General features: G+C 38.3%; 2 protein-coding genes, 1 long non-coding RNA gene and 1 pseudogene across 4 annotated transcripts; 3 read left to right on the top strand and 1 right to left on the bottom strand.

The window, feature by feature from the left end:
* The first annotated feature begins 481 nt into the window (after positions 1-481).
* Positions 482-8,511, top strand: LOC311085891 (monocarboxylate transporter 12-B-like; annotated as a pseudogene). Its single transcript, XR_014609602.1, has 5 exons — positions 482-485; positions 975-1,636; positions 5,645-5,911; positions 6,643-6,903; positions 7,087-8,511. The product of XR_014609602.1 is annotated as a monocarboxylate transporter 12-B-like (transcript).
* Positions 8,512-8,634: 123 nt separating this feature from the next.
* Positions 8,635-10,417, bottom strand: LOC311085648 (interferon-induced protein with tetratricopeptide repeats 1-like). The gene has a single exon (XM_084118208.1). It carries the CDS (start codon positions 10,386-10,388, stop codon positions 9,183-9,185), a length of 1,206 nt encoding a protein of 401 aa, XP_083974334.1. The 5' UTR covers positions 10,389-10,417; the 3' UTR covers positions 8,635-9,182.
* Positions 10,418-18,880: 8,463 nt separating this feature from the next.
* LOC311085683 (uncharacterized protein) lies at positions 18,881-48,748 on the top strand. Its single transcript, XM_084118264.1, has 5 exons — positions 18,881-18,979; positions 20,695-21,018; positions 22,247-22,525; positions 30,519-30,673; positions 47,409-48,748. Exons 1-4 carry the CDS (start codon positions 18,934-18,936, stop codon positions 30,653-30,655), a joined length of 786 nt encoding a protein of 261 aa, XP_083974390.1. The 5' UTR covers positions 18,881-18,933; the 3' UTR covers positions 30,656-30,673; positions 47,409-48,748.
* Positions 48,749-67,757: 19,009 nt separating this feature from the next.
* On the top strand, positions 67,758-70,456 carry LOC311085700. Its single transcript, XR_014606903.1, has 7 exons — positions 67,758-67,866; positions 68,241-68,311; positions 68,410-68,489; positions 68,565-68,673; positions 68,884-68,958; positions 69,690-69,774; positions 69,882-70,456. It is a non-coding gene; the product is annotated as an uncharacterized lncRNA (long non-coding RNA).
* Positions 70,457-72,089: the final 1,633 nt, after the last annotated feature.

Here is a 72,089-nt window from a genome sequence, read left to right as displayed (position 1 = left end):
TTCACAAGATGTAAAATAAGTCTCTGATGTCCCCAGAGTGTGTATGTGAAGTTTTAGCTCAAAATACCCAACAGATCATTTTTTACAGCATTTTAAATTGCCATTTTTTGGGGCTCAGAAAAACGTGCTGTTTTAGTGTGTACCCTTTAAATGCAAATAAGCTGCTGCTGCACGGCACAGGGGGCGGAGCTTCATGAGTCCACGCTCAGTCTCTCAGGACAATTTCATCTCACGGAATGATGATAATATCAGAAACTCTCAGTAACGGTGTTCATTTCGACCTGGAGTCGGACAATAATGCCTACACTCTTAGAAGGAATGTGTAGAAAAATTACACAAATTATGTGTAACACTCTAATTTACACATTTTGTGTCAATATTAACTAAAACTGTGTATAAAAAAATAATCTATTTTACACATATCCATGTGTAGTTTAAAGTTTACACAACTTGGGTATTTACTCAAAGCATTTAACGCAATATGAGTAGACTGATGTGCTTACACACTTTAATGTGTTATTTTTTATAACGCGACCGTTATTTAAATTAGCTAGTCGAACTGAACCAACCAATAAGGTGACTTTTGAGTGAACATAATCCAGTTCCAGTCAGTTCAGTAACGTTAGTAGATAAAAGTCTGTTAACGACAGCAACTATTTTGTTTTTACTATATTGTTGAAAATAAAACATGTATAGGCCTACCTTAACGCGTCAAAACTGTTCGTGAAAACCACCTCTTTACCAGGGAGGAGATGATTCGCGCCGAATCACGCCGGTGATGCTCAAGGTTCTTGAGGTAAGCTCGCTGTAAGTTACTTGAATTATATATTTTTCACTCATGTTCATTTACAAAAACAATATTTCCTGCTACTGTTCATTTTGAACATAGTGTACATAGTGTACCTTTAATTTACAACAAACTAGCCATGCATATCTGTAGTCTTGAATACTAGCCTTCCTGATTTTCTGCACAGGTTTGGGATTTGCTCTCAGCTACACTCCTGCAATCGCCATGGTGGGTTCTTACTTCAGCGAGAGAAAAGCGCTGGCTTACGGGATCGCCATGTCCGGCAGCGGCATTGGAACCTTCATACTAGCACCGGCTGTGCAACTCCTCATTGAGTTCTCCTTCTGGAGGGGTGCGCTGCTCATTCTGGGGGGTTTGGTGTCTCACCTGTGTGTCTGTGGAGCCCTTATGAGGCCTTTGGAAGGCCAAAGAGGGAGGCAGAAGGAGATGGACTTGGAGGGTAACAAAAAGGTTGATCTGCTGAATGTGAAACTTGCTGATGGGAGTCCTCAATGTTGAATTGAGTGCACAGGAACAGAGATCAGTGGAGGTAAAACATATGGATACGGATAAAATGATGAAAGACAGAGGGTGGAAAGAACAAGCTGACAACATGGAAAAGAACAGATGGAGGCAGATAAGTCAGGGCCCTCTGATGCAAAGCATACACACTCCGATGAGGGGCTAAACCATAGACAGGATCTCTCTGAAGACTCAGAGACCGTGAACGGAAGCGCAGATGAACGGAACATCTCAGTCCCAGCTTTAATACAATCAGATGACTTGCCAGCTATCCCAGAATCAAAATCTGAAGCAAACACTAACCACACCACTCTGGCACAATCAAAGGTACTGAAGGATCCAAATTTAAGAATATGTTTAATTTATATTCATGTGAGGCATAGATGATGACAGTTTAATTTATGTTCATGTGAGTTGACAGTTCAAAGAAGATTAAGTCAAGCAACCCAGTCATCGGACATTAACCTTTGTATCTGTATACACCTCCTGAACAGTGACATGACTCCAAGGTAAACTATTATCATGTGAAGGTATGGGTGATGCTATCAGGCTGATTGGATCATTTGAATGATAGTGTTATGCTTATTCTTGATTGAATCAAGAATCATCCCTCTGCTTTGTTTGACTTGTCTCCACCTCCAAAAGTCCCACCTCCTTGTAAATGTATAAAGAAACCATGTAAAGTATGTTAGTCAGACTGATTTGGGAAGAACTGCAGCCGCGTCAACGCGAAGTCCTCAATAAAGAATAACTTTGTTTGAACGTGATCCCCAACGTCTCCTGGTCTCTTGCTTCGACGAAGAAAAAGTTTTCAACATTTGGTGCCGTGACCCGGATGGAGAAACTGAAACTCAACAAAGAATGAACTTTCCAGACGGAACCTTGAAAACTTCAAGCTCAAAGATCTCAACAAAGCTGACTGAGTTCCAGACTGAATCTTCTGAATCCAGATTGAAAACTTCAAGCTCCAAAAAGATCTCAAAGACTGAATTTTTCCAGACGGAATCTTTCTCTACAAATGAAAGACTCGGTGAGTTTCACTCCATTAAAAGAACCAATGCAGACCAGTGCAAATGTTTTCCTCTGCGCCGTTCAGAGAAGTAGTTAACAAACAGCTGTAGAGTTTGGTTAACTAAAGATAAGCCTCTAAAAAGTTTTCTTTTAGAGATGAAATTTACCCTCTGTGTTGACAGGGAAGATTAACAGTTACATGTTAATATTGTGTGTATGCTCTTGCTAGAGAAGACCTATCTGTAAGCTAGAGAATTAGCTTTAGAATTAGATTTAGCCTCTTGTGCTAATAAGATTGTACCCTCTGTTTGCAAGACAGTAGAGAGAAGGTTTTTTTTAGTGTTTGTTTGTGGTAACAGAAATTCACAAAATGTTCAGGAAAAGTACTAGACAGATTACACCTTTTTGGTCAGATAGTGAATTCAAGTCTTTGTTATCAGAGCACATGGACTCCATCGTGACTGAGCCAGTCAGATTGAATTTAACAAAGAAATTTGGCATTGATCCAGAGAAAGTGTGGTCAATTGAAGATTGCAAGAAAGTGTTGAGTGCATGTATCAGGAAGAAAAATCTGAAAGGCATCATCTGTTGTCACCGAGAATTTAGCTTATCCATTGCACAAGAACAAGCGCAGCGTATTGCTACTTTAAACGATCAGAACAAACAATTGCAGACTCACATGTCCTGTCTCAAAACAAAGGTGGGCCATAACAAAGCCTCAACCAAATGTGATTTAGAAGACCAACAGTCAGATGAAAGCTATCCTGATTTACAGTCTTTTGATAGTATAGAGGACAATGTCAATGCAGATGTAAATGCAGTTGAAGTGTGCGTAGCTAGACAAAAGCCTCAGGGAAAAGGTGTTGATACAGTTCCATTTGCAACCCCCATATTGCAGCCACAAGCAGTCAAAACATCTTTACGTCCGAAAGATATTGAGAGAATTGCTGAAAGTTTGCCATCAGTGCAAAGAAATTTTTCTGAGTTTAGGAGAGCATTGTTCAGTAAAATGCATCTTTACGACATGTCGTTGCCGGAAGTTACACAGCTGATGTCACAAATTCTAACTGAATCTGAATTCCACAATTTTGAGTCTGCTGTTACTTCCGAACTGCAACCTGTCAGTAAAGGCGATTTGAGAGAAGGTGTTTTGAAAATCCTAAAGAATATCTTAGGACCGAAAATCAATTGGTCAAGAGTTACTAGCTGTGTACAAGAGAAAGAAGAAACTGTGAGTGAATATACTGAGAGGTTCTGTCAGGTAGCTGCAGTGTACAGTGGAATAGTGGATGATTCCGATAGTGTGTTAGCTGACAAAGGAGCTCTAATCCGAATTTGGGCAGATGGTCTTGTAGCTGAGTACAGAACAGCCTTGCCATTCCTAGATATTACGTGGGCTAAAAGAACTCTCAGAAGTAACCTAGAAAGTTTAGCTATTTGGGAAAGAGACTCTGATGTCAAAGAGAGAGTAAAAATTGCAGCAGTTTCTGTTAAGGTCAACTCAGAGAAACCAAAGAAACGCAAAAGTCCTAGAGAAGCCAGTTGTTCTTACTGTGGCAAGCATGGACATTTTGGAAAAGAATGTAGAAAAAACAAAAATAACTTAAGACAAGTTAACAATGTTATGCAGATTTTACTACATTTGTTTGCTACTTTGAAGCAACCCCTCCCCTCGTCAATGGACTCGTGGGTAAGCTTTTTGAGGTGCTAACCATTTGGGCTGTGATTGCTTAATCTCCCCAGTAACTTACAACAACGATGAAAGACTTATTTTTGTTTAATAGAACAAAAGGAAAGTGACTGTCTCAGCTTTTGTTTGGGGGACATTAAATAAGACCCACAGCCTTAAATGTTATGCCATAAAATATTGCAGTCAGACAACCATCCTCTGTTAATGATGTTTATTAAGACTGATGTTTCACTGGAGAATGAAAATGTGCCAATTTTCTCACACACTGTACACAACACAGGGACAGAAAAGGACACGGTTCAGTGAGGGCCCTGGAAAGAACTGACGCAACAGGCGTTCGGGGGCCAAGCCAGGGTGAAGACAACCTCATAGGCCTTTCCCCATTTAGTCCATCCTTACCTCACTGGTCCATAGGTGTCAAATAAATTAAGAAATAGGGAAAGAATGAAACCACCGCAGCAGACGCTACAACCCTAGTGTTTAAACAAATACTGCTACAACCCTAGTGTTTAAACAAATACTGCTACAACCCTAGTGTTTAAACAAATACTGCTACAACCCTAGTGTTTGGACAAATACTGCTCTGTCGTCTTTTGTTTTCTTTCTTCCTCTGTGCAGATAAACACTTGATGGCTGTTCCAAAAATCCATATGCAACGACGTCTCACCTGCATATGAAGCCACAACCTCAAGAAGACAACTACACCCACTGCTGAACGAGCCAATCACAAAAGAAAAAAGAAGAAAAAAAAAAAATACACAACGCAGAAATACAAAACCTTCAGTCATCCATCGATATGATCAAGACTACAAGCCTGCACCATTATCTGAGTGCTGCACCTGGTTAATATGACTGAAGATAACTTTTCATGGTTCGGAAACCTGTTAGTATCAAGTGTGTCAACCAACAAATGACTCACGTCCAGCACACCCGTAAGATTTCACGGACCCTAAATGCATGTTTGTTTCTGTGTCAACATGCAATTACAGATGAACAACACAGAGCAAGTTATATGTGCCTGTAACTTACACAAGTTACAAGAATGAACATATGCGATGTGCCTGTAACTTACACCAGTTACAAGAATTAACTTTATGTGTTTAAATTTGTATTTTGTGAGAGTTTTTAAGAACTCTCAAACGGGGGACTGAAGGATCCAAATTTAAGAATATGTTTAATTTATATTCATGTGAGGCATAGATGATGACAGTTTAATTTATGTTCATGTGAGTTGACAGTTCAAAGAAGATTAAGTCAAGCAACCCAGTCATCGGACATTAACCTTTGTATCTGTATACACCTCCTGAACAGTGACATGACTCCAAGGTAAACTATTATCATGTGAAGGTATGGGTGATGCTATCAGGCTGATTGGATCATTTGAATGATAGTGTTATGCTTATTCTTGATTGAATCAAGAATCATCCCTCTGCTTTGTTTGACTTGTCTCCACCTCCAAAAGTCCCACCTCCTTGTAAATGTATAAAGAAACCATGTAAAGTATGTTAGTCAGACTGATTTGGGAAGAACTGCAGCCGCGTCAACGCGAAGTCCTCAATAAAGAATAACTTTGTTTGAACGTGATCCCCAACGTCTCCTGGTCTCTTGCTTCGACGAAGAAAAAGTTTTCAACAGTGGTAAACACAAACATACTGAAGGAGTCCAAGGAAAATGTATGGTCTATCATAAGGAAACTCGTACTGAGAGAATATTCCTTCCTGTTGATACCAGACTTCCTGTTGCTGTTGGTGTCCTTCCTGTTCCTTGCATACGGTTGCAGTGTGCCATTTGTGTATCTTGTACCATATTCACTGAGCGCAGGCGGCAGCATTACTTATGTCCATACTTGGAGTGTCATGGATTGTCGGAACTATCACTTTCGGATGGATTGCTGATAGAAAGTAAGTACGGTTGTTGTGAAAATTTTTTTTTTCTTATTTTCTCGTAAATTGCAATATTTGAGAGTTACATCTACGCATCTAAACCGACATCGGTTTACTTCATAGAACCTGTGGAGGTAGACATTTAATTCAATTTGTGGTACTGTAATCTATCTTTAAAATCACATTCATGTCTACTAATGTACTGTGCTGGGATAACACATTACAAGTAATCAATTACTTTTCCCAAGTAAGTTACTTTGTCAAATAATTAATGCAAGTTTTCCCATTTATTGACTGACACCTCTCTTGTCCCCATTTTGAGAGAAATTGCAAAATACATTTAAACATGCATTTACTCATCTCACTTGCACAAAAACAGATTCAGTATTCCTTAAAATGAATAAAAACGGTGAAATGCAAACTCAGTTTATTACTCAAACCTGCAATATTTAAATATGTTAATTAGCACAAATATACTTTATGTAGCCTACTTAATCTCACTTTATCAACCAATGTATCAACCAACGACAAATGAAAAAGGACAAAAGCACTGAAATGTCATTAGAAGCTTGAACAAACACGTATTCTAAAAATGTATTTACCGTATTGTTAAAAATATCTTCTCTTTTTTTATTAATTCCTTGAACGTACTAAAAATACTGTTAATGGAACTGTTTATTACTGTAATTCTTAACGATTCCCATCTAACTCTGCGGTTTGATCTGTATCTTGTGTGTGTTTATGTTTAGGTGTTTGAGGCCATATAGGGTGGTGAGTTACATGCTGGCTGTGGGATCAGAAGGGCTGAGCTGTCTCTTTCTGCCTCTGCAGCAGTGGTTTTTCCCTCCTCGTCCCCTTTTCTCTCATCTACGGCTACTTTGACGGAGCTTACGTGGCACTTATACCTGTGGTGACCTCGGACACTGTCAGCTCCACCCAACTGATCTCAGCTCTGGGAGTTGTTTACTTCCTCCACGCCATCCCCTACCTCATCAGCCCACCTATTGGAGGTCAAAGAAGATTTACCCACTCTCTCTTTCACGCTCACAAACTTTCCAATACATGCCAAGAATCAATCACACAAGTTACTGTAGTTACGGAGTTACTGTTTACACATACTGTTGCTTATTCACTTGTATGTGCCTGCAGTATATTTAACTAAATCAGAGTGTTTTGTGAAATTTCTCTCTCAGGTTGGCTATTGGATCAGACAGGCTCCTACACATCTACATTCTTCCTCAGTGGAGTCTCTCTGATCTGCAGTGCTGTGATTCTGGCTGATGTGAGAGTGATCATCCGCTGCACTAGAGGGAGCTCTTGCTTAAACTGACTCACAACCAGGTACTGGAGATTTCTAAAGCAGCAGAAAATTACAGCAATATTGCTGTCAAGAAACATGAAAGTGCCTCCTCTGGAATTAAACAGGGTTATATGAGAGTTTATTCTGTATTTCTGATCCAAAGCTCTCATCCGTCAGATGGACTGCCACAAACACATGCTCAAACTCACGGCTCTACTGCCAAAAGACAGGATTTTATTTAGAATTTGGTGATTTAAAAAGGTGACATTTTGTGCTTGAGAGTCACTTCTGTTATTGTTCCAAATATTTTAATGAGTTTGCTAAAAAAGAAAGTGTTTCATATTTGATACTCATTTGATATTGTAACGCGTCTCTCAAGCTGATATCTGATTGGCTGGTCAGATAAATGAACGATGTCCTTTGCCAAGTAGTTACATGTATACTGCTTTATTCACAGTTCAAAGTATTTATAATGTACACTACCATTCAAATGTTTGGGGTCTGTAATATTTTAAGGTTTTTAACAAAAAGCCTCTAATGCTCACCTATTTGTTGAAAACAGTTGTGCTGCTTTTTTTTTTTTGGAAACTGTGAAACAGTTTTTTTAGGATTCTTTAATGAATAGGAAGTTTAAAAGAACATCATTGGTTCAGAAATATAAATCATTTGTAACATTATAAATGCCTTCACTGTCACTTTTAATCAATTTAATGTTCCTGTGCTGAATAAAAGTGATCCCAACCTTTTGAATAGTAGTGTGTACAGCTACATGCACTACTGTTTTCAAATAGTTTTCAAATAGTCAAGCTCATTGGCCTTAAAACACTCAAATCAAATGTCACCCTATTCAGTGTCAAAAAAGTGTTATTGATTTTAGTGCTGCTATCAATATGATAGCTCGTGGACCAGATGAAATCAAATCTGCTTCTTTTATTTCCACATTTTCTATGTTGATTTTTTTTTTTGGGAATATTTTGAATTCTACTGAATGTTTTATGCAGAATTCTGCTGAATGTTGTAATGTTTTAAATATGCCAAATGTGTTAAATAGAGCTTTCCTTATTCTGCATCAATCAACAGAGCTTTCTTTGGACTTTAGACTCTTGAAAAATATGGCTAAATCATTACCAAGGAAACAAGAATAATATTACATACTATATGTAAGCAGTATCAGATAGCCTGTAGCTCATGAATACTGTGCCTTTGATAGGAATTATGGGTTTTTGACAAGAAGGGAAACAATTTTAATTTCTTTTTTACATTTTTAGAAAATACATTAAATACCTTGTGATTCTCAACAATACACATTTATTTGAAAGTGACTTGTAACTGTTCTGTTTACAGTAAATAACATTCAATTTGTCACAATGTATCATCAGCCTTTCCACTGGCAAGCTTCAAAGTTTCCTTAAGAAAATGGAAAACAGAAAAATCATGTTTAAAATGCACTCAACTTTTGAGACACTGTAAGAAAAAGGTTTTAATTTGTATGTTACTGCACACTGAAAACTAAGTTGCAAAATCAGCTGAGCAGGTCAAGTAAATCTTATCAACAAACTAAAAAACTAAACAGAAATGAAAGAGGGACATGTTTATTCTTGTATTTGAAACATGTAGCTACTTTAAGCAACACATCTGTATATCCACATTTCAGAAATGAAAGTCTCAAAGGAAAGCAGTTGCGAAAGGGTTTTCTGTCTCATATGAGCAATAGTTATAACTAGATGCAATAAGCATATGATCCCAGAATTTTTTTTTACATCAATGGAAACAATGAACAGGTATTGGAATCTACAGTCCATTAACACAACAAATATAACACTGAATACAGTATATTGGCTAGAGATTGGGAATTAAGATAGTTGTCCCATTTCTTCATTATGGTTTCTGCATTGAGTGAAATTTAAAGATCCTCCATAATGATTTTTGAGGATTGATGTATGACGTTGGGACATTGTTCATACCTTGCCTGATGTGTTAGAGCACATTTTAATCAGAAGCTTTAATTCCCTCCAGAAAATGCTGAATTTCCATACAGTGAGGGTCTCTGCCCCTCCTCATAATGCTTTTAAGGACTTTTATACTCTTTTGTTTGCATTCTGTCATTACTTGGATTTCTGCTGCTTTCATGTAAAAGGAGACTGAATCTCTGGATTGTGATTTATTATGATTTAGATGTTGGGCATAACTATAAAATAAGTGCTGCTGTCTATGAGGAGAAATATAATTTTCCTCTGACAGGAGATTCTTGTAAATCTCATCTGCCTTCTCAATTTCATGTGTGTAACAATGCAGCGATGCAAGGTCTATCTTTACTTTGTATGAGTGAGGGTAATATCTAAGATCCTCCTCAAAGAGCTTAATGGATTTCCTAGCCAAAATCTCCCTTTCCTCGCTGTCGTTCATGTTGTAAACCTTCCATTTGTAGCAGTCTGCCAATTGTTTCAACGCTTTAACTGAAGTGGGGAACTTTTCATGAGCCTTCTCTGCTATTCGAATAGCTTTATCTAAAGAACCTTGTTCACTATAATACCTGAGAATAACATGAAAACTCTCCAGGTTTTCAGTTTCAAGAGATCTTTCTAGTAAACCTTGCATCTCCCTTTCAATGCACACCTTTTTCTGTTTGCACAGTTTTAGTAAATAATGAGAATAAAGTAACAAACTATTTGGTTCATTTTCATGTGCAATTTTCAGTTGCTCTACAATCTCATCTAGAGTGAATTCAGACTGTGCAAATTCCATGTTCATGGCAATGGCAAGTCCTTTGTGCCATTCCTTCCTATCTGGTTCTGCATTTAGAGCCATCTTAAAGTAATCAATCGCCTGCCGCTTCTTGGACATGTCAAACTTCACCAGCGTCCAGGCCTTTTCTCCACTGACTTCAGGGTGTAAAGTGCATCCAGGTGGAGCAGGATGCATTCGCTGAAGCCTCTCCACCTCTTCTAGATATCCTTTGCTCTTATCCATCTCTGCCAAATGGAAGTAGACCCAAGCCAGGTTTGCTTTATTGACCAGAAGCTGGACTCCTGCCTCTTCTGTTCCCTGTTCCTGGATCACACTTTCTGCTTTGTGCAGGTGCTTCACTGCCTCTGTGTTGGAGCCAAGAGTCTGATGGATGTAGCCCAGCAGGTTGTAATAGTGAACCGGCCAAGTGCATGTCTCCTGGTCCACATTCTGCATTTTCCTCTTCATCCCTTGGAGCTGATTTCGATGTTGCCCCAGATCCCAAGTGAAGTGGCACTCCAGCCTCTCAAGACGTTGTTTTAGACTAGATTTACTGACACATTCAGAAATAAAGATCTATTAATGAAGAGTTACAAAAGCTGTGTTTTGGTTTACATACAAATATGTCATAATGTCATGACAGATAATCAACAATTTCAACTAAGCCACAACATTTTTACACAATCTTGAGTTTAGTCTGGTAAATCACTTTAAATTCCTACATTAAACTAGATTTTTTTCACATCTTTATTGGAAAAGTACTTACTCCATAATAATGGTGAGAGGTGGTCTGGTTTGAGATGTTCCTTCTAGCAATGCTGATTTGAGCTTTGTGTGAGTTGCTGAGAGATTGTTCTGTATTTATAATGATCACACTCATAAAACCATCTTCTAATCTACTGGAACAGTCATTAAACACGTCAGCTAAGGATTCTTCTCTAGTTTCTATTCTGTCTAAGGTTTCGTTGTATACTTCAATGAAGTGTAGTTTACGTAATGACAGTGATAAAGTCCAGAGCCTGCCTTCTTCCTCAAGCATAAACTCTTTAGATGCAGGTTTCAAGTGTTATGGATGATTATTAGATAATATATTCCAGAGATTTTTTTTTTATTATTTGACATTAATATTATTAACTGGGCGTGACCTACAGAGTCAGAGTGCTGTATAGAGATGGAACAGGTATAGTTTAGTAGTTTAATTATGGTTATAACGTATTTTGCATAAACGAATTTCGGTAGAGTCAGGGCCGGAGTGGGGCCACTTTTCAGCCCGGGAGTTTCAGGCCCAAGATCGGCCCACTTTTTCCATGGTGGAATTCCAAATTAGCACTTTTTCTAAATTGGATAAATGAAGCAACAGTTCAGCTCTTACTATTGTGTAGTTTGTATTAATACCATGGGTTAACAAATAATGTAGCCTAAAGGTTAAATAATAATTCACTTAGACTTTAAGCAATTGCGACTTTATTTCACACAATTCTGACTTTATATTTCGGAATTCTGGTTTTATAACACGCAATTGCGACTTTATATCACACAATTCTGACTTTATATCTCACAATTCTGACTCTATATCTTGCAGTTCTGACTATAATCAATTGTGACTTTATTTCACGCAGTTCTGACTTTATATCTTGCAATTCTGACTTTATAAGAAGCAATTGCGACTTTATTTCACACAATTCTGACTTTATATCTCGCAATTCTGACTTTATAACACACAATTGCGACTTTATATCACGCAATTCTGACTCTATATCTCACAATTCTGAGAAATATATCACGCAATTCTGACTCTATATCTCACAAGTCTGAGAAATAAAGTCAGAATTGCGAGATGTAAACTCGCAATTGTGAGATAAAAAGTCGCAATTATCTTTTAAAATGTTTTATTCTGTGGCGGAAACAAAGCTTCCATACCTCCTGGCCTCTTCCTCCCACCCATCCTCCCTGACGCGTACCGTTACTGTAGGGCCAGCCCAGCTATCGGTAGGCGCCAGCGGCGCCGCGGTAGCCTACCTGAGAAAACGTTTTGGAAAAGACGGGCTATGGACCCAACCAACTCTATAGGAGGGGAGGGGAGAACTCCCTCACATGGTACAACCCATGCAGAGGCTGCGCGCTGCGGTGTCAGAATGCGGAACGTGTGTAGCCTAATGTAAACGTGACCTTGAAATGTGAAGAACAAAAAAAAAATCCTCGACCGGCCCAAAAGTGAAGCGGCCCAACCTTGAATTCTCCCGATTCTCCCGATTACCCACTCCGGACCTGGGTAGAGTTGAGGGAGCATTTTCTTTAAAAACAAAATAATTCCACCTCGTCTTCAGCGTCTGCCTCAGATTTCGGGAGTAAATAGAGCTATGTGGATTAATACATCCAGCCACACAACACCTACAACGCTTGGGAGACATTCTCCTCAGTGCAGCAATGGCGGATGTGTACAACTCGCTGTGAACTCGATCAGGGCGGGTCTATGTTAAAACGGCAGTGTCTGTCAACACTCGTGGGCGGGGCCTGTGCTGTAGTGACGTCACTAAAACAGCATTCTGAAAACAGGTCGTTGGGAGACACTGCTGCTGATGATTTATGGGGATTAATAAAAAAGGAGTGAGTGGATTTTTATCACTATTGGGTGGTTGTGTACACACACTGCCAACACACATTTATGTCCAAACAGCATGCAAAAGTGATTTTTGCATAATAGGTCCCCTTTAAGAGACACATGAAAATCCACACTGGAGAGAAGCCGTACACATGTGATCAGTGCGGGAAGAGTTTCACACTAAAAGCAAACCTTATGCATCACATGAAAATCCACACTGAAGAGAAACCAGACACATGTAGACGGTGGGCCGAACGCGTTTTTCGTGTTGTTGATCGATCTCCATCGATAGAGTATAGGCCTACCCTTCGTTTATGTATGATATTAGTAGTCAAATAAAATTTGTTGGCAATTCTGGTTTTATCATATATTTTCACAAATGTATGTTTTGAGTATTACAGAGCCCGGGAAGTCACCTGTGGGAGAAAAAAAAACAATCCGTGACGACGGTTTTGCAATCCATCCGCTCAGTTTATAAACCGTGCCCACGGGTTAATAAACCGTACCCATGAGTTTCTAATCCGCGCTCTCAGATTTGTAAACCGTGCCTTCAGTTTTTGCAATCTACCCACAAATTCATAAACCGTGCCCACACTTTCGCAATCCGTTCCCACGGGTTTGTAAACTGTACTCACGGATTTGTGGCTCGCCCTCATTTTACACCAGGAGACCGTTGTTAACGAATCATATTTTATATTGTTTTATTGAATATTAAGTGGAACACATCAAATTGTCTTGCGTCTGCATGTTTAAAGTGATTCGCAATTGTAGCGGGTATATGAATGACGTGCATCAAAATATTTTGTTTATTTGTGATAATATTAGCACTTTATTATTATTGTCTAACCTGTATTATGACTGAAATTTGTCAAATTGCTTTGTTCCTTTTTTTGTAAGTTTCGGACAAAAGCGTCTTCTAAATATGTAGCCTAAATGTAATAATAATACTAATACTAATAATTATTATTAGCCTATTATTATTTGAGTTTATAACTATAAATAAGTTCACTTAAGACAGTAATAAGACCGTAAAAAGAATAAAATTATCATGAAATAATTTATGAATGCTTTATTTTTAAGCAAAAATTATGCAAAAAATAGCCTATAAATAAAGCATTGATAAATTATTTTATGAAAAATATATTACTGTATTACTAAGTTAATTAATTTATAGTTATAAACTCAAATAATAATAATAATAATTATTATTATTATTAATTATGCCTACAAATGGAACCCATTTAGGCTACCTATGAGCATTAATACATAGAGGCAGGAAGAAGTACTTTAGAAACCAACCTTTATTCATTATTATTGCAGAGATGGGGTCCGTGGGACTGTTTCTGGGGATTAACTTTTTATTTTGCCTACCTTTTGTCTTCTGCATTCTCCTTACCATTGTCTCCTGTTCTTTCCTCAGACTCGTCCCCCAGAAACAGTCCCATGGACCCAGCCCCAAACCCCATCTCTTAAAAATGAATAAAGGCTGGTTTCTAAAGTACTTCTTCCTGGCTCTACGTATTAATGTTCATAGGTAGCCTAAATGGGTTCCATTCAGACCTTAACATTAAGTATTTTACTGTTATGTGTCCACAAGATTCAACAAGACATTTTCACCCGGCTATACCCAATGTTTAGACCTGTTGTGGTATTTATGGAAATTAGCACATAAGTAATTAGATTATGCACTGTTTGTCCATGTTAACAAACCATTTCAAAAAATTTGTAATACATTTTTTGTTTGTCTTGATGCAAGTAATCAACTCAGTAATTTTCATGGTGATATCTAAAGGTAAAATTTGTACCCTATTCAAGTAAGAAAAAGAATGAATAGGCGTATGAATAGGCTATATTTGGGTCTTTTTCAAAACTTCCCCCTAATGGGATTCTTCGGGACTTTTTTTTCCTTACTCAGGACATATTGAGGATACAAAATCAGTTGAGTTTGCTTCTGTTGCAATTTGTTCAACCTTTTTTCATAAAATGACTGGACTAAAAATGCACACACAGATTAGTGATAATGCTGAAATTTGTAGCCTATTTCTCAACTCAAACTAGAAAAAACAACTGAATGCACAGTGTTTTCAAATTAAAATAATATTTTTTAAAAATTAAATATTGTTATTTGTCTCAATAATACAAGCGTTAAAAATAAATGTCATATTTACTGGTGCCTGTCTAGGTAGACCTAGGACATATACCGAAATTGAATAAAGTTATCAAACTGCACTGCATAAATTATAAATTAAATATAGACTAATCCTTATTATAGCAAAAAAAAAAAACTTTAGTCAACAGCAGTGAGTAATTTTCTCTGTTCTTTTTTTTTCTTTGATTAACTGTACTGACAGAAAGCTTAATTTGCTGCTGTCTCTTTAAGACGAGCCGCAGCTGACAGGGATCTGATCTCACACGCGCCTCATTCTCTTAACTCTTCACATTCATCTTAAGACAGCTCTTATGTTATCAAGATACTCGACAGAACGGACATTTTGGCATAATTGTGTGTGTTATTGTAAGTTCAAGCTCGAAAGATAACTGTATTCTGGCGTGCTGTCTGTGCGCACGATACTGGCGCGCGCGTGCGTTTTTCTGTATCGGTGTGTGTGTGTCACAGTCACACTTTTGTCTTGTCGCACATGAGTTGTTTAATAGCATTTGCATGAATAAGAGATCATATAATGTAATATACACTTTTTTTATTCTGATTGGATAATTATCAAGATCAAGGCCAAGCTTGTGTATACTATTTTTATGTAGCAGCGTACGTGGCGCACAAAAAAAAAAAACTCCGACCACGGAGGGCCCCTCTCTGCGCAAGGGCCCCTGGGCACGTGCCCAGATTGCCCGTATGGTAGATCCGGCCCTGGGCCAGACCATGGATGTATTAAGAGAAAGGCCAGACATAGCCCTGCTGTGTCTTAATTGGCATTTTAGTCAAGGTAAACTAATAAAAGGCTACTATAGACACAGCGACATCTAGTGGACATATTTGTCAACATTATAGCGACTGAAAATGTGCTCCACCAATCAGATGAGCACAACATTAAAAGGGTTTTATGATAACCCGTGAAAAACATAGGGCATTTTCATTGTTTCAGCAGTATCCTATAGATGTGTCAGGGCTTAGTCAGATCAGGTCAATAAGATATGTCTCACAGCAGGGCTGAAGATCTGGCATTACCTGGGGAAACAGATTAGCAGAGCTGTAAACAGTGTAGTGAAATTATTGATTCACACAAACTGTGTTACCCTTTGAATAAACAAAAGATTCAATTGCAAGTGAATGTACACATTTATTGCTGAACACAAGTGAGAGTAGTGAAACAGAGTCAGATGTATGAGACTTCTGGAATAGTCGGCCTTGGCAGCGCAGGGACTGAATGGGCAACCCAGATCCTCCTTGAAGATATGTGGAGCGAAAGGTGATCCAAACCTCAGCAGGATAATGAAGGAACACATGGACGATAAGCAGAGGGATCGCGAACACACCAGGGGCCTGTTTCAATAAGGAGGTTCAACCAACTCTGAGTTAAAAGTTGAACTCTGAGTTGACTTACCCTGAGATGGGAAACTCTGAGTTTTCGGTTACAGAACAGCTGAAATGAGTTAGTTCAATCAACTCTGAGTTGACCTACTCTGAGTTAAGCGCGTGCACCACAACTATAAAAAGCCATTATCAATGGAGCGCAGATATTACGGGTCACCATGGCAACAGCGCCAAACAAAAAGAGGAATTACTGTTATACAGTGTTGGGTGTAATTAATTACCAAGTAATCTAAATATTGTGATTTAATTAAAGGGATAACTCTTAATTCTTCTGTAATTTAAAATAAAATCTGATGTAATTACATTAAATAGGCTACTGCATAGACTATAGAGAACAATTCTGTATAAAACAATAGTGGATTTAACATACATTTTTAAAAGGTATATTTTTTATGTAACCTTCTCCCTCTACACACTTTGGTCAATTCAAGAATAGTTCATGCAATTGTATATTGTTTATTTGAAAGCATTAAAAGTGCAGTTTCTTGTCTCTCCTTGTATTGTTCAAGTGGTTGAGGTTGATATGGGATTTAGTAATTAGTAATAAGTAGACCAATACTTTCTAAAGATAGTAATTATTATTATGAAATTAGTATGAAATTATTACATTAATCTAATTACACTGTTGAAGATAACATTGATAACTATTTTAGAGTAACTTACCCAACTGTTATAATATCAGAGGTGTAACTGGAAGAACAGTAGGCCTATGCTATTCAACCTAATTTTAATTTTCATGTGGAGCAATCCTGCAGGCATTAAAAGACCATGGCAGCAGCTGAAAATTAAATATAAAAACACAATTCAATCAGGTAAGGCTTGAGCATAGCATGGGTGCAGGCTACCTGACTTTACAAACATTTGACATATTCAATAACTAAATAGCATCCAGTGTCTAGCAGTGTAGCAGCATTTTTGGCTGAGGGAATTCTAGGAGGGACTTCAGAGCCAGTCCCAAAGATCCAAGGGCCTTCATAAAATGTAAGAGGTTTACATATGTGTTATTTTTTAGATAGGCTATTTTTGATATTTCCATTTATTTTACTTTGAGGTTGTTTTTTTTGTTGGTCCTAACATATTCTGATGGTAATATCTGTCTTTTGGAGCCTCCTGTCCCAACAGAACCCCAGGCAGTCGTAAGTCGCCTACTCAATACACCAGAAATTAAATAGTGTTATAAAGTGTCCTCAACCAAATGCTCATCTTCACAGGACGATGAGGATAAATAGTTTCTGTTGCCACAGAGAGGCCTACAGAGGTAATGTTAATATTATGTGTCTACACATCAAACAATCTACCCATTCAGATTTTTTCAAATTTTTATGTGGATAATCTAAGTTTAAATCTAAGTATAAACAGGTATTCTTATCTCTCCCTCCGCCCTCAGAGTGTGGAAGAACAGCAGGAGGACGGTCCATCAACTTCTGTTGCACAGATGAACACATTTCAGTGATTTCCAGTAAATGCCACAGTTTAATTCTGTAGAATTTGTTTAGAACTACATTATGTAACTCTAATCTACTACTGTATTTTCAGTTGCCAGTTAAGGAGTTATATAGACTTCATCTTATTAAAAAAAAAAAATAGAAAAAAACTGCAGTAAAAATAGCAATATTTTATTTATTAATAAAATATTAATTTTATTAATAAAAATTTACTGAAAGAATGAATGAGGTGTTTAAACACCGCTTCCCCTTTAAAAAAGGGGAGGAGACCAATATAAACTGGGTTTACCAAAGAAAACCTGCTCCCGACCAGGTTAGGTTCACAGAGTAAGTTACCATGGTAACTGACTCTGAGTATAAGTTACCTCACTTTCTGAAACAGGCTTGACTTACTCTGCTTTCTCAGGTTTAACATACCTCCCATTCTGAAACAGAAAACTCAGGAGTTTCCCTCATTTCAGGGTTAACATACTCAGAGTTTTCACTTAACCTCCTTTCTGAAACAGGCCCCAGGAATCCACAGGACACTTAAGAACGGCCAGGGGAACAGACAAACTCACAGGAACAAACCCAACAATCTGAAAAACAGACGAAAGACAATGAGTAGGCCTAGGCTATAAATAGCCACAGATGATGAACGGTGTATCGCTGATAATCAGCTGAGTGATAATCAGCGGCCACACCCACACGCACACAGACACACACACACACACACACACACACACACACACACACAGACAGAGCGAGCCAGTGAAATCATGAACCGTGACAAACTGATCTTTAATGCTCTTAGAGTTATTTAAACGCTGCTTTATTCTGGTATTTAATTGCCAAATATTGGATTAATCACTTTGTTGTGACATTCTGCATTATTTTTTCTTCCATCCATCCATCCATCCATCCATCCATCAATTCTCCATACTGCCTATAGGGTCACATTAGGGTCTGTGCAGCATCTTGGGCCATAGGCAGAGGAAACAAGTGGCCAGTCCATAGCAGGACTATTTTTTCTTGTTTATGGTAATTAAGGTATTGAACTAAATATAAAAAATATTTTTAAGAAAACTGAGCATGGCTTGTAACTTAATTTATTGTGGGACACCACTTTTGTGTATTTTTGGTGTGTTGTTATTTCTTAGTTATTAGGTAAAAAATTTCAAATAATTTGCATTTAGACATACCAGCATCATCAGTGACAGACTGATGTTGACCTCACAACTGCAGTCACGCTCACAAAAGCAGAGGCGACCGCTTTATTTCTTTATCCGTTGGGCAGTTTGGACCGCTTTGAAATAGTGTGACTCATTCTTTCGCAGAAATCGCGTGACCTGGTCGGTTTGCTACGAGTCATCAATATCCTGATTCCTGTATCACTTTCTGTGTCCCTTTCTGGATACGGCCAGAACCAACATCATTATGATGAACCTTTCCTTCTTTTTTTGGGCTTTATTGCTCGTGGACGGTGAGTCACATTTATTTTCATTAATTCAACACTTTTAATTCAGTGTTTTAATTAATTCAGAAACAGAAAATGCGCATTTGCTCTTGTCATCTTATTTGCTTGTAGCCTATCACCTTTGTTTCTTAAAAAAAAAAAAAAAAAAAAACTGTTATAGGCCTAACTTTTCTACAAATAGCCGTTGTGATAAATCATAGTGTGAAAGTGACAACGCCATTATTATAAGGGTATTTTTATTTGTTGTTCGTGTGTGTGTCTTTGTTTGGTAGTGAACACAAGAGGGCGGCGACCTGTAATATTCTGCAAAACACTTTATTTTTTATGTCAACTTTTTTGTGTGTGTGAACTTGTTGTTGTTGTTGTTGTTGTTGTTATTATTATTATTCACAGTGTGAATAATAATAACAACAACAACAACAACAACAACAAGTTCATGGATATTGGCTACTGTTTTAGCGGAATACAAAATAAAAATCACAAGTAGCCTAAATCGGCATAAAAGTGCCTCATGTGTCTCTTTCCTGTCGGTCGGTTATGGGTGTGGTAAAAGGGTCAGTAGGCCTATATGACGCCCTACAATGAGAATGCGTTGGAATAGACCAACAACAGATGCACATTAATAACTTCTTATCATTTATCCAGTCAGATGTCTCTGAAACATATATATTAATATGGATTAGCCTACTTAAAAAAACGTTTTCGTCATTAATTTGAGATATTTAGTCTACACCAGAAATAGAAAACTTGCATATCTTCATCAAGCTTATTATTAGGCTATCACTATTTGCCGATCGAGCGCTGTTGTTTCTGCCTGATCCTGAAACCGGTTGGTTTTAATTATTGTGCTAAATTTTCCTTTCTAAATATTATGCAATACAAAATACACCTTTATTTCATATCAAATATTTTGAAAAATATTATATTATATTTTTTTAAAAAATCAACAAATGGTAAAATTTTGAATTCATAACACTACAATTTGTAACAAATATATAACAAATAGATTGTGATGGAAACAAATATGAGATGGGAGATAAAATTAGCCTTAATGTTATGCTATATTTTTTTCACTTGCAAAACATTTGCAGATCTATTTTTGAGCAATTCCTGAAATTTTACTTTTACCTCAAACCTGTTTTTTATTGCTATATATTTTTTTGTGACTCAAACTTCTTCTGTCATCTGAGGATGTTGCTGCTCATGTATGACTGTGATTAAACTCTGTTATTCATTTCTAAGTTAAACTAATGATGTTTGAACTCACCCCAATTTACAACACTCTCGGGTCTCCCCTCTCTGTGAAGAACTTTAAAACATTTTTTATGGATATATATTATCTGAATATGCTACTCCAGTATAAGAAACATTTAATATTTTAACAATAACAAGTTCATTGCACCTTTTTGAATCCAGTGCATTCAGGCTGTACTTTTAATTTGATTTACTTATTTATTTAGTGTGTTTTGTTTGAGTGTTGCATGTGATCTTCCACATTCAGCCACATACTTTTTACAATTTGTGTTTTATGTTGAAATCACAAGTCACATCATGTTTAATTTTCAGGAGACACAATGTAAGTGTGAAATGGATAGGCTACATTTAAAACAATATCCTCACATAAGGATATCCTCACATTCACTGTAACATTTGCTGCACTGCAGAAAAAAGCCAGGATTGATCAAGAATTAACATCTTTTATTTATCTTTTCCCCCACCAGGTGTGTTTGGTGTTGAGAAAGTTGATGTGACAGTGTCAGTGATGGAGGGAGATTCTGTCACTCTAAAACCTCATACTGTAATACCAGAAGATGATACAGTTGAGTGGTGGTTTGGTGGTGAATTTATAGCTAAGATGAATAAAGCAGATGGACGCTTCTCTACATCTGAGGGTGATGATGAGAGATTCAAAGGCCGTCTGAATCTGGACAAGCAGACTGGATCTCTGACCATTACAAACACCAGAACTAACCATGCTGGACTCTATAAACTACAGATCAAGAGCACAACTGAGACATCCAAAATATTCAGTGTTACTGTCCAAGGTGAGTAACTCAAGTCTTACAATGTGATAACTGGATTCAAATCTAGAATCATTTTCTGATAACAGTTTAGAAGATGTGGAATAATCAGAGGTTTACTCTTCAAAACAGCAGCAATGAGTGTAAGTTAAGAGAATAATGTGTAAAAAGTGAAATATATAAAAAAGAATCATGGTTCTTGTTATTTTCATTGAAAAATAAGGTGATAATCAAAAATAGTGTGCATATTTTATTAAGATAAATGTGGTTCAGTGTTGTATAGGGTTCAGGGTTTCACTAATAAAACCAAGACATAAATATCCTATTTTTTAAAGGAAAAAAATGCTACCTGTAAGTAGGTTTACTGTTTGCAAACTACACTGGCACAATAAGAGATGAACCAGTCAAAAGCTCTTTTTGATCGAACACAGTTTCTCAGGTGATGCTAAGCAAACATTTTCTGAAAGAACGCAAAAGCATTGAAAAATATTTTCAAAAAGTTGAATCTGGATCAGAATGACTTCCGAGAAACTTTGCGCCCGCTCGCAAAGAATTTTTGAATGATTCATTGACTGGTTAGTTTACAAAAAGTAAAACAATCACGTTAAATTATATATAATATTTTTGTTTGATATTTACAGCTGTTTGGGGATTATTTTATGGTGCCAAAATGTCTTGATCCTAAGAGCATCTTTAGCTTCAGGCACCATGTGTACAAAGAGTCAAATGATCAATGATGCTCATGTTACATTATTTATTTGAAATATAGTGCAGAATCTGAATCATAAAACACATTTTTGCAGTGTCACAATCAGGTGCCAATCCTTGGAATAAATACATTTAGCCTGAATGTTTAATCTATTACTGTGCAAATGTCCCCAGTGAATGTGTCTCAATATAATTCTGAGCCGTGAAGCGCCCCCTGGAGGAAGATAAACTTTTAAGCGGAATTTTTTTAAGTCAAATTTATCATTTTATAATGAAATATTATTATAATAAATGTTATGTGTATTATACATGTGGGCAAATATATTCGGACAATAATATCCTATAAATTTTTTCAAAACTTATATATAAATGCATGAATACATTATTTAAAATAAATTCATTTGATTACAGTTGCATTAATATAGTCAGATTTTCAGTGTGATCTCAGACTTCTAGACCTTATTGTATACTACTTACAGCATTATAAGAATAATCTCTGTTTTACACTGTTCCTGTTTGTTCTCTATGTTTGTTACTATGACAGGTAATGTGGTGTCAGTATCAGTGGTGGAGGGGAATAATATTACTCTACACACTGGTGTTACTGATATACAGGGAGATGATCTGATAGTGTGGAAGTTTGAAGATCAAGTCATCCCCATTCCACGCTTAAACGGCCCTGATGTCAAGGAATGGAGAAACATTTATCGGAATGGTAAAACTGGAGACCTCACCATCAGTAACATCCGAATCGATCAGTCTGGAAATTATGAAGTCACCACCAGAAGTATGATATTACACAAGAAATTCCATATTACTGTTGGTAAGTAGCTCAAACTTTCCATAAATTTGTAAAATTCTGTTTGATTCTATTATCATATTTAGACTGGGATCACCAGTGAATAATTTAGATGCTCAAATTAACACTGAAGTTTAGGCCTGCACTAAATAGCCTAAACATTATTTTAATGTTAAATATTTGCAAAACAAAGAATGTGTTTTACTTTTGATATGCTATGGCAAGGAGTAAAGTACAGGCAGCAGAGAATAATGTTAGGGAGCGCGGGGCACAACCTAACGTGGGGTTAAACTTACTACCGGCACATCCGGGAACTTAACTGTCGATTTCGTCACCGCCCCTTTTTAGGGGAAAATAAACTAGACTTCAATACAAAATAGCGTCACAAAACAACGTCCGCACACAGCCGGCAGTCGTGAATAACTTAAGAAATCACTAAGATTAAACATGTCAAGTAATTATATGTCTGCCCTGCCTGCCATAGATCAACAAACTTAATTTGGTCAATTTAAAAACATGTCCATTCATTCTCCCAGCGTCAAATTGGTGTAACAACCCCACCCACTGGGGTTAAATATATTATAATGTATATTATAATGTATATTATAAGACATCATATATACCTTTAAAGATGGTTACTTTCAAAAACGAAGTAAAATCATTCACTGGCTTACCGGTACGTCTACGAGTAAATGTCCGGGTAAGACACCTCTGGCCACTATGTAGCCCTTTCCTATATCTCTATGATATTGATCCATAATAGAAGGATGATTGGATGAGGGATGGATGTATGGATATATATCTATACAAATGCACAAACGATATAAAACTATACACATAAAATAGTACTGAATTATGTGTGTTACACACAAGTGTTCCAACTAACCCCTCTGTCTGTTACAATTAACCCCACATATGGGGTAAGTTGTAACATTTGCACTTCTGTCACTTTCAGTGCAACTGTACGAAAATGGTAGGTCCTAGAAAAAAAAACTTTAAGTGTTAATTTGTAGCAGAGATGTGTATGTTGCTTGTGTAAAAAAAAAGAAGATGAATCTAACTTAATATTTTTTTTTATAATTGAGCCAAAACCAAAATGTGTTAGGTTGTGCCCCACTTTCCCCTACAGGAAATCACAACAACTTCAGAATGCCGCAAGCAGGTTATGTGACAAGAACCAGCTTCACCCTTTCCGTAACAACATTGAAAGCTCAGTCAACATGAAGGATGGAGTGCACTCAAACACCTTTGGGTTTTTTCTCTTCTCTGTAAATACATATTGTAGCAGATTTCAGAGGTGTATAGTCCAGGGGTCAGAAAGTTAAATTCCTGCCATATGTTTATTCCACCCATGACCTCAGACAGCTGATTTCACTAATTAGTTCTACCTACTGGCTGAAAAACTGCTAATTAGGTGGTGTAATTAGGCTAATTCAGGTGATTGGAACAAAATCTGAGGAGGACTTTTACTTTCTGAACCTGGACTTTACTCCTCTGGTAGATTTACAGGTCTTACGGTGGTGGAAATCCATTAGTGAAAATTCCTCGTCGTGAGACTGGAGAGCGCAATTCATGGTTGTATAGCAACGACAGGATCAGGTTGAAATGCTGCAAGTTCCATTACTTGATTGATCGTGCAAGTATTAAGAACTTTAAGCTGGAAAGCCGGGTTCGGCCAAAGAGAGACCCCTGAATAGTCTGCTTTCCATTTCAGACAGTCTTCACTTACTGTTAAAGAATGTAACCCACCTACTCTTTTTGCTGAACAGATAGCAAGAAGGAAAACTGTTTTCCATGTTAGTGATTGAAGATCCGCTTGGGCCAATGGTTCAAACGGGGCTCTAGTAAATGATTGTAGAACCATGGGAAGATCCCAGGATGGTGATCTCAGCCTTTTTTCTGGATAGAGGTGACGTGCCCCTTTGAGAAATTGAGTAATAAACATGTGTTTACCAATGGATAAACCTTCCACAATACTGTGGAAATGAAAAATAGCCGCAACATAAACTCTTACTGTGGTGACTTTTCTTCCGGAGTCTAAAAGTGACTGAAGAAAGCATAAAATAAAATCAAGACTACAATTCGTGGGGTCCACGAATTTTTTTTCTGACACCAGTTAGAGAACACACACCACTTGCTTGTAGTTATCCCAAGTGGAAGGTGCTTTAGTATTGTTTACGGTTTTCCCTACTGCCTCCTCCAGCTGACAAGAGAGGGGCTGAGTAGGGGCCAAACCCAGAGTTGTAACGTGTCTGGGTTCGGGTGCCAGATCTGACCCTCCACTTGAGAGAGAAGGTCTGCTCTGATTGGTAGTGGCCACAGATGGCCCTGTACCAGACGTAGGAGAAGTGGGAACCAATGTCTCTTTGGCCATTTTGGGGCGATCAGTAAGATCCTGCAATGTCCCAGATTGAGCACATGAGGAATCAATGGTAGGGGAGGAAAAGCATATAATAAACCTCCCGGGCACTCGTGAGACAGTGCATCCAGTCCCAAAGGCCCACCTTGGCCATTCAGAGAGAACCACATCTTGCAATGGGTCATCTCCAAGCGGCAACATTCTGATCTGAAAAATGAAGCCTACCTGGAAGTGCGAAAAACTGCAATACATCGAAAATCCGCTAGGGGCAGGTCCCAAAAGGGAGCAAATGTCCATAGACCCCATGTTAAAATGTCCGTTTTCACAGCATAAATTCATGTTTTTACAGGTTGGTCCCATGGACTTTTATTGTATTTTTCGATAGGTTCCGAGTGCCTGACAACTGTGAGGGGGGTGAATTTTTTTCTAACTCGTTAGTTTAGATCGTATTTAGATATAAAATGTATGACAATAAGGGCGTGGTTAACTTTGATTGACAGCTTGATTGACAGCTGACAAGGCAGCACCACGGAGAATGACAACATAAGAAGCGCCATTTTTTAATACAGTTGACATATAATACTACTGTTTCTGTATCATGAAATGTAGTTTTAAGAGTTTTTCAGGCGAGAATGTAGTTGTTTAAAGCTCAAATCTGTGGTTTATTTATAAAGATTTATGAAAATTGTATCCAGTTGTGAGATCCAGCGATGACCGGGCGCTCGGCGTTCATGTACCCGGCCTGGAACAGCCTTTCCTCGGCTTGAGGAAGGTTTCCAACCTTCTGAGGTTTGCCACGGACTCTGGCGTCTCTGTAGTGGTTAAAAATGAGATATAATTCGTCTTGTGTATATCTAACGGGCGATTTTTGGTCTCGTAAATCTATAATTTGTTCCCTGGCCAATCGTTTTGGCTGAGGGGAAGTTTCATAACTTTATAAGCTATTTAACTTTACCGTTGTATGGTTAGACTAGAGCGCTGACTTTGTATGTTTGACTGAATTGTTTGCTTTATTTGTATAGCTTCTTGTAACTTTACCTTTTACTTATACATTTATAATAGCTAATATTGATAAAACTGAAATTTAACAAAAAGAGACTGGGTTGAGTTTTGTCATTTTAAATTTTAATACAACGAATATGATCTGTAATGTTGTTTACTGCAACATCTGTTGTTTAGTACAAATGCACATATTGCCTGGACCATATTAAAATGTTTAATATTTTTATATTATATTTAAAACGAAAAGAGGCAGGTTTGTGTTTTATATTTTGTTTTGTTTTATAAATAGGCAAACGTTATGTGCAGTGAATATAATCAATACGCATTGCCTGAACCACATTTGTGTGGCTATAATGTTTAAGATTTCTTTAAATGAAAACGAAAAGAGTTAGTATGGTGTTTTATAACATATTTCGTTGCCTAAAATATACACAGAGATAACCGGAGTAGCAGAGCGAGCTGAGTGACGCGCGCTGCATCAGAAGGTGGGCGGGGTTAGGATCTCCCAAGATTTTCCAAGATGGCGCCGCCCATACCCCCCATAAGCGGCTTCAAACCCGTTCTTCAGAAAGTCTATGGGTGACGTCACAGACGCTTTGTCCATATTTTTTACAGTCTATGGTCATCTCAGCTCATGCAAACAGGTCGGTGTGGGCTTTTCCAAACCGGGCCCATATCAGATTCACCACCTCTGGGTGTAATCGCCATTCTCCCGGGAGAGGTCCAGTTCGGAAAAGGAGATCGGCTGCCCGGTTCACTACTCCGGGTATGTAGACTGCCCTGAGAGAGGCGAGTCTCGGGTAGACCCAAAACAGAATTTGCCTGGTTTCCTGGAGGCAGCGCAATGACCTGGTGCGTCCTTGATGATTGATGTGATAAACTGCCGGCATATTGTCGGTCCTTACAAGGACATGCTTGTCCTGTAGGAACGTAATCAAGTGTCTCAAAGACAGATAGATTGCTCTCAACTATAGCACATTGATGTGTTCCATGGTCCAGGGGAACACCCATGAGCCTCTGACTGTTCTGCCTTGCCAGATAACCTCCCAATCTGTCAGAGAAGCATCGGTTGTCACCACCATTCACCTTGCTGGTATGTTCCCCAGAGGAACCCCTTTATCCAACCTGCTTCTTCTTATCCATGGACACAGCCTGAAGAGGGTAAAGGGCGGCTGACACCACTCTGGTAAATACACGGGGAGAGAGGGAAAGGCCAAAGGGGAGGACCTTGAATTGAAATGCTTGGCCTTGAAATACAAATGGAACTTCCTATGATCTGGATGAATAGGCACATTAAAGTATGCATCGTTGAGGTCTAGTGTTGTAAACCACTCGTTTGGTTCTATAACCTCCAAAATTTGGGCAGTGGTCAGCCTCTTGAATGGCAACACTTTTATGTATACATCCAGACGTCTTAGGTCTAAGATGGGTCGGAGACACCATCTTTTTTGGGCACGAGGAAATAGTTCCAATAAAACCCAGTGTGCCGTTCATTGGGTTGTAGCTGAGTAATTGCCTTCTTCCTCAGAAGGGTTGCTATTTCTTTGGATAAAATTTTTACCTGGACAGAGTCCTTGACCACAGTTAAGTGGATACCTGAAAATGAAGGAGGTCATTGCCGGAACTAGATTCTGTATTTGTTTTTTTATCGTAGTGATTACCCAATGATCTGAGATTTTCTTCCCCAGCTGTCCAGGCATAGCTGGGAACAGATTCTGGCAGCTCCTCCAGGATTGCTATGCAGTTCCCCCATAGGGGGCTGAGCACCCGGGGTTCCGCTTCTTTTGTGGTGCATTTCTTACTGAAGTAAGAGACTGAGCGATTTGTGAATGTCATGGTGCTTTTCTGGCACTTCGGCTTTAATCAAACCTCAGAGAACGAGTATTTTGTCTTCAGTCAAACTCCCATGGTCCTGGTCGACTAAAATGAGGAAGATGAGGATGCTGACAGCCTCGATATGACTGCCTAGTTGCCTTAGCAGGAATGTTACTTCTTCCCCTGATTTGGAAGGATATCGTCTTGAGAGACAAACTGCATGAACTGCATGCTGTTGTGTGTTTAACCCCATATTCTGGTGCCTAAAATGATCCATCTTGCCAGCCAAATCCCTTAAAGTTGCCAGAATTGGCATCTGGGGTATCAGCTTCAGGGTCTGAAGCCCTTGACCTTTTTCCATCAGAACAGCTTGGTCCATCATGGACTTCAACAGGAGAATATTTCCTGTCTCCGTTTAAGGGAGCGTGCATCAGCCATTGATCCTGATGCTTCTCTATCATGAGTTGCTCATTCAAAAAGGCTAGCTCTTTGCACCCTCTCTTGTATGGAGAACTCAGCTGCGGCCGGACATGGTTTTTCAATGTCCTCCAGCAAATGGGCCACACAGAGACATTATGGACACTCATGGTGTCCATCGGGATGCATGGTAGCATGACAATAACGGCACAGAGGTTGTTGCTTGGATAACACACAAACATATTAATACTCTATTCCTGCACACAGGAGTTTGCCAAATAATGTAAATGTGTGTATACACAATCAAAAACATACTTAATTTCACTGAGCCGTTGTGAACTGTGGAGTCAGCGTGATAATTAAAAAAAATTCTTAAAAAAATTCTTAAAAAATTTAAATAAAAACCTATCTATGCGCGAACACACGGATCAAATCAGGTGACAGAGTCCCCTCAGCTGCGAACAGCAGATCAGCGGGTAAACAAATAAACAAAACTAAATTGTTAATCAAATACTAAATTATTTTAGTAAAAAAAATATATATATATATAATAATGACAAAATTAACTGTTAGATAGTTAATTATGACTATGATATTTGCAAAGCCACTGAATTATTTCTTTAGAGTGTACACAGGTCAACAAAATATATAACACTGCACTAGTGGTTTTTAGATATTTTAATGCAAAAATCTTACATATTGTTTAAAGGGATAGTTCACTTTGAAATTAAATTTTGGTATGTTTTAGCTTACCTGAAGGGCATCCAAGATGTCGGTGTCTTTTTTTCCGCAGTAGTTTCAATTTTGATATTTTTAGGTCAAACCGTTCTTGTCTGACAGTCATATAATGCAGGTATATGGATACTGTCTCAAAACACAAGCACAGAGTCCAAATTAAAACAATTCCCCATCGTCCAAATTAAACAATTCCCCATCGTAAGTACACACTGATGGCCTAAGACACGACACTTTCTCCCATTCATAGTAATATGAGTGTATCTTCTTTCTTTGGCTCCGATCAGAGAGGTGCCCGAATTTCAATCGATTTTTGATTGGTTAAAATAAATGTAGAATATCTCATGTTTCCGTGTGTGCTCTACCGTTTCTGTGGGCACTCGGGGATCGGTATCTATAGCCATGCCATGGTAAAGAGTGCGGGAAAGTTAGTTTTATATTTTACTTTTGTTTGACATTCGTAAAACCTTTACTGCTTTAGAATAGAGAGAATAGAGACCCTTCCTCCATTCGTACACAGAGGTCCACATAATGAAGAACAGATGTTGCCAGTACCTTCCTACAGAACAAAGAAATCCTTCTCTGTTATACTGTACACTGCATGCTGAGACCGTCATACAAGAATTTCTAACATACACATTTAGTACTTTTTAACTATACAGATTCAGTTATCCCAATAAGTCTATTAAACTCAACCGTTTGACCTAAAGGCTTAATCCAACTAAAAAACTATTAATATTAAAATATTATTCGTGTTAAATGACCAAGACTGGCAAGTTTGGATGCACGGTTCGGATGTACAGTATGACTCTAAGGGACATTGGAATCGAATGAATTAACTAAGATAATCCAACATTGAGATAAATTATATAAATGAAACATAATATATTTGCTTTTCACCTTAATTAAATTCGATGTCTTTATAAATTGGATTCAGATAGTAATTTAATTGGAATGAACTTAATTTAAAGCAATTTAGAGTTCACAATTAAGCACAGAAAAGACAGAAAGACAGGAAACCTTCAGCCACTCTATTGGACACCATTGTTGTGCCAGTGGGTGGCACTTACAGTATAAAAATAGTTTTTTTATCGTTTCATTACAGCAGAGTGTGGCGCATAGCTAAATCTCAGTGTTAGTATTTGCAGGTTTATTGGTTTAAACTTCATTAATAGAGTCATGAACTCTGGGATACATGACCCCAGTTTTCTCTAAAGAAAGTTTCTTTGTAATATGAGTAAAAGTGTCTTCCGAAAGAATACCTTTTTTTTTTGTTAAAAGAGCAGTAAAATAGGTCTAATATATATCTCATTATAAAATTCTTGAAATGTCTGGCATAAAATGTTATTATTTGTTTTTCAAAATCAAGATGTGATTTTCAAATAGTATTGATATTTGATTTGTCTGCCAAATCAAAGTCAGTGGATTCAATCTAAATGGTATAAATCACGTCTACAGAAGCGTTCTGAAGGGAGAACAATCATGGCCGCCATGTTGTGGGGTTGTTCCAAACTGAAGCGCTTATAAATGGTTGCTTTGAAGGCCCTGAAACAAACATTATAGGGTTCACCTGAAGGCCAGCAATGAATCAAAAGGTCAATCAGGCTGTCAATCAATATATAATGTCTTCATTAATGTCAGAATAGCAAAACCAGCTTCAAAATTAATGTATCTCTTTAACTCTTACAGAGATCCCCGAGGGTTTTGCTTTTTCGTCGATCGGGACCGGGATCGGAATCGGGATTGGGATCCTGATCGGGACCGGGATCCTGATCGGGATCGTGATTGTGACTGTCGGGGTCAAGATTAAAGGTTGTTTAAAGTAGCCTTACCCTGCAGGAACAGTAAGTAACATGAGTTTAAAAGGAGTGCAATTCAAGCATGAAAGTTTATTTTAAAGCTATACTAATGGTTTCATGTAGTGTGACTATTTTAATAATACTTTTTTATTCTCAATGTAAAAATACTCCAGACTGATGGGAAAGTAATAGATACCACTGAAATACCTTTGGCTGAGGAAGATCCTGCTATTTTATTCCCATCTCTGATATCTAAGCTCAATATCAGTGTTTGGTTGTTAATGTGTGTAATATCAGTGTTTGGTTGTTAATGTGTGTAATGTGAATTATTCAGACATCAAACACCATTCCAAAGAAAGACCATTAGTTATACATAAGTATATGATTTGTGGCCATTTTTATTCATTTAGGTAACATTTCTGACCCTGCACAAGGCCATTTTACACCACCGCCAGATCGCTTGCTTGTTGTCAAGCTTAAGGGATGGTCTAAGTTATGGTTGGCTCTATGTGTCACGATCCACACTCGAAGGAACGGGAAAAGGGAAGATCCAAGTGCAATAATTATTTATTTGGGAATTCCTTAAGCATAAATCCAGTCCAGGCAATTAGTCGTCATCATAAATCCATCCAAAAAAAAAGGAAACACAGGGAACAGAAGTGGCATGATAATAGACAAGGAATCCGTAACAAACACTAGACAGGTAGGGCATATATAACAAAGAACTAACAATGAATAACAGGGAACAGCTGGTTGCAATGATGACGGGGAACAGCTGAGTGCAATGACCAGTGATTGGTACAGACAAGGATTGTGGGGAATGCAGTTCATAATGTGGATGACACCGTGGGGAAGAGGACCTCTAGTGGACACCCAGGGAACAAAAACCAGACACTGTGACACTGTAGATATTTTAACTTATTGTTTAATTTGACAACAGTGACAAACAACTCCGATGCTTATGGGTAAAAACGATCATTACCTGGCTGTCCCCAGTGAATGCAGATCAGTGAGACCTGAATGCTGCTCCGCTCCATTTGCCTGGTGCTTGTGACACACTAACATACCAGATTTAACAATCTACAGGCACATTTATACTGCAAATAAAGTGTGAAGTTGTCTATTGATTCTAGTGCACTTCAACAGAAAACAAGACACATGCTGAGTGTCATGACAATGACTTTATCATGGTCTCTGTGAATGTGATTCATGTTCATGTAGAACAGTCACATACATTCCATCAGAACTAACAAAATAAAAAATCATATTATTTTAAAATAAATTCATTTCATAAAATAATATGAATGCTTTATTTCAAAGGGAAAAAAAATATAATTTAGATTCAAATAAAATCTGAGTTTTGTTTAAAGCACATTGAAGACTAAATATACACATGCAACTGAAATTTCTACTTTATTGTTGTATACAATATTGTATAAAATTGCCTCTATATGGCACATAAAACAAAACAAAAAACTGTTATTGGTCACTTTTCATGTCAGTCAGGTGGTTCTTCTTGTTTAAGTGGGTTCTTGTCTGCCTGTGATAATAAAATAAAATCTGTGTTTGCTTCCACCACGGCGAAAAAACGTACTCGGTTACTAACGTAACCTCGGTTCTCTCTAGAAGAGGGAACGAGTACTGCGTTTATCAAAACGCTACGGGAAAAGTCTCTTTTCACGAAACACTGAAGCAAAAATTATCCTTTAATTTTTCATGTATGTAAAACGCGTTGCGGCAGCAGCAGACAGCTGAAGCAAGACGGCTTGTCTGCTCATTGGCTGCTCTGCGGCAACTGCATAAGCCTATCGAGCGCAGGCTGATGCAACATCAGACCAATGAGGGCGCTTCGCGCCCTCCTCGCCACTTCCCGCCGAGACGGGCGTGGCTTACCTCTATAAAAGGAGCTCGAGAAGGCTGACTCACTTGATTTTGATCGCCGAAGCGAACCAGAGTGAACCAAACGCACGGCAAGGGAACGCAGTACTCGTTCCCTCTTCTAGAGAGAACCGAGGTTACGTTAGTAACCGAGTACGTTCTCTTACGAGAGTTCTCTCGTACTGCGTTTATCAAAACGCTACGGGAACCCCTTGCAAAACGCCGTGCGTGCTGGGATAAAAACACTGATCACCGGAAGCTATTTCAGGCATACAGTGCATAATCACCAGATAGACTCACACAGAGTCAGGGAATAAGGGGGGGAAGCCTTAATTCCCTATACTGTAGCGTCCGCAGGCTTAACATGACCTCACAGGGAGAGTCTACAGGACAGGAGGGGTTTCCTCCGTCCTTATATAGACATGTCCACAGACGCGAATATGACATCACATAGCCAGGGTAGGGAGCCTGCACTAATGTGGGAAAACGTGGGTCTTACACAGTTCAGCCCAGTATAGTCGGTATAGTATTACACCGACAAAAGCTTAGCCTGTAAGGCGGGAACCTCAAGGTTATAAAACCTGATAAATGTAGACGGAGAGGCCCAGCCTGCCGCCGTACATATATCCTGTAAGGAAATCCCGCTGGACCAAGCCCACGAGGAGGCAACGCCTCTCGTAGAGTGCGCTCTGACTCCCAACGGGCATTGAATGCCCTTGGCAGTATAAGCCAGCGCTATGGCGTCAACTATCCATCTGGATAGACTTTGTTTCGAAACAGCCGTTCCTTTGGAACGTCCGCTGAACGAGACAAAGAGCTGCTCTGTCTGTCTAAAGGCAGCAGAGCGGGACATATAAGTTCTTAAAGCCCTAACAGGGCAAAGAAAACTCGAGTCCCCTTCCTCACTCGACGCCGGCAGGGCAGCCAGGGAAATGACCTGAGCCCGAAAAGGCGTGTTGAGGGATTTCGGCACATAGCCGTGCTTAGGTTTGAGTATGACTTTAGAGTCATTAGGACCAAACTCCAAGCACGTCGGGCTCACGGAGAGCGCGTGCAGATCGCCTATGCGCTTCACTGAAGCAAGAGCCATCAAAAACACTGTTTTGAAAGACAAATGTTTGAGGCTAATTGACTGGATAGGCTCGAAAGGGGCACCTTTCATGGCCGCCAGGACCGTAGAAAGGTCCCACATAGGGACTGACGGAGGTCTGGGTGGATTCAGTCTCCTAGCTCCCCTGAGGAAGCGGATGACTAAATCATTCCTTCCTAGTGACTGACCCAGCGTTGAACCGGAGAACGCTGAAATAGCCGCCACATACACTTTGAGCGTGGAAGGGGATCTGCCCTTATCCAACAGCTCTTGTAGGAAGGAGAGAACCTCCGTTACCTCACATTCGAGGGGTGAAAGGCTCCGAGCTGTACACCAGCCGGAGAAAACCGACCACTTTGAAGCGTAGAGTCGCCTGGTCGACGGCGCTCTAGCCTCCGTGATGGTATTCATGACTCCCTCTGCGAGACCAACGGGTATCCGTTGAGCGCCCACACATGAAGGGACCATAGTTCCGGGTGTGGGTGCCAGATCGAGCCCCTGGCCTGCGAGAGGAGATCTCTCCTCAACGGCACTGGCCATGGAGCGATGTCTGCTAACTGCATCAGAACTGGGAACCATGCCTGGTTCTTCCAGAACGGTGCTACAAGCAGCACTGGGCATTTCGTTTTCCTGACCCGTTCCAACACCTGAGGCAGGAGGGAGACGGGGGGAAAAGCGTATAGCGGGCAGCGCGGCCACCTTTGGGACAGCGCGCTGTCGGTCTTTGAAAAGAATGCGGGGCAGTGAGCGTTTTCGCGGGACGCGAATAGGTCCACCTCCGCTTTGCCGAATCTCTCCCACAACAGCCGGACTGTTTGTGGGTGTAGAGACCATTCGCCCGTAGGAACGTTGTTCCTGGACAGTCTGTCCGGGCCCACATTCAGCAGCCCGGGCACATGTACTGCTCTCAGCGAGCGTAGGTTGTGCTGAGCCCATAGCAGGAGGCGTTTCGCCAGCCTGTACAGGGGTTTGGAATTCAGACCGCCCTGGCGATTTATGTAGGACACCACCTGATTGGTACCAGTCGTTCGCCATCCAAGGTACCAGGGCTGTGACACAGTCCTGATCGACCTTGAGGCGTAAATGACCGGACACCCACGCTCTGCGCGGAACCCGCGCTTTCAACCAGAACTGCAGCGGGCGCATGCGGAGCAAGCCCAGCCGGAGAACTGACGATGCTGAGGCCATGAGACCCAGCATCCTTTGAAATTTTCTGAGCGGGGTGAAAGCGCCGCGGCGGAAAGACATCGCCGTGCGCTGAATGTCCAGCACGCGCTGTGGCGACAGCCGCGCTGTCATAGACTGTGAGTCCAGAACTATACCCAGAAACGGAATCGTTTGGCTGGGGTTCAGTGAACTCTTCGCCCAATTGACCGTGATACCAAGATTCTTGAGGTGATCGAGTAAAATGGCTCTGTGCTCTATGAGCTGAGATCGTGATTGGGCTAGGATCAACCAGTCGTCCAAATAGTTCAGCACTCGCATGCCTCTGAGTCTGAGAGGAGCGAGCGCTGCGTCCATGCATTTCGTAAAAGTACGAGGTGCCAGGGACAAGCTGAAAGGCAGGACTGTATACTGGTATGTCTGACCCTCGAAGGCGAATCTCAAGAATCGCCTGTGATGTGACGCTATCTGTATTTGAAAATATGCGTCCTTCAGATCTATCGACATGAACCAGTCTTCTCGGCGAACATGCGCGAGAATTTTGCTGGTTGTGAGCATTTTGAAACGGCGTTTCACTAATACTCTGTTCAGTCGTCTTAGATCCAGAATGGGTCTGATACCGCCGTCCTTTTTGGGGACTAGAAAGTATCTGCTGTATATCCCCTGTTCGCTTTGAACTTGGGGAACAAGCTCTATCGCCCCTTTGCTTATCAGTTTTGATATTTCGGCGCGAAGTAGGTGTGCTACATTCAGCGGTACCGAAGTTTCGACGCGCGCTGTGAAGCGCGGAGGGCGTCGATAAAACTGTAGCGAGAAGCCTCTCTTTATAATGCCTAAGACCCAGTCCGAAACCCCTGGAAGCGCTGCCCATGCATCTGCATGGTTGGCTAAGGGCCGGATACAGAGCGCGCTCTGTTCGCCGTGCGACAGAGGTGCTACGGGGCTCACAAACATAGGCGTTATGCCTGCGGCATATGAGGCGGGGGGCGCGCTTAATACAGCGGGCGGAGCGCTCGCCCTCGACCTTACAACAGTGTTTGACTGAGTGAGGGAGGGCTGCGCGAGCCCCGTGGGACTCATGTGTGCGAGTAGATGTGGGCTGGGAGCGGGCACATTTACTGCTTGGGGCGCGCTGCTTGTGTAAGCAGCGCGCGCGCTCACAGGTCTCGTTTTTACAGAGAGCCTGTGATCTGATAGACATAGTGTTCGTGGGCACTGAGTAGTGGGCACTTTTACTATGTGGGGGGCGCAATCGACCTGAGTCGATTTTATTTGCGCGAGCCCTGAGTGCAGGGCTGTGCTTATGTGTATGGATGGGCACAGAGGAGTGGGCATCGACACTACATTTATAGCACCATCGGCCGTGGCCGGGACACCAGAAATCACACTCTTTTCGAGACATATCTGGGTAGCCGTAAAAACGGCTTTTGAGTGCAGGCAAGCGGGCACTTGTACAGGCTTGTGCTTTGCAGAGAACGCTGGGACAGCCGCGAAGCTTGGGGCTGAGACAGCGAGGCGCTTGGGTGGGAGGCCGGCCGCAACGGGACTCACACACCTGCGCTTTCCTAGGCGGGCTAGGAGCTCTTCGGGGCCTCTGGTTTCACCACAATCCTCGGTCGCGGCGCGCGCGCGGGGCGCCGGGCGCTCGATCGAGAGCGGGGTCTCGAGCTGCGCTGTTGAGGCTGCTGCGAAGAGGAGGCCGAAGGCGGGGGCTGAGGCTGTGAGGTTCGCGGGGTCCGTTTGTCTTGACCCGCCGCGGAACCAGAGCGCTTCGGTAGGAAGTGCTTGAAGGCTTGAGACGCTTTCTGGGCTTCGGTAAATCTCTCCACGAACTCGGAGAGAGAAGAACCAAAGAGGCCAGCGGAAGACAGCGGGGCGTCGAGAAACGCGATGCGCTCGGAATTGGCCATCTCCGTGAGCGTCAGCCATAAGTGCCTCTCAGCGACAGTGGCGGAAGCCATACAGCGTCCCATGGCTTGTGCGGCAGCTTTGGTGGCTCGGAGCGTGAGGTCCGAAGCACTCCTCAAATCCGCAATACAGACAGCATCAGGTCCAACCTCGTCCCATTTACGGAGGAGATCACCCTGGAAAATCTGTAATGTAGACATGGTGTGTAGCGCTGACGCGGCTTGCCCAGCGGCGGAGAATATTCGCGCGAGCAGCGTCGACGTCATGCGGCAGGCTTTTGAAGGCAACACCGGTTTAGTCCACCGTCCAGCAGAGGGCGGGCACAGATGGGTCGCTATAGCCTGTTCCACCGGCGGCAGAGAGAGGTAGCCTCGTTCATTCGCCTTGTCCAGTGAGGAGAATGCAGGCGACACAGATGAGCGCGTACGCGCAGAGTAGGGCACGTTCCAGGCCTTCGCAACTTCTTCATGTAACTCAGGAAGAAAAGGAGCGTGCTTAGATTCCGGAGAATTGCGCTCACCTGGGAGGAAGCTACCATCGAGCCGGGTGCGAGAGGGGGGCTCCGGTGCAGACCACTCGAGGCCGAGGCTCGTCGCGGCCAACGCGAGTACTCGCATGAGCTCCGTCTCAATGTTGGCTCTCACTGAGGGCTTTCGGGCAGGAGGCGCGAGGTCCTCAGAGCTCGCCCAATCCTCGCTGCCTGTGTTGTGGCGAATTCATAGTTCTTTTTGGTTCAGGTCTCAAAGTAGTTTCTCAGAGTCGAGGTTCCAGGTCAGAAGAATTAACTTTATTGACAAGCAACAAAGTGAGAAGCCGGCCGGCCGGACATCTGAAGTTACAATGGCCAGTGTTCATGTCTTATATTTTTTCTTATCGCTAGGTGCCCAATGGGCACCCTCAAATCTATCTCTTCCCCTCTGTCACGCCTGGTGACCTTGGCACAGTTAGACATGTCTTCTCTATTGGTCAAACCTCACACAATGGTGCTCTGTTGGTTCAATATTTTGACACTTTACATTGCTGATGCAAGCTGGTTATTTTCCATTCTCTCATCCTTCTCAGACCTATTTTGTCATGCTTGTCATTTTCATTACAACATGGTTATTTTCCATTCTCTCATCCTTCTCAGACCTATTTTGTCTTGCTTGTCATTCATGTATCAAGGAAAATTCTCCAACATATCCCCCCTTTGGGACTAATCCTAGTCCCACCTTCATTTCTATCCCAGAATGTATCTTCATGAACAGGCTTCTCTCCATTATCTTTCAATCATGGCCAATATGGACCATCCATCTCTCTTATCAATAAGCCCACTCACGAAGGTACACCCTGGAGGAATAGTGAGACCAAACATCTCCGCCCCCACTTGACTAGGGTGGAGTAAAAGATCCCACCTTCCTTATCTATCTTCAGTCTTGAAGGGATAGATTATTTCAAACATTTGATTTTTCAACATAATCAACATATCTCAGTGTAAAGACTTAAAATTAAGATTGTTTTCAACTTAATCAACACATTTCAGTGTATAGACTTAGAGTTAGGATTATCCCACGGTGCCAGAGGAACTGCACAGGCGCTTCCGGTGGCCTGGAGTGCTATCTGGGTTGCTCCATCGTTGCCAGAGGTGCCTTGGGCACTATCTGGTGTTGGAGCAGACAGCGGGTTTTTAAACCACCAGTTGAGTCTGCCCTTGCTGGTCCGGCAATTGGCGACCGTGCTTGTAATTAATTTCTCTGTTTACCCCATCGAAACATCCAACAGTAGTCTTATGCACGTACTTCACTTTTGATTCATAAAAACTTTAAAATATTAAAAATACTTTGTTATAAAAGTAAAATGATTAGTAAGTGATAAAAATAGTAAAAAACATTTATTATCTTTTCCCTTTATATCTGGTTGCATTACCTCGTACCACGGGCAATGACCTGCTTCAAACCTTGTATCGTCCCCTCTCATTCACATATTCATGTTTTTGACTGTTAGTGTGATTATATGTAAAAATATTCTCAGTAAGATTATAAGTGTAAAAAGAAAAAAGAAAACACTCAGGAAGGGGTCCTTCATAAAAATCAGAGAAACAATTAAAAAACCCTCTAACTCCCTACTCTATTCATGTTCTAATGATCTGTCTAATTTTACCCCAAAATAAAATTCACAGTGTTACTACCTCCCTCTCTTATCCGAAACAGAATCAAACTGTCAGAAATAACAAGGTACCCCATTCTTTACTCCTTTACCAGAACTCCTTACAGGAAATCATCTAGCTCGTCCAGTCCTGGCCCAATTTGGTGCACTCTTGTGTTTGTGCACCCGATGTCAACTCCCGATGGTTTGACTGACACATTAATCATCTATTTGGCGGCCACGTTGGCTAGCATGGATCTTAGAAAAGGCACAACACAGCAGAAAAGAAAACACAAAACACCAAAGAAAAAATGACAACAGCCACAGATATTATTATTCCCACCTTAATGAACCATTCTTTCCAAGACCCAAATATAGAGTCAAACCAGTATCCAACGTCTCTGTATCTCCCCGCATTTTCAGCAACTTCTTGTCTCAGATCCTTCAGCTTCTTCATGGCCCTAGCAAAAACTCCATCAGAGGCTGTGTCATTCGGAATAAAGGTACAACAGTCAATTCCAAATATCACACATACCCCTCCTTTTTTTTTTGCCAGTAGCCAATTCAGAGCTTGTCTGTTTTGCCATGTCATTTTGCTGGTGTATTTTAGCTGATGGCCTAAGGCATCCATTGCTTGATCTTAGTCTTAATTGTTCTGTTGATTGTCAGAGCTAATCTGAGATGGTATGCCAAATCTTGGGATGACTTCTTTGGTTAAATTTTTATCAGTCTCTGCTCCTTGGTCTGCTGAGGGTTCTACTTCGACCCATATGCTAAATCTATCTATGAAAACTGTATCTGTATCTTTTTCCTCTTACTGATTTTATCATGTCCACATAATCCATCACTAGATGTTTGAAGGGTCCTTCTGGAACTTGGATAGAGCCTATTGGAGTTGCTGTTCCTTTTCTGACATTATTTTGTGAATCTTTGTCTTTTTTTATTTTTATTTTTTTTATTTTTCTAATTCTACTATTCTAATAATCTCCCCCCTTGCGCAATGGTCAAAACCATTCGCATCTTAAATTAAAATAGTAAAAAGGGTTGCTAGTGTAATTATTTGTCTTTTAATACCTTATTTGTCCAATAGTCTGAAGTTTAGGGTTTTGCTTATGCCTTCTTGACTAATGATAGAGACTTAATTTTATATTCAATTATCTATTCTAAATTTCAAGGTGCGCATTCTAAATTGGTAACACAACTCTGATGACAAAAGCTACTGAATGTAGTCAATGTGGCATTCCCCATGTGACAGTGTCTAAATGTTTAGAATAACACAGCTGGTCGATATCAGTTGCCATTTGATTGTGTTAAAACACTGCTGTCATAAACCCCAAATTTTTCAATATCTAATAGATAAAAATTTCTGGTAGGTCTGGACATGCTGTCGTTTGAAAGAACCATTATCAATTTCTCTTATCTGATTTGTCATTCATCTGTTAATTTAATTTCTCTTCAAAATATTTTCCTCTGTTGCTTATGAGATGTTCTTTTAAATGACTGGAGATGTTAGCATAATCTCGAATTCATGACCAACAATATCAACACCGTGCAATCCCCGGTAATGACAGCATTTGTGATATCACGTGTTTGTAAATTGTGTAGTTACTATCCTTATTTCTAAACCTTATTTCTAAATTAACTATTGACCAAGATGGAGTGACCAGCACCATAGCTTCATCAACCATATATTTTTTTTTTTTGTTGTTGTTGTTGTTGAACATATTATGTCCTCTTTTTTCCTGATAGAGAGCTCAGTATCACTCAAGTTTATATCAGCTCTGTCTTGAAAGCAGAGCCCAAAAGCTCTCTGTTCAATGGACAACATCATCAATTATCTAATTATGCATTTACCCCTAGTTGGTTAATGCAGTAGTCCCTCACTATGCTACGTCCAGCGTCAGTTGTAGTTAATTATTGAGTCATGCAAACACTTCACCTCCCATTTTTTAATGCTTACAGCTGGACTAATGTCTATTGAAAGAAAGCAAATAGAGAGTGTCAGCTTCACAGAATATAGAGAACTGCTGTTGGACCAGTGAATAATCAAAATACAATTAATATTGCCAATCAATGAAATTTGAAGCGGTCTCTGTTGTGATCAATGAAAACGCATCACCTGTGCCCACTTAGTAAAGGATGAAGGCCTTCTGCTTGGACCAGCGATCAGTTGAACTGGTTGGGCTGCTGTCTGAGTGTTTCCCTCCTCATCCGATGCATTTGATCTGTCAGTCTTTGTTGGCATTCAAGGGTCTGGTGTCATGTTTGGACATAGTGGTTTGACTCTGGATGCTGTTGTCTCTCTGCCTCTCCTCAGTCTGGCTTTTGGCCAAGCCATGGAGAAGGCAATTTTGCATGATGGCCGGATGGTTTTCTTGGTTGTTTCTGCATCAACACAGTCTTTGTACATACCAGCCCCTCAGAAGTTTCAGCTTCCTCTTTCAGGGTGGATGAAGGCCCACCAACCAAACGCCTCTTCTTTTCTCTGCAGCCGTGTCCTTATGTTTCTTGCTCTCACTTGTTGCACAGTCCAGTTGCTGTTGTTTATGTTGAGGCAGCCGTCCCAAAAGCTGTCTGGTGTCATCTGGAAATTGAACACTCAGAGATCCGCATGAATCAAATCCATCCTTTAAAAATTCTACAACCATCTCTTTCAATTGTCCCTAAATTTCAGAAGTATCATCTGGTTGATAACAGCAGTTTCCCCATGCAATATTAATAAAGCAAGTTCTTCTTTGCAGAATGCAGAAAATAGCAGCCATTCAGTCTGTCTGAGTTGCCTTATTTTCAGTCACATATATAGTATTTTCATCATCAATCCCTACTCTCTCAAGCATTTTAGGATTAAATCAATGAGTCTCATTACTGTGAAATGTGTATAATACAGTATGGCTGTTAAAAATGTCTGTTTAGCTTGGTCACCCAATCCTGCTCATTTAACACAGTGCACAAGTTATTTTAAGTAACACAATCCAAAGATCTCATTTTCTGCAATGGATCAAATTTAAAACTGTCTCAGGGACAACAAGATGCAAACATCACAGGCCATGTCTTTATATAACAGCTCAGTCATACCCACAGCTAGCATGTCTCTCTCTATATAAATATTTTATCTCTAAATGTCATATATTTCTATAACCCTTTTTATCAATTATTTGATTTTCCTCTGGGAACTACACAAACCACTTATACTAAAGAGAAAACTCCAGTGTTTTTGATGGCCACCAGTTTGTCCAATCCTCCATATCAATCCCTGTTAGGCCTGCTTATTAATTTAATTCCCCCATAGACCGGTCAACTAACATTTAAGCAATTTTCATATTTTCTTTCAGGTTAATTTATTATCAATTATTTTTATTGGTGTTTTCCTGGTATTTGTGAAATTAGTCTACTTTTAATTCTGACTGGATTAGCAGATTTCACCAATCTTACTTGATCTCTTAGTAAACTGTTTTGGATACCTTTTTATTTATTTATTTTTTACGAATGTTTCACTGTCTCTGCACATAGCCACATCTAATGTTCCCTCAGCTGGTCGTTTTTTTTTTTTTTTTTTTTTTTTTTTTTTTTTTTTTTTTTTTTTTTTTTTGGCTTCTATCTCCATTTTTGGAGGGTTGTCCTATAGTATAAATTTAATATTTTGATCTTGGTATCTCTACAGGTGTTGATGCCATTATAATCTTAATTATTATCAGTGTGTTTCACTCCTTTTTAGTATACCTTACTAACCCCAGCTTGCATCTATTCTTAACTAGTTTTCAGCAAGATGGTCAGACATTTATTAAGATATCTGATTAGTCTTTCTCAGGTATTTTAAAAATGCAGTTCCTCTATTACAGGTCCACTGGTGGGGATAACAGTTATAAATAAAATCTCTCAAAGTGTTGTTCAAAGTGTATGTTGGAAATGGTTGCTCACTCTCTGGTTTATAAGCTAGTCAGAACTAGGAAAGGTGAACTCTTTCTCTCTGTCTCCCTCCTTTCCTTCCTCTCACACACACATACACACACACACGCAGTCTCACTTTCTTCTTGCAGCCCCTCCTTTCTGCCTCTCTTTCTCATATCACAGTCACCATTTACTTTTGCTATATGAGAGAGAAACAAGTGTTCTTTCATAATTCTAGTTTCTCTTTATAAATGAATATCATTCTTTTTCAAATAGTCCTAATCTGTGCATTTTACGCGCGCGCACACACTTTTATTTTACTTTTTCTTGTAACAATGAAGAGGCAAAGCCAAATTATTTCTAATTAAATTTTTTTTTTTTTTTTTTTTGGTTTAAGATTTGTCTCCCCGTTACCTCTCCTGCCCCTCCTATTTGTCCATCGTTGCAACATTCTCAGTTGTTACTGACTGCTCTTTTTTGACAGCTGACTGCACTTCTGTCTTTTTCATGAATTTCTACCAACATATGACTGGTATGGTTGGTGTTGCTCCTCAAAACTACCACTACCACCAGTTTTTCCAGTGTCCAATTATCTATCTGTGCTGGTCTGATTTCTCCTCCCTGTCCGATTTTAACAATTGTGTCATTTTCCCATTTTTCTGGCCTTGAGCTCACTACCATATACATGTTCCTCAAAATCATGGCTCCTCCCAAACCCTCAGGCCAAGTGTACCAGGCATTTCTTTTCAGGTATGGGATGTACAATGGATTTAGCTTTATTTCTGATTTTGTCAGCAAGGAATCCAAAAGGGTAGTTTTGGGAAGGTCAAATCTGTTCAAGTGTGGTCTCTGAGCTTCAAGAGTTATCTGTTTTTATCACATCACGTCAATCCCCTAAGAGCCACTCTCGTTCAACCTGGTTCAAGTTTGTTATTCTTGTCAATTTTTTTTTAAAAGCTCATCCTTCCCTTGGTCTGTTAACTCCTGTCTCTGCCCTTCATTATCTATTCTAACCAGAAGTGATTCTTAATACCTTTGGTATCTTTAATGCATCTTGAAAATCATTCTTCTTTCCGCAATCTAGCCTCGTAATTATCTCTCACTCTAGACCACATGTGTACTTTTCTTCAGGTGTCAAAAGGTGAAAAAACTCTCACTTTTCTCTCTCCTTATTTCTTTATCTCAATGCAAACGCTTTCAGTCTGCTATAATGTAGGCCTACACTCATACAGCCGCGCACAGAGCCACTCACACACACGCAGTGCCACTCTGACACACGTACACTCATACACCCGGGATTTCATACACACTGTCACACAGCCGTGCATAGAGTCACTCACACCCACACAGAGTCGCTCTGAAACACACACACACAGAGCTGCTCTTACACGCAAAACCACTCTCACACCCACTTCAAAGCCTCACACACACACACAAAGTCTCTCTCCCACACTCACACAGCGCTGCTCTCACACACTTATTTCCCTATTTTTCTTATAACAAAATGAAAAGACAAAGTCAATCAATCAAACTTTTGACAATATGGGCTGTGTTTCCCTATTTGGATCACATCGATTACAGTTCGGAGAATGGCCAAACAGCCGACAAAGCCAATTTCGGTGAATATTCTTTGTTCCTTGATACCTTGTTTTTGTTTAGTTTTTTCCTCTCATCAATTTTTGTTTTATTACCCATTAAACTTTTAATAACACTGATTCAATAATTATTTCTTGTAAGAGTTTTATTTTATGTGCCTTTGTCTGTCTCAGCTTTCTCACTCCCTTTTCTCTCACTGAGCGGTGCCAAGGTTTTTAACTTTGTAACAATTTCGGGACAGTGGCTCAAATGTAATTTCATGCAGAGCACAGAGCTCAGTTAAAAAACACTTTGTCTATGCGTCTCCGTCCTTTCTATTAATTCTGCTCAAACACGGCTATATCATTTCTAACTTTTAATTTCTATCACTTTGGTTTTTTAGAAAAAACATTATAAGTAAAAGGTTTTATTATTATTGTCACTTTTGCAAATTTTCTCCGAAATGACCTTCCTCCTTATTTTTTAAGATGAAAAATCACTTAGACATACAAACACAAACACTTTTCTCCTCACATAAAACAGAAAAATCACTTAGACATACAAACACAAACACTTTTCTCCTCACATAAAACAGATCACGTGCGCACACAATAAAACAGATAAGACTAACAATGAAGTGCTTCTCTCGTTACAACGCACCTCCTGCGTTGTGGACAATACAACATATAATTTTGCAAACGCACTTTTCGCATAAAATACTGTGACGCACACATGTACAATGCACCCTCATGCGAATGGAATACGCACCTCCTGCGTATATAACGTGCTTCTCACGTTCTTCAACGCGTCTTCTGCGTTGGGGACGCGCTTCTCGCGTCGGTACGCACCTTTCTCGCGTACTCAATTAACGTGCTTCTCACGTCAAAACGCACCTTCTGCGTTTAGGGACAATACAACATATAATTTTGCAAACGCACTTTTCGCATAAAATACTGTGACGCACACATGTACAATGCACCCTCATGCGAATGGAATACACATCTCCTGCGTATGGACAGACAAACAGATACTGCATGCACTTTTTTCTCAAAACCTGGAACCTACCCTCCTTTTTCCTCCCTTCTTTTATTAGTTTTAGGTTCTTTTTGGTGGGGTCTTTTGTTTAAGGCAGTCACCAACCAGGCGCTAGCTTACCAGGGGCAGCACAAAACAAATATAAGCAAAATTTGCTTACCTTATTTTTTGGTGCACCTTTGTTTTGTGAGGCCTCTGCCAGCACGCCCACCGTGGTCACTCCTCGACCCCTTGTCCCTCCTGGCTGGCTCGCCAATTATGTTGTGGCGAATTCATAGTTCTTTTTGGTTCAGGTCTCAAAGTAGTTTCTCAGAGTCGAGGTTCCAGGTCAGAAGAATTAACTTTATTGACAAGCAACAAAGTGAGAAGCCGGCCGGCCGGACATCTGAAGTTACAATGGCCAGTGTTCATGTCTTATATTTTTTCTTATCGCTAGGTGCCCAATGGGCACCCTCAAATCTATCTCTTCCCCTCTGTCACGCCTGGTGACCTTGGCACAGTTAGACATGTCTTCTCTATTGGTCAAACCTCACACAATGGTGCTCTGTTGGTTCAATATTTTGACACTTTACATTGCTGATGCAAGCTGGTTATTTTCCATTCTCTCATCCTTCTCAGACCTATTTTGTCATGCTTGTCATTTTCATTACAACATGGTTATTTTCCATTCTCTCATCCTTCTCAGACCTATTTTGTCTTGCTTGTCATTCATGTATCAAGGAAAATTCTCCAACACCTGAAGCGAGGAGAGAACAGGAATCCTTTTCCCCCGACGCGGCCTCCGAAACAACTTCCTCTGATGAAGCGGCGGCAGGCTGCGGGCGCTGAGCATCAGGAAGTGATTCGGGGGAGGTCGGTGAAGCTGGCGGGCGAACCGGCGAGCTTGGTCGGGGTGGAGAGGGTTCCGGGACCCGCTGCGAGCGGCGCTTCTTACGGCGCGGCATCGCGGCGGAGAATGCAGGCTTCGAGAAGGATGCCAGGCGGGTCCTCAGAGCCACCATAGGCAAAAGCTCGCAGTGAGGGCAGCCGCCGTCAGCGAGCGCGAGCGCTGCATGGTCCTCACCGAGGCAGGAAACACAGATGACGTGGTCGTCTCCCCCGGCGAGTGGGGCTCTGCACGAGCCGCAGGATTTAGGCATCTTTAGAAAGACGCCGCTCTTTTAGGGGGTGAGTGCTACGAGAACACTCACACACAAAACAGAGCACAATAAAGGATATGGGCGTCGGAAAGCGCAGCAGGTACGGCTGTAGAAGGCGGCGTAGGCCAGCGGCTTCGAGGGCTCGTCCCGCTGAAGTGCTTGCTTCGAACGACGCTGCTTCCGTGATCCAGCGATGCGTGCGCTTCGCTGAAGAGATTAAAATCAAGTGAGTCAGCCTTCTCGAGCTCCTTTTATAGAGGTAAGCCACGCCCGTCTCGGCGGGAAGTGGCGAGGAGGGCGCGAAGCTTATGCAGTTGCCGCAGAGCAGCCAATGAGCAGACAAGCCGTCTTGCTTCAGCTGTCTGCTGCTGCCACAACGCGTTTTACATATATGAAAAATTAAAGGATAATTTTTGCTTCAGTGTTTCGTGAAAAGAGACTTTTCCCGTAGCGTTTTGATAAACGCAGTACGAGAGAACTCTCGTAAGAGAACTGCTGGACAAAACTGTAAGATGTGTGAGATATGGATTCATTCCTCTATAGTTCATTCGGACAACATTACATTATTAACCCAATCTCAAAAACAGCATGAATACAAATAGAAAGAATCTCTAATATACATGTCTGTTTTTTCAGTCTTCACTGTCCTCTGTGACACACTAGCCTTCATTCAGATATTAACCTTATAGTATTATTTTCTAATGCTTATGGTTATGTTACATTATAGAGTCATTCCTGTCAAATAAGACGGTACATTTAGTCAAATAAATTAAAGTAAATTAAGTTTACAAAAACTTTGTAATTGTTACAGCAGGAACCTGGCTATGTCGGTTGCTGATAACAGTATTCAATGTTTATGTTACAAAGGCTTTATAAAAGTATTAAACACCATTAATCCAGTAATTTAAAGAACAATGCTGCATCAATGTTATATGCAGATTTAAGTTTCTTTTTCTCATTTTAACTTTTTTTCTCACAGATACACATGATCCTGTGCAACAGGAGACAAGTGATCCTGCTGGTGAATGGAAGACAAATTGAATTTGGAATCTGACACCAGAAATACACATTAACCGTGTTTGAAGTCGACCCATTGGTGCTTTTGAGATGGAAAACTAATAAGTGAAGACGTTTGTTTGATGTGACATAAACAGAAACATGCCTGTGTTCAATGTAAAGTTGATGATGTAAGACTGGAAAAACTGGAAAAACTGGAAGAGAGGGCAAATTAACATTTTAATTTCTCTCTTGTGCACCATTCAAGACACAAGTTCCACCTAAGCAATCCTAATCTATATCTTTTTCTCTTGAACCCTCATTCCCCGTTTACTCCTTCTCTCATGCTGAGATCACTGGAAATTCACCCAAGAATCTATATAGTTAATTTTTTTTCTTTTCTTTGTTTTTAAGTCATTAAGAACAAGTTATTATTTACAATGGCGGCCTGACAAAGTGGAATAACCACTTGGGGAAAAGGAAACAGGGCTAAAATAAATACAGTACATTATAAATACATACCGGTTAGCAATTACATAAAATACTATTTAAAACACAACACAGTAGACAACACAAAATGATTATGTAGAGAAGCAACTGCATGTGTCCGTGAACAAGGATGATATAATAGTTTTAAAAGATGAAATTGAAATTAGTGTATCCAGTTCGAGAATATTTTGCAAAGCGTTCCAGTCGCGAGCGGCAGCAGATTAAAAAGAAGCAAGAGTTGGTTTTGGGAATACATAATTTAAGACGAAGCGAGGACCGGATGTTGTATATGACAGGCTTTGGCTGCAGCAGGTGACCCAAGTAAGGAGGTGAGCGGCCGAGAAGGGTCTTGTAAATGAAGGTGAACCAATGAATTTTGCAACGATTGTGAAGGGAGGGCCAGTTGACAGATGAATATAAAGTGCAGTGGTGTGTATTGAAAGCAAACCTGATAGCAGAATGGTAAAGAATGTCAAGATTTGATTGCAAGCAACCCTGTAGTGTCTCTATAGTCTAACATGGTCATTTGAATAAGAGCAAGTTTGGCAGAAGTGGTGAAGGAAGAGCGGTTGCTGTAAAGGAAATCAAGCTTGGCCTTGACCTTATTGCAGCTTTGATATGTGGATGGAGAAAGAAAGTGAAGTGTCCAACCAGATGCCCAAGTATTTATATGCAGTATATATGCAATAATATAACTCGGGTTAGCCTGTGATGCGAAGTGTACACATCTTCTCTCTTTATTCTAAAGCATTTAATGTTTGTATCTAATATCTTTGAAATGATTATGCAACTGGCGTGATACATTTACCTGACATAATAAAGTGTAAACATTTGATTTTATTCTAATCGACTCTAATTGACATTATTTTCAGTAAAGAATTAAAAAGAATAGTCAAACATTCGCACACACTTAATGATGTAGAGATATCATTAAAACCTTTTTTATTTATGGAGTCAGAAGAAATAACGAGTTAATACGTATTTCATTTAATCAAATTACTTTGTCATGTGGAAAGACGGTAACGCGCAGAGGCCTTCACCCGCTGATCGGATGCCTCCTTTGGGCCGATCCAGCCGGGCATTACAGTTGGTGACAACCCTCTGTGATCCCTCCGAGCAACACAGGCGAGCAACCTCTTTCCAGCAAAGTATTGGGATTTTAAAACCAACGAGAGGTTTGATCATCTTCTCTTCCTTCCACCGTTGTGGTAAGTCAATTATTTTACCTTTTCAGAAGTGTTCGCACTGTCAGAGAGTTTATTCACACATAACATACGTATACACATAAAACATGATATCAGAGTTTTAAAATCAAACATTTAAAAAGAGAACAATACATCACGGTTGTTTAAACCAATGAACATTAAGCTGTGTCGTCAGCAAGTCGTTTCCCATCATGCTTTTGATCAGCGCAGTCGGTGGAGAGCAACTGCACGCGACTGCAGAATCTGACATGCGCCTTGCGCTCGCGATTTTTTTTTTGACATACGTCAGCATGACATCAGAGCGAGGCTGGCCGCACTCGGACACATTTTTAACCGGCATGCATCTCGCGGTGATCACCGGTGATCGGTTCTGCGCAGATTTTGCTCATCTCAAACCATAGATACACTAGATCACATTCTTCCACTTGAGTAAACTTAGAATGAACTATCGCTACTATATATATATATATATATATATATATATATATATATATATATATATATATATATATATATATATATATATATATATATATTCTTTATTATTTATTCTTTATTTCAAAGATAGCCCCTTGAGATGTACCATCTCATTTTCGAGGGGGTCCTTACAATAATGACGAACATTACAAGATAATAAAAAGTAAATATTGAAGCTAATTCCAAACACAGAGACACACACACACTCGCACCAACACACACTCCAACAATGCTCCCCGAAACTAGCCCCCCCCCCCCCCCCCATCACCACTTACACAAACTATGCACAGACAGAGTATGATCAAAAAATAAATAAATAATCAAATAAAAATAAAATTAAAAATAATATAAAAAATAAATCCCTCTGCAAAAAATAGAGGTAGACATTTATACACATAAGCATACTATACACCCCCTTATAAATACATCTTGCATGCACAATTAAAGAAAACAATACATATTTGTACACAAATACACACATATATACAGTACACTGGACAGTGAGTAGTGTGAGCCCTAGAACAGTTCAGAAACAAGAGCAGGATGTTTGAAAATTCGTAAATAAAAATGATGTGAAGATATGAAAAGAAGTGATCGACCTAAGTGAGGAAGGAAGGTTATTCCAGTCTGATGGAGCTTTGAATTTGAATGCACGACGACCAATTTCTTCACTGATTCTAGGTGTAACTAGAAACAGTTGGTCCATGTGCCTTATGCTGTATTGAGAGCTGAAAGGGATTAAAAGGTCTTTCAGATATGAAGGGAGATTAAAATGAATATATTTGAAAATAAGTGTTAACCAGTGGTGTTGCCTTCTGGACTTCGGAGCAGGCCAGTTCAAGGACTCATACATTAGACAGTGATGGGGGCACCTAAGCACAAATCTACAAAGACTATTATAATACATTAAGAGGATGGAGATTAGTTTCGAAGGTGTTACCATAGATCACATCAGCATAGTCCAGTATTGGGAATATCAATTGTCGCTCACAATGAGAATCCAACTGACTGACGATCTCTATCGTACTGCGTACTAACTTTGACAACCGACCGACTATCTTTCATACACATACAATACACAAACCAGAGCGCACGTCCGCTATCCTATTACAAGCACTGAATAAATGGCAGTAAACATAAAACATAACTCACTGTATGGTCAATTGTACTAAATAATAGCAACACTAATATAACTTTGGGGCCTTTTCTACACTAACCACAAATAAACCATAATTATCAATATACAACATGCCATCTAATACTCACAGGTTGCTTTTTTGCTGCAAATAACTATATCAGTGACTTTTTGATTTAACTCTGCTCACTGTAAGTGGTGTTGGGCTTCTTCTAATCTTATGTTCATAGAGTGCTATAGTGATTGAGGTAGGCCTATATTTTCTTTCTTTGTGATTTATTTGTGTTACCCGACTGTGTTTGTAACAAGCCAATTAAGATATTATTTTACATGGCATAAATGTATGCTTTATTTCTTAGTTTTCTATGTGATTTCGTTTAGTATTGTCTGCAAGTATGTCAAGAATTTAAGGTTAATTAACATTTTCTGTGTTTATTTATACCAGTTCTGACAGCAATATGGAAATGTAGCAAAAAAGGAACATGTAAAGACCTGTTTGAAGACTCTGTCAATAAATAAATGCCCGTTAAAACCCAGGAACGACTTGAGCCTTTATTAAAACTCGAGGGGAGTAACACTTTGAAAGGTAAACTGAGAAGTTAACGAAATTCTAATGCATATCTATGCTAATTATAATACATATAGGCCTATATTTAAACATGGATAAAAAATATTGATCATTGATTAATTTTATATAAATTCTTCTTCACAGATCCTGTGATAAAGCAGTCTTCAAACACTGTCTGAATCACACTAAGTTGCAGAAAATGAGTCGTACTGAAAGAAGTGATCGTCCACTTGAAGATGTGACATTCAAACTCTTCTGTTTCTTTGGTTCAGCCATTTATGCCTAAGTTTGTAAATAATGCATTATTCACTTCTGCACATTGTTTTTCCATAACCTTTTTTTTTTCCAGAAAATTGCATCGTGATGCTTATTTATTTAGTGATGTAATATGCATAGTGTACATTTCAGTAATACAGGTATAACTGAAATGTTTCTCAAAGAATTGTATAAATATAGCTCTGCCATAGCATTTCACTGATCTTTATAATGTATTATGTTCAAGAGATTATATGTGACCCTGGATCACAAAACCAGTCTTAAGTTGCACGGGTATATTTGTGGCAATAGCCAACAAAACATTGTATGAGTCAAACTTATAGATTTTTCTTTTATGCCAAAAATCATTAGGATATTAAGTTAAGATCATGATCTATGAAGATATTTTGTAAATTTCCCACCTTAAATATATAAAACGTTTATTTTTGTGAATGGATGCAGCACTATCGCCAATAGAAATGGACAACTTTAAAGGCGATTTTCACAATTTTTCGATTTTTCTGCACCCTCAGATTCCAGATTTTCAAATAGTTGTATCTCGACCAAATATTGTTCTATCCTAACAAACCATACATCAATGGAAAGATTATGTATTCAGCAGCTTTCAGATGATGTATAAATCTCAACTTAAAAAAAAATACCCATAAGACTGGTTTTGTGGTCCAGGGTCACATATATGCTGCTGTACTGTTTTATTTACTAATGTATTTATTTTTGCAATGTACACAATAAGTTTTCTTGATTTCAGAGTGTGTATGTCTTAACATTTATATTTAATTATTTTTGCACTTTTAATACACAATTTTGAATACTGAATAAAACAGCTTTATAATAAACTATTAGTGTAATGCTAATATATTTCTAATGAGCTGAAATGCTATTGAAATGTTCTTGAAGTACATTAAAATGAAGCTAAAAATATATTCTAACTGTAGTTTAAGAAATATGAAAGTATATTTTAAATGAACTGTACAGAAATACACTTAAATGTACTTGAAGTGGTTAAATTTTTAGCACAATTTAATATAAAATGTAATACGCACTTTATACTGTGAGTTAAATACTACTATGCTATATACAAAAACGCACAATTTAAATATATTTCCTTTTCACCTAGGGTCATGACGAACTGAGTTGACCTCCAAACTATACAGAGACGACCAATCAGAACACCGAAAAACATTTTATACGCACGTTTTTATTATTATTATTATTATTATATTATTATTATTTTTACCGTTTTGAAATAGTATGGCGTAACCATGGGCGGAATGCTTTCGCAGAAATCACGTGACTGGCTACGAGCCCATCCTTATTTACAGCATCACTTATTTTATTCAGTTTGTATGCGGACAGAAGCAACATCAGGATGAGGAACCTTTCCGTCTTTTTTGGGCTTTATTACTCGTGGACGGTGAGTCACAATCATTTTCATTAATTCAACACTTGGGTTTCAAATATTTAAACCGGAAAAAGAAACTGCACATTTGCTGTTGTCATCTAATTTGCTTGTATGTGTGTTGTTTCTAAAACAAACTGATATTTTTCTACAAATTATGTTTTATTAACAAGGTTCGGGAGAAACACGTTCTTGATCAAACAATCAAGTAATTCCAACCAGCTCTCAGCAATCAGTAATCAACAGGTCCACTCAATCAGCATGATTAAAGGCCTATAAATACACACAGTCGATTCACTCATATTCCTCGACAGTTTTCAGCATCCCTCCTCCACCCCATCTCCTCACACTTGCCTGGTTATCTTCCTAACCAAGAGATACGGGGGGAGTAGGCTACTCTGGGTTCGGGTTTGGTAGTGAACACTAGAGGGCGCCGACGACCTGTAATATTCTGCACAACACTTTATTTTTTTATTTTTTTGGTCGGTCGGTCGGTCGGTAGGGTGGGGTCGCGTGTGAATTGTAACATTTCACTCCTCGTGTTTGAAACTAAACCACACATTTTCTATTTGTACTGCAAAGATAACAACTGTCATTTAATAGCTGATACTTGTAACTAGTTTGAATCACATTTTGAATGCACTGGCTTAGAAGAACTCCAAAACAGACAGAAAAAAAAATAATAATAATGTTGTAACCATCCCCAGTCTCCCCTACTTTAACTAAAAAAATGTTTGGTTCTTAAGTTAAGGATGTGTGATAAACCTATTTATTGCTTCAGCACATTCTGTGTCAAAAGGTCTACACCAGAAATAGAAAATACTTCTTCATCAAGCTTGTAATTATCGCTATTGCTATTGTTACAACCGTGGGGTTGAGGTTTTACTTTCAGAAATATTAGGCAATTATACAAACTCCACCTTTATATACTTTGGTTAAAAAATGTGAACAAATGGCAAACATTTCAATTAAAAATACTAAAATTTGTTACAAACATCGAACAAATAGGCTGCAAAGCCCCTAAAGGGACACAGTTATATGAGGGAAAAATATGAGATGGGAGAAATTTAAATACAATTGTTTCGCATTCTTCCTAACAAATGTATTCATTATGAGCCGTTTTTTTTATTTAACTTTTACCTCAAACCTGTTTTATTTATAAATCTTTATATATAATTTTAGTGACTTTTTTTGTAATTCTACTGTCTTCTGAGGATGCTGGTGCTCACGCATGACAGTGATTAAACTCCTGTACTGAACTGAAGTGGTTAAAATGATGGTGAAAGAACTCATTCCATTTTACAACACTGTCTGCTCTCCCCTATATCTGAAGAATTATACAACTTTTCGTTGTGGATTTGTATTATCTGACATTTAACCTTGAAAGGATAACTATTTATTTTGGTTCATTGCATTGATTTCTTAAATACACCAGACTGCTGCAAAAATGATGATGTGTTAGGAGACTGAGATCAAGCTCAGTTGTAAATGGGTGTAAATGTGGTTAACATTAAAAATTTACTTTAACAAGTATGCTCAGATACAGACTCAGTGATTCAGACACATTTCTGGATTCTGGATTTCAGCCACACAGAGAGCACTTCAGTACAATAATGAAAAAACACTGTGTAACAGGGTAAATTCACTTTAACATTTGCTGCACTTAAAAAAAATGGCAGGATTGATCATCTTTTATTTATTTTTTCCCCCATCAGGTGTGTTTGGTGAGTTTATGTGACATTGTCAGTGATGGAGGGAGATTCTGTCACTCTAAATCCTCGTACTGAAATACCAGAAGATGCTTCAGCTCAGTGGTGGTTTGGTGATTTAATCATAGCTCAAATGAATAAAGTAGCTGGAATCTTCTCTACATCTGAGGGTGATAATGTAAGATTCAATGGCAGACTGAAGCTGGATCATCAGACTGGATCTCTGACCATCACAAACACCAGAACTGACCATACTGGACTCTATAAACTAAAGATCAAGAGCTCAACTGAGACATCCGAAATATTCAGTGTTACTGTCAGCGGTGAGTAACTCAAGTCTTACAATCTGATAACTGGATTAAAATCTAGATTCATTTTCTGAGAACAGTTTAGATGATGTGGAATAATATTCTTCAAAACCTGTTGTTTTTGTAAATTAAAAAAGCAGTGATTGTAAGTTAAGAGAATAATGTGTAAAAAATGAAATATGTGTAAAGGAAATATTATCTATTGACAGAACTATAACACTGATGCTTCAGAGAGTAACTGTTCAGAACCACCCGTTTTAATGTTGCGTGAATAAGTGTGAACGGTATAAATAAAACATAAAGCATATAGCCTAACATTAAATAAAACATTTGCAGTGGGTTTGTAAAATGTGTTTTTTATGCATGTTTGGCCTGAGTGTTTGTTACATTTCCACTGTTTTGATCGGTAGGGGTCACCAGCCTGTGGCGTTTCGAACGATTCAAAAGTTAATCATTTTGTGAAGCAATTGGTTCAATTTATTCAAAGATTTGAGTTTCTCCCATCACCAGTGACAATAAAACCATAAGGCAGGAAATGGCATTACAGATAAAAAAGCTGTAGACAATTATAAATGTCAAGGTTATTTTTTATTAAAGCTCCAATATGTAATATTTTTTCACCACAGTTTCCAACAATAACAAAGGCGAAGCTTGATGACGCTATGAAGGAGGTGACGATGGGAGATGTCGTTTTTAATGCGTTTTCACCATCTAGCGATGTATCTAAATGGAATTAATGAATCATGATCACGGATGAGGTAATTTATTCGTTTTTGTATTACCTGTATGTCTGATCGTATTATTTTATGTCATCATAATTAATGAACTGCAAGGAACGTGAAATGTTATGCTATATTATTACAGACATGTGGTGTAATTCATATCTATTAAAATCATCTTTACTGTAACTATTACGTTACTTGTACAATAAAAATTTTTTATTTGCTTACCTGTCTATCAATACACTCGCGAGAGCAGAGTCTCTGTCAAGTCCAAGATTGTCGCGCAGCTCTCTCCATCTCGAAAACGCCTGGCCGATATTTATCCGGGTTTTATTCCTCCGTTTGTCACACAGTCTGCGTGTATCTGAATATGGACGCTTTCGTTTTATTGGCACTTCAATACTCGCCAAAGAGTAATCGTGATCCATAACAGCTATAACCATACAGTCTATGGCTATAACACTATAACCACCACTTCCGCATTTGACCATGTGATGTTCCGGTGTGGTGGAATATCACGTGGTCCACACCGGAAAAAAAGGATAGTGCGGACACTGAGAGTCAACATTTCGTTTCCGGGACGGACAGATATTTAAAATCGGAATTTCTCTGAAATAAAAAATCTTTGGAGACTTTTGAGATATTGTAAGTACACAACTGGAGGAAATATATCACACTGTGCAAGTTATTTTCGGAAATTTTATTACAAAATTGTTACATATTGGAGCTTTAAAACAATAATACAAACCTTTATCTGGTCAAACAAGTGAAAGTGACATGACATGTAGCCAAGTACGGTATCCCATACTCTGAATGGCCCTCATTTATCATTCTTGCGTAGAAACAGGCGTATATGTTGGCGTACGATTATGCTACACTCCTCTCACCGCCTGATTTATGAAGCTGTGCGTACCTTTGAAATCCAGGTAAATGCCGCGGCTGAAAACGATCGTCATTAGAATAACACGCCCCTATATATTCAAGTCTCCGCTTCCCCCACACCCTCATTTTACGCCATGGACACACGGAAGACAGCAAAGAAGAAAAACTTGGATGAGCAAATGACCTATCACAATGCATTATTTTACAGCACGTGTTTTGAAACAATTAGCATTTAATTTCGTATCACGTCACATGTATTGGGGTGTAGAATAGTGATGATGATGTGATGTGGAGTACCATTCATTCACATTAATAATTGCATGACAATTTGTAATATTCTTCTTATTATTATGATTTTTATTATTAATGACGCTTATTATTATTTAGAAGAAGAATGTCGTTATTATTATTATTTGTATTATTATTATTATTATTATTATTATTATTTAAAAGAAGAAGAATCTAATTTTTATTATTTTGTCAGTCTGAATTATTTTTTGGTCATTGAAAGCCTTTCATTACTGAACCCAGTCCGTGCGCACCTGCCGGGCCTAACCCTGAAACGTCAGGTAAAGCGCACAGGCTCGCAACTGAAGGAATACATATGCCTACAAATCAAATGCTTTGGTAAAGTCACACAAATTAAACATTGAAGTCCATGTTGCACAAAAATAACACTGAAGTTTATAATTACTATGTTGTTGTTTTTTTACAGTGGGTCATAATATATCATATCTTTTAGTTTGTCAGTGCGTTTTGTGGTGTTAGGAATTGTTTTTCTGCGCATTTCCGCACTAACTCAAAACGTGCGTACACCACCTCCTGAGCTGGCGTAGGATTTGAGCGTGCCGTACGCCAACGTCCATATTAATAAATCTCAAAGTCACCGTGGTTTTGGGTGTACGCTGGAAATTTGGTGTATGCACTTTTGATAAATGAGGGCCATTGTGTGGCCTTGAATTTCACCCATCCAATTACAGACACACACATACACACACACACACACACACATACATATAGCGACTAATAAGGTACTCGGTTGCATGTGTTCACTGAAATTACTTACAGTGTTATAAAATGTTAATCACATTTTCTTTATTTTCTCTAGAAATGAAGATTATGTCAGTGATGGAAGGAGATACAGTCACTCTTCAGACTGATACTAAAACACAGAGAGATGATCAGATACTGTGGATGTATGAACCTGAAAGCACCCGTATAGATGAAATCAACAGAGTGGTCAGTGAGTTCTCATTATATGAAGATGTTCTTGATGGGAGATTCAGAGACAGACTGCAGATGGATGATCAGACTGGATGTCTGAACATCACAAATATCACAAACGCTGACTCTGGCGTCTATATACAGACCAGCCGCCGCAGAGCCACCAAAGGTTTAATTAATGTTCTTGTCAGGGGTGAGTAGAGTTTGTTTTATTTTTTGTCATGCTATAAAATGTGATTGCATTAAATCAGTCATTAATATTTGCTAACAATTCTCAAGTCTGTGCAGAAAAAAGTGTTTCAGCGTAAAGGATATTAACATTATTTTACAGGAAAATTGTTAGACTCGTTTATTTAAAAGAAGATCTACAGATTTCATCTTAAAGATGCATTTAGCATTAGCATTCTAACCATGTTTGTGGTGACACTGGTGAGCTTAAAATTCAGGTACTTCAGGTACTTACTTTTTTCTAATAATCATCATATGAATTAATACGAAATCACCACCTCATAAAATAGTCACATTTCCCCGTGAGATCAGGTTGAGCATATTCTGCTACCCCCATAACAACGTCAACGCCTCTGCTTTAATGGTGTTATTAAAAGGATGCTCCACCCAGAGTAATCATACCATACCAGATGTACACTACTGGTCAAAAGTTGGGAATAATTAAGATTGTATTTTATGTTTATGAAACAAGTCTGTTTTGCTCACTAAGACAACTGTTTTCTATTTGAATACATTTTAAAATGTAAGGAATTCCTGTGTTCATCCCTGTGATGGCAAAGCTGAATTTTCAGCGTCATTACTTCAGTCTTCAGTGTCACATTATATATGTTCCATTACTTCGAGGTTGCAGTCCAAAACATTGACTCTAATCACTTCAAGAATGACCACACTTCTGACGTGATCTTATTTTTAGCACACATGGGAGTTATTGTAGACACATAATCAACATTTTATCTCTTTGGAAAGGCATATCAGCATAATTTTTCATGCCGTGCCAATGATTTCAGTTCAAGCCTTTTTCCAGTAATTTTGTGTATTCCTACGATGCAGATTAATTGCTTGTCTTGTCTTGTGTGGACTTTTGTTATTTCCTGTCATGTGCCATGTTTTTTTAGTTCTTTGTAGTTTTTCTTATTTATTAGTCTCCCCAGGTTTTTCTGATTAACCATGCCCCCTTGTTATCTTGTTTAGCTTGTTTGCCTGTGTATTTAAATCTCTGTTCTTCAGTTGTTTTTTGTCGGTCATTGTAGCTGTTTCCATGTTTCTGTCCTGAGTGCTGTGTTCCATTGTTTGCCCTGGATTTCCTGTTTGTTTGTTTAATTAAATTAGTGCTTGCGTATGGATTCTCTCTCTGCCTTGTTTCTACCTCATCGTTACAATTGCATGTTTATGGGCCTGATAACCAAAATGTAGAACTGATAAAGAGATTCATCATAAGAAGGGATAATAAATAGGGAATAAAGAATAATGAGAGCATGGAGGAAGGAAAAGTGAAAGCCCTACTGTCTTTAAAGTATGTTAATAAAATATACACTACCGGTCAAAAGTTTTAGATCTGTAAGATTTTTAATGTTTTTAAAAGAAGTCTCTTCTGCTCACCAAAGCTGCATTTATTTGATTAAAAATACAAACAAAAACAGTAATATTGTGAAATATTATTACAATTTTAAACAGCTGTTTTCTATGTGAATATATAGTTAAGTGTAATTTATTCCTGTGATCAAAGCTGAATTTTCAGCATCATTACTCCAGTCTTCAGTGTCACATGATCCTTCAGAAATCATTCTAATATGATGATTTTATGATCAAGAAACATTTATGATTATTATCAATGTTAAAAAAAGTTTTTTACATTATTATTTTACGATGCTATGATGAATAGAAAGTTCAAAAATATTCTATTTTAAATAAATGCTGTTCTTTTGAACTTTCTATTCATCAAAGAATTTTGAAAAAAAAAATTGTACACAACTGTTCAACATTGAGAATAATAAAGAATGTTTTTTGAGCATAAAATCAGCATATTAGAATGATTTCTGAAGGATCATTTGACACTGAAGACTGGAGTAATGATGCTGAAAATTCAGCTTTGATCTGAGGAATAAATTACATTTTAAAATATAGTAAAATAGAAAATGTCATTTTAAATTGTCTTATACTACAGGGCCGTTGAATGCTTGAATCTGATTGGTTGACAAACGTTCTAAGGTGTGCATTATTTTCAGGGAAACGCTTCACGTTCGTGACCGCATTACCACCTCGGGTGTGCATTATTTTTCTAATAATTCAACGGCCTGTCGTCAATTATTCCTTACATAATATTTCACAATACTTTTTTTTTTTTTTTTTTAATAAATGCAGCCTTGGTGAGCAGAAGAGACTTATTTTAAAAACATACAAAATCTTACCGATCTAAAACTTTTGACCAGTAGTATATATATATATATATATATATATATATATATATATATATATATATAAAATACAGAAACACAAGTTATTTTAAAATAAAGATTCTGAAAGCTTTGAATGAGATCCCATAATAAATTAATATAGATTTATTATAGATGGAGATATTATGATTAATCTCATATTTTTAAATAATAGTTTCATATAAAAATGGTGATTATCTCTGAGGACACCCAACTTATAAAATGAACAATGTGATTCTAACCATGTCATGTCAACAAATGGAACAGTCATCCAGCTGTTTATCATCATGTTAATTATTGTGCCTACAAAAATCTACAGCATTTAAAAAAAAAAGAAAACATCAAATATTAGATCAAATTACCGCAGAATCAACTTTGCTCTGCTGCCTACAATTGCGTCATAGATCAGACACATTTTGGAATGTTTTGCAAAGTGCTGGCAAGTTTTTGTGCCATGAAGTTGTAACGTTACATGTAATAAAGCTCTCGAAGATGGAGATAAACACTAGGAAATAGAATTTAATGACACATATATAGGAGACACGAAAGGATTACACACCAACATAAACGACAACCGACAAACACTGAGGGAGAACTGAGGGCTTATAAGCATGGACCAAACATGGGAGCAAGTGAGATAACTAGACACCAGGTATAAGTAATTACAAATCAGGACAACTCAGAAAAACTAGGACTGAATCCGAAATCGCCCCCTATACCCTCAGATAGGGCGCTATTTGAGGGGACAGCCATTTGTAGTGGTGTCTAAATCCATAGTGGACATTATTGAGTTCACTTATTCAATCCCACAATGCACTGCAATAACGAGTTTGTACTACCGATGTACTGTACGAACAATGGGTGTCTGAATTCGAAGTACGATTTTTTATTTTACTAGTAAGATTTTTAATTGAACTCTCCAGTGGCCATTCTGACTAGTCATAACATAAGACGAGTAAAAAAGCAGTTGTGACTAGTAAAATAAAAAATCTTACTAGTAACATTCGGAATAAATACTAGTATCTAATAAATAGGTACTAATATCTATTGAATAAGTACTAGTAGCTAATTTATAAGTACTAGTAGCCTATCTAATTAATAGGTACTAGTATCTAATGAATAAGTACTAGTATCTATTGAATAGGTACTAGTATCTAATGAATAAGTACTAGTATCTATTTAATAGGTACTAGTATCTAATGACTTAGTACTAGTATTTATTGAATACATACTAGGATCTAGAAATAGGTACTAGTATCTAAAAAATAAGTACTTGTACCTAATTAATAACTACTAGTATCTAATATATATGTACTAGTCACAATTGGAATACATACTAGTCAGAACTGAATAGTTGATATCTGAATGACAGATCCCCATAGAAGTCAATGGCAAAAAAATGTATTTGTTACTAGTAACAAAAGAATAATTACTAGTCACTATTGGAATAAGTACTAGTATCTAATGAATAAGTACTAGTATCTAATGAATAAGAACTAGTATCTAATAATAAGTACTAACTAATGAATAAGTAGTATCTAATAAATAAGAACTAGTGTCTATTGAATAAGTACTAGTAGCTAATGAATAAGTACTAGTATCTTTAAAAAGGTACTAGTACCTAAAGAATAAGCACTAGTATCTAAAGAATAGGCACTAGTATCTAAAGAATAAGCACTAGTAGCTAATGAATAAGTACTAGTACTAGTAGGAGAGCGTTGCTAGAGAGTGACGATATTGTATTGCAATAGGTAGCACTTCAAAGTCAATACCAAATCAAAACTAGTTAGCACATTAGTTGTAATTGAAAAGGTTTAATGACAAAATATGGTTATGGTTACACTTAAAATAGTTACAGTACAAAATAGATGTATGGGATGATGATAACTTATATTATTAATTGTACCCAGCATATATGAAAAATGTTATGATGTTATATAACAGTTTCTTAGAGAGAGAGAGAGAGAGAGAGAGAGAGAGAGAGAGAGAGAGAGAGAGAGAGAGAGAGAGAGAGAGAGAGAGAGAGAAGAAAAGAGGAAGCAAAAGGAGAGAGCCCCCAAGAAAGGGACCCAGAGAAGAGCCAGAGCATCCAAAAAGACAGAGCAACAGTTTCAATCTTCTTTTATCCTTTCCTTGACCATGTGACTCTACACCGTCATTTATGGTCATACAGAAAAGAAATATGAAAAAAATAATCTGTAAGATGTCTTCTTTTATATGTACCCAATCAAAACAAAACATTGTGCTTTTGTAAAATAAAGAAAATAAACAGGGTGTGCTGCCTCTCTGCCTCTGTGAACTTTTTTTCTTGATCACGTCTATAAACTGAAACAAAACTCAGCTAATAGGCCTACTGATCACACATATATGAGCATATTATAAAATGTAAGTGTGTACTTTTAAATGCCCTGATTCAAAACGAAAACAAATATTCTCTGTTTAAGTATTTGTATGAAACCAAAAATATGTAGCCTACAGTTTCTTAGGCGCGTGCTCCTTAGCGTGACCACACCCACGCGCACAAAAGAGATTGACATGCAAATTGTCCACATAAACGCCCTCGTTACCTCAAAAAAAAAAAAAAAAAAGCACCACACTTCATCATTCCTCTGCTTTTCTTTGAGTTTGGAAGACACGCTCTGTTGGATTTACCTCGGAAGAAGAAGAACGCGATTTGAAGATAAGAAAGATCTTAGGGTAAGAAATGTATTCTGAGTAGTTAAGAGTGTTATTGTTGCATAAACTTCACATTGTAGTAGAACTATTGCTAGTCTAAAATGTATGAAATCGACGGAACCATGTTGAAATATGATCTATAGACAGGTAGGCAACATTTAAATGCTAAATAAATATACATGTATGACACGAGAATGTTTTTATAGGCTGGCTTACTCTTCAATATAAAAAAAGTAGGTCGGCTATATGAGTTTACACTAAAATCATAAATATTATAATGTAGGCCGGTATTTACTGTGAAATACTGTGTTCGTGGATATCTGCTCAAACATATATGTTTATTATGTGGTGACAAAAGTTTCCAGGAGCGACTCCATTGCTTCAGTAAATGGTCTCTGCCAGCTCTCTGTGAGTTTGAGTGTATGGAAGCTTACGCCACAGAGTGAAAAATAAAAAAGGTAGGCCTAATTGCGACTTTTTAATCTCACAATTCTGACTTTTTATATCAGAATTACGTGTTATAAAGTCAGAATTGCGTGATATAAAGTCGCAATTGTGTGTTTTAAGTCAAAATTGCGTGATGTAAAGTCGCAATTGCGTGTTATAAAGTCAGAAATATGAAATATAAACTCGCAATTGCGAGAAATACACTTGAAATTCTGACTTTTTTTCTCAGAATTGCATGTTTATATCTCGCAATTCTGACTTTATAATACGCAATTTGGAGATATAAAGTCAGAACAATTATCTTTTATATAAATGTTTTACTCTGTGGCGGAAATAAGCTTCAATAGAGTGACTCGTGATGTGCGTTTGAAAAGCAAAACTCCAAAGGAACACACACACACACACACACACACACACACACACACAGGTGGCCCACCAGGTGTGGGATTTAACATGCCAATCACTATTGATCAAAAGCTGAATGACTAGTTCACAAGACAATGATAAAAAAAGTAATTTTTTCTGAAAAGTAGGGCTGCCCGATTTGGGGAAAATGTCATATTGTGATTATTGAGGTCAATATGTGATTGCAATATAGTAAACAAATGGTTTCATGAGTTAACTTGCTTATTTCTCAAGTAAAATGCACACACAGATTAGTGATAATGCTGAAATTTGTAGCCTATTTTTCAACTCAAACTAGAAACAACAGCTGAATGCACAGTGTTTTCAAATTAAAATAATATTTTTTAAAAATTAAATATTGTTATTTGTCTCAATAATACAAGAATAAAAAATAAATGTCATAATTACTGGTGCCTGTCTAGGTAGACCTAGGACATATACCGAAATTGAATAAAGTTATCAAACTGCACTGCATAAATTATAAATTAAATATAGACTAATCCTTATTATAGCAAAAAAAAAAAAAAAAACTTTAGCCAACAGCAGTGAGTAATTTTCTCTGTTCTTTTTGTTCTTTGATTAACTGTACTGACAGAAAGCTTAATTTGCTGCTGTCTCTTTAAGACGAGCCGCAGCTGACAGGGACGCTGATCTCACACGCGCCTCATTCTCTTAACTCTTCACATTTATCTTAAGACAGCTCTTATGTTATGAAGATACTCGACAGAACGGACATTTTGGCATAATTGTGTGTGTTATTGTAAGTTCAAGCTCGAAAGATAACTGTATTCCGAATCCGGCGTGCTGTCTGTGCGCACGATACTGGCGCGCGCGCGTTTTTCTGTATGTGTGTGTGTGTGTCACAGTCACACTTTTGTCTTGTCGCTAGTTGTTTAATAGCATTTGCATGAATAAGAGATCATATAATGTAATATACACTTTTTTAATTCTGATTGGATAATTATCAAGATCGAGGCCAAGCCTGTGTATACTATTTTTATGTAGCAGCGTACGTGGCGCACAAAAAAAAACAAAAAAAACTCCGACCACGGAGGGCCCCTCTCTGCGCAAGGGCCCCTGGGCACGTGCCCAGATTGCCAGTATGGTAGATCCGGCCCTGCATCTGATAATCCATATTTTCTCTAGTGTATAGTGTACTGAAGTGTTCCTTTTTAATGATTTAGTTAATAACAACAATCATATTTTCTTTTCTTTACAAATAAATAAAAATATTATTATTGTTATTAACTAAATCATTAAAAATAAATACTTTCAGTACGCTATACTAAAGAAAAAAAATAGTTTTTCGTAATGTAAAAATGATTATTATTGTAACTATTATTTGATGCAGACCTACAAGTATATACCTACAAGGCTCAACAAACCTGGTGTCCTTATATATATAAGGATCTGGACCAGATGCCACCGATGAGTCCTGCTGACTTAAACATTCACACAAGACTCCGTACAGTAACAACTCCAAATGAAAGGTATGTTAAATGATAACTGTTTTAGGAATGTCATAAAGGTGTGTGACTGTTCAAGTCTGTCTGTTTAGATCATTGTGCCCAATAATGTGCCTTTTTAACCTTCTTTGTGTATCTTTGGAGTTTGTTGTGTTGTAAATAGATCCAAACAATCAAAAAGCCATTCTAAACTCTCCTCATTCTTTGAATGACCTGATAGGGCCATTATGAGAGGGTCTTTGTCTTCCCAGGTGTGAAAGACATCAATATTCATGATTCACACCCTCCTTTCTTACACAAAACATGTCTTACAAATTTTAAATCAGTATATTGTTTGTGAGCAGGGTTAGGGCAGGATGATTTTCACATAGTTTTGAATAAAAAATTCTAGAATATGTGATACAAATCTCAAAAGTTAAAGTAGGGGTTATATGGCCTTATTTCAATGGCTTATTTTTTTTTTCACAAACCATGCATAAATGTAATTTTCTCAAAACTATAAACTTTTACGTACATGGCTCCTTACATATTTCTGTAGCAGAGTTTGTGCTGAATACAGTGAATACAGAAATAAGCACAAATGTCAGAGCATGTCAGAACACCTCCTTTTAATAAAGGCCTTCTAAAGCGAAGCAATGCATTTGTGTAAGAAAAATATTCATATTTAAAACATTTTAAAGTAAAATAACTAGCTCCCGGCCAAATGAACATACAGATTTCACTTAAGTGTAAAGCGCAACAGCAAATGCAAGAAACAGCAATTCACTGCCATTATAAAGCTTGGAAGAGCCAGGACATTTTTTAATGACTCCGATTGTATTTGTCTGAAAGAAGAATGTCATATACACCTAGGATGACTTTAGGGTGAGTAAATCATGAGCTCATTTTCATTTTTGGGTGATCTATCCCTTTAACAGGATAGGGAGCCACACAAAAGGGCAGAACCGTGAATGGTGTGTGGCTAAGCATACGTCGTTCAGCCCATATAAATTATTTAGAGCTCCTCACTGTGTTTGAAGTCTCTCTGCCCCGCTTGCAGGGGCATCATGTGCTGGTATGCTGCGACAATACTACAGCGGTATTGCATATAAACCGCACATATAATCATTTCTGTGTGTATTTGATCATTTAAACGTGCACACCAAGCCCATAGTATTATTTGCTTGTCTTGTTGCGGTCTTTTTCCCCAGCACTGCATTGTTTGCGTGGATTTTTGTGATTTTAATAGCTCTTTTTATTTACTTTATTTTTTTATTTGCAATTTTTATTTGTTTATTTTTTCTAAATGTTGACAAAAAACTATTGCGAAATTACGGCATTTCCATTAACCGATGTTATGCGACTAAAACTTAATTTTTTCCTCTTGGATAAGTCATTCCAAAAATCATGGCAACGGACGTTGGTAGGTTTATGTATATCCCAGGCATTGCACTGGCCATTATTATTAATCGAAGGAGACGTATGTGCGTTATCCAATCATTAATGGCAAGAAAAGACCCTTAGCCTATACTTGAGAGCGGCACATATGAGGTTTTTCTGGGTGTTTCTCCCTCATATCTGCTTTAAGGTCTTGATTGTGCCATTTCTTTGAGGTTTAGAATCCAGTATTCCTGTAATTCTTTTGTCTTTTATGAATTTAATAAATAACTCTGCCTTGTATTCTGTCCAAACATACTCATCTATGTCAGGTGACCTGTAAATGTGCAAAAAAATGTCTTTTTTCGAGTTGCCTGAAAAACCACCTCATGCAAGCATAAAAATATTTTTACAATAAATGGGAGTTTTTGCAAAATTGACGTGTTTCCATTGGGTGTATTTTCAATTTTCAATTTCAATTTGCGCAATTTGAAGGGTAATGGAAACGCGGCTATAGTGATTGTGCTGATTATGTTGTTAAGTTTGGCAAAAATCGAAAATGTAATTTTCTGTGGTCGAAATTTCGGTGCATCCTTAATGAATATTGAACTTGTACATTTTAATTGTTTAGTAATCTACTAATTCAATACTTTTACATCATAGACATACTTAATCTCTGATATCTCCATTCCTCTCTTTGTTGTTTTCTGTATTTCTTTTGTATGGAAACACTCTGCTTGATCGTTTTTTTTTTTTGCGCTCACATATTCACACTTGTGCATTCCTAGCTTTAAAAACAATATTTGGAAGAGTATTATTATAATGAATTAGCCTATTCAAGTTCTATGGGCATATACTTAATTTATAAACATTCATCAAAACTATCATATTTTTGCTAAAAAATGAAACATGGCTGTTGTTGAACCAAAGAAATGTAACTATGCTCAAATTAAATAATGTTCTTGTGTTTGTGCATTAAAACTAAAACAGTTGTGTTGACAGAATTAGAAAAAGTCATTTCTCAAATTTACACAACTCACTTAAGTTAAATTAACGAAATGCAGTTGTGTTACCGCTGCAGTACCGCACTTTGGTCAACAGGTGGAGCTATATTTGCGCATGCGCAAAAATTTCAAAGAACGTTAATGCGTAGCTCAAAGTTGAGATCTCTTAGCACTCGTTCTCCATTTTGTGGGAATCAAATCATGCTCAAACGGAGGCTGCAATCAACATTTTGTATTTATCTGGACCAAAAGGTGAGTTATTTTACTTCCTATCCTTTAATATTGAGGCTGTCAGTAAATTAGAATAGTCAATCGCTGTTTTTGTTGGTATTTATTGAAGTTGCTTTAGCACTTGTCCTCAAGTGGTGTTGTTAGCTGCTAGCGTTTTTTAGCTCTTATGTGATCTTTTAAACTTGCTGAACTTTGATAATATTTGAATTCACCCATACAAAAAATGGCAAATGACCTTATTTTTTTTTATAAAATTGCTAGTTAAGAAGAGTTTCTCCATGTTGTGCCCCAATACAGCAGTTGTATCTAGTTTTAGTATAAATTTTAATAACTTCCTTAATGTTGAGCATTTTTATTTAATGTCAAATAATAACTCTGAAACTTTTGAAACACAGAATGCATAGGCATATGGCAATAAACACGTTTGACACTGACTCGAGTAAGATGGCATCTACTGTAGCATCTGGTAAGCTTATTAGGTCATCCAAAATAATTTTACTACAGTTTTTTTTTTTTTTTTTGTATTATTATTATAGACTCACATCTTCATTTTTGTTTCCTCAGAATTTTGGAGTCCTGCATGTGACGTGCATAGATTGTGGCTCTTCTCAAACATCCAGATCTAAGCTTTTAAAACACTTCAGGTTGGTACATGGACACAGACAAAGTTTTAAAAATGGAATTCGCTGTGGTCCCACATATGCTCAATACTTATGCAGGTTATCAAGGTGCTGATGGACAGAACATTTACGCACAGGAGACATGAGATGATCGAAGATCTGCGTTTCGTCACTGAATTTAATAACAGATAGCCAGCACTCTTTAGAGGTAAGTCTTTATAATGTAATGTCATCTGTGATGAATTACTTGGATGGTTATTGTATGCAATTCCAAATTATAAATTGAAGTATTTTAGATGTAATTCAGATAAATGCTGTTAAAGAAATACTGTTAGTCTTGGTATATGATAATATTGTAAAGACTCAAATTTATCAGCAACCAACCTGATTTGTCCTTTTTGTTCATTTCTGAACCCAGCTCCTCAAAAATTTCAAAAAGACAGAAGGAACAGCGGTAAAGAAGATCATAAGCATCCTATCAGTTATGGATCTGGTATGTTCTGTTATATTCTTCATCATTTTTTATCTGACAATAATTCACTATAGATTAAAATAGTATACCCAAAGATGAACATCATTTACTCTGCTTCATGTCACCGAATCCCTTTTATTTTTTGCTTTTCTAACTAAAAAGGTAAATTATGTGGTTGTCCTGCTCATTTCTGTCCATGCAATTAAAGTCAACGGTGAGTTCCTGTTCTGAAGCTTCTAAAGTCACATGCAATTGTTTGATGCTATTGAAGCTTCGGAAGAAGAATTCACCATTGACTGTCATTGTAATGACAGAAATGAGCAGGAAAAACAGGAAAAAAGACTTTGGGAGTTTGAATGACATAAATGTCAGTAAAAAAAAAAAAAAACAGAACTTTTGGGTATCCCTTGAATTTTTGTATATAAGCTCTGGAATGTTAATATGTACATGATTAATTCTGTTTTAATTTCAGAGCTTGTTCGTCTCTTTACCCTATTTCTCAGCAGCATCAGATTTGTGATTTATGCACCTACAATTGGAACAGCTCTGACATCCAAGATTATTTAATGGCTTTTCTGTAGCAAAGCTTTTGGTTTAGAACCACTTATTACTTTTATTGTACTGGTTCTCTGAATTTTGAGGCCCTCACAGATGCAGTTGCAGATAATATTTTTTTTGGCTCTTGTAGAAATAACTTTGGCATAATTTGTGTTAATTCTTCTGAACACTGGCTTATTTGTCTCATTGTTCAGAATGACACCACTGGGAAAAGGTGAATTCATCTTGAAAGCACTTGCTGTTTACCTGGCCCTCTCAAACCTTGTGAAGGAGTGCATGGTAAATTTATATTTTACATTTATAAAAAATCTTGTATGTTTCTCTAAAACCAACTCCCCCTTTCACCCCTGATCTGTTTTTAATTGTTACTTTATGTATTTTTTTAGGATGTTGAACATGAAGTCCTAACCTCAATACGCAAGACCACCTTAGGAATCTATGTGGTCAAACATGAAGGAGCAGAGGCTACAGATCCTTACAAAGATGTTGGCATCATGATTTACGGCATCTAAATACATGACAACCTGAACAATGTGCAGAAGTGTGTTCTTCGATGCTTGGTCTTATTTACGCCTGAAAAATAAACTCTTGAAATCTGAGGTTAGGAACATTTCTGGTCTTTCTATAATGTTGCACTGTTGACTGTTACAGTACTTTTGTTTCAATATCAACCATGTTACATTCCTTTGCATAATAGTCTTGTTTTAAACAACTGATAAATTGTTTGCTGCTTTTTTTGCAGAACACCTTTATAAGTAATGATTGATAAATCCTTTCACCTAAAGGCAATATGCTTTTTTAAAATTATTTATTTAATTATTTTCTTGAAAAGTGAAGGCAGTCTTTACAGAGTAAATATTGTGTACATGTTCACGTTGGAAATGTTTGTAAAAATGTAAACAAAATTGTAAAAAAAGAAAAAGTGAATGTATTCATTGAATAAACTCATAATGAAACTGGATTATTTGTGTTGGTTGAATGTAAAAATATTAATTTTAGGATAATTGAACTTAATTAACTTAATTGTTTTGGACACAATTAAGACTGTTAACCTTATTCAACTAAACGGCATTGGATTAACCTTATGTAATTAACTTAAGTTTATTGAAATAAATAATGTTACATAAATCCAACATAACCCAGTTATGTGGGACCGGTTGACATAAAATAGTTAATTAAAGCCAACATATCATTTCTTAGAGTGTAGAAATTGTCTATTATCTGCTATTATATGTCTTTTCCCTTCACATTTCTGTCTTTGAATTTAAATTATTTTTTTATTTTTTTTTACTTAAAATTAAACCTTTTTATCTTTAATTTTAGACTTGATGGAGGAGAAAGCGGAGAGTGAACAACTGAATTAAGTGGAGGAGAAACATCATGTCAAAACTGGACAAATCTTTGAGTTGCTCACCAAAAAGAAGAGCTTGTCCTCAGTGTGGAAAGAGTTTCCCACACAAAAAAAGTCTTAAACGTCACATGGGTGCTCATACTGGAGAGAAGCTGCACACATGTGATCAGTGTGGGAAGAATTTTGCACAAAAACAAACCCTTATTAATCACATGAAAATCCACACTGGAGAGAAGCCGCACACATGTGATCAGTGCGGGAAGAGTTTCACACGCAACAGAAACTTTAAGGAACACATGAATATCCACTCAGGAGAGAAGCCACACACATGTGATCTGTGTGGGAAGAGTTTCACACACAAACCAACCCTTATTAATCACATGAAAATCCACACTGGAGAGAAGCTGCACACATGTGATCAATGTGGGAAGAGTTTTGCACAGAAAAGTCACTTTAACGAACACATGACGATCCACACTGGAGTGAAGCCACACACATGTGATCAGTGCGGGCAGGGTTTCACACAAAAAGTAAACCTTAAGAGACACATGAAAATCCACACTGGAGAGAAGCCGTACACATGTGATCAGTGCAGTAAGAGTTTCAAACATGCAAAATCACTTAAATTACATCTGCGTTCTCATTCCGGAGAAACACCATTTAACTGTGATCAATGCGATAAAAACTTTTTTCGGGCAGATTCTTTAAAGAGGCACCTGAACGTTCATTCAAAGGAGAAGCCTCACGTGTGTTCTTTGTGTGGAAAGAGTTTTTCAGAGCTTAGTGTTTTAAAAGTACACCATAAAAGACACAGTGGTGTGAAGAATTACATGTGCTTTGATTGTGGGAAGACCTTTGTTACAGCTAATGCATTGACAGTGCACCAAAGAATTCACACTGGAGAAAAACCTTACAAGTGTTCACACTGTGACAAGAGATTCAGTGAGTCAGGATCTCTGAAAAAACATAAGAGCATCCACACTGGAGAGAAGCCGCACACATGTGATCAATGTGGGAAGAGTTTTAGACAGAAAGGATCCCTTAACAGACACATGAAAATCCATACTGGAGAGAAGCCGTACACATGTGATCAGTGCGGGAAGAGTTACACACGAAAAAGAAACCTTAAAAGACACATGAAAATCCACTCTTAAAAACTCCAGACTGAAAACGCAGATGTAATTTAAAGGGATGGTTCGGAGTAAAATCAACCTAGGGTCCTTTGTGTAACGATCACCAGCTG

The sequence above is a fragment of the Abramis brama genome (assembly GCF_963993115.1).
Source record: "Abramis brama genome assembly, chromosome: 6".
NCBI classification, from domain to species: domain Eukaryota; kingdom Metazoa; phylum Chordata; class Actinopteri; order Cypriniformes; family Leuciscidae; genus Abramis; species Abramis brama.
Note: the sequence above shows the minus strand (reverse complement) of the source record. Positions and strands in the feature narration are given on the sequence as shown.

Coding starts and splice junctions, on each gene's coding strand:
- LOC311085648 (XM_084118208.1), bottom strand. CDS start 10,388: ATGAAGAGGAAAATGCAGAATGTGGACCAGGAGACATGCACTTGGCCG.
- LOC311085683 (XM_084118264.1), top strand. CDS start 18,934: ATGATGAACCTTTCCTTCTTTTTTTGGGCTTTATTGCTCGTGGACG. Junction 18,980..20,694: donor GGCTTTATTGCTCGTGGACG/GTGAGTCACATT, acceptor TTCCCCCACCAG/GTGTGTTTGGTGTTGAGAAA. Junction 21,019..22,246: donor ATTCAGTGTTACTGTCCAAG/GTGAGTAACTCA, acceptor TTACTATGACAG/GTAATGTGGTGTCAGTATCA.